Source organism: Anopheles cruzii, chromosome 3, assembly GCF_943734635.1.
Source record: "Anopheles cruzii chromosome 3, idAnoCruzAS_RS32_06, whole genome shotgun sequence".
Lineage (NCBI taxonomy): Eukaryota > Metazoa > Arthropoda > Insecta > Diptera > Culicidae > Anopheles > Anopheles cruzii.
The window spans coordinates 67,878,250-67,948,273 of record NC_069145.1 but is presented as its reverse complement, the minus strand read 5'-3'; the positions used below and the strand labels follow the sequence as shown (position 1 = coordinate 67,948,273).

At 50.1% G+C, this 70,024-nt stretch overlaps 4 protein-coding genes across 5 annotated transcripts; 2 read left to right on the top strand and 2 right to left on the bottom strand.

Moving 5' to 3' along the window:
- Positions 1-22,364: 22,364 nt before the first annotated feature.
- Positions 22,365-23,911, bottom strand: LOC128275077 (interferon-inducible double-stranded RNA-dependent protein kinase activator A homolog). 2 transcript variants are annotated; one of them, XM_053013459.1, is made up of 5 exons: positions 23,561-23,911; positions 23,370-23,490; positions 22,992-23,304; positions 22,723-22,866; positions 22,365-22,613 (listed from the first exon to the last, which is right to left on the bottom strand). In XM_053013459.1, exons 1-5 carry the CDS (start codon positions 23,877-23,879, stop codon positions 22,365-22,367), a joined length of 1,146 nt encoding a protein of 381 aa, XP_052869419.1. In that variant the 5' UTR covers positions 23,880-23,911. The 2 variants fall into 2 exon arrangements, with proteins under 2 accessions (XP_052869419.1, XP_052869420.1); XM_053013460.1 differs by lacking the exon at positions 22,723-22,866.
- Positions 23,912-25,052: 1,141 nt separating this feature from the next.
- On the top strand, positions 25,053-42,102 carry LOC128275381 (intermembrane lipid transfer protein Vps13D). The gene is made up of 11 exons (XM_053013861.1): positions 25,053-25,149; positions 26,373-27,112; positions 27,193-29,684; positions 29,764-29,906; positions 30,447-30,593; positions 30,662-33,753; positions 33,836-34,277; positions 34,364-35,241; positions 35,305-35,472; positions 35,540-41,284; positions 41,357-42,102. Exons 1-11 carry the CDS (start codon positions 25,053-25,055, stop codon positions 41,423-41,425), a joined length of 14,013 nt encoding a protein of 4,670 aa, XP_052869821.1. The 3' UTR covers positions 41,426-42,102.
- Positions 42,103-43,213: 1,111 nt separating this feature from the next.
- LOC128270845 (mothers against decapentaplegic homolog 3) lies at positions 43,214-55,014 on the top strand. Its single transcript, XM_053008270.1, has 9 exons — positions 43,214-43,413; positions 48,402-48,421; positions 48,575-48,638; positions 51,056-51,149; positions 51,222-51,502; positions 51,581-51,885; positions 52,189-52,366; positions 52,454-52,804; positions 52,873-55,014. Exons 1-9 carry the CDS (start codon positions 43,214-43,216, stop codon positions 52,994-52,996), a joined length of 1,617 nt encoding a protein of 538 aa, XP_052864230.1. The 3' UTR covers positions 52,997-55,014.
- A 185-nt stretch (positions 55,015-55,199) lies between these two features.
- LOC128272025 (anoctamin-10-like) lies at positions 55,200-59,109 on the bottom strand. The gene is made up of 6 exons (XM_053009736.1): positions 58,934-59,109; positions 58,001-58,409; positions 56,732-57,929; positions 56,284-56,663; positions 56,048-56,222; positions 55,200-55,373 (listed from the first exon to the last, which is right to left on the bottom strand). Exons 1-6 carry the CDS (start codon positions 58,947-58,949, stop codon positions 55,299-55,301), a joined length of 2,253 nt encoding a protein of 750 aa, XP_052865696.1. The 5' UTR covers positions 58,950-59,109; the 3' UTR covers positions 55,200-55,298.
- Positions 59,110-70,024: the final 10,915 nt, after the last annotated feature.

The window sequence follows — 70,024 nt, the reverse complement described above, 5'->3', positions numbered from 1 at the left end:
GATACATAGAACTACTCATCAACGAAACTAAAACCGATGTCTATACGCACTGGTGAGTTACTCACAGTATGGCCAACTTTAAAATCAGACTCATTGGAAACAAAAACGGCACAAAGTAGCAGTACAGCAGCGGCACAGAAAACATTGTTGATTAACTGCGCGCTATAGTTCTATCTGTTCCCGTCTTTTTGATTATAGTTGCCACGATACTTTCCGAGCACAGCCAAGCGATACGCCATGGAAATTGTGGACTCCACGCACGGGGCAGCGCAAATAAGTTGCACCGTTTCGTCCGCAGTCCACTCATCACCATTCTGTCCCCCAGCGCCGGTAGGATCCTTACACCGTGATAAGAGAGCTGAAACGGAAATCCCAGCATCCCAACGAGCGAGCGACCGACCTCCCGCCGGGTGCTCGTCGCACAAAAGTCTCCTGCCGGGACTTTACACCTTTTTTATGCTGTCCAGCATCGTGTCATCGTCGGGAACGTCCGGGTTGGCTCTACGGTAACACCGGCCCACCCGCTCGGCCGCCCTGGCGTGTTTGGCGCGCCACTCGTCATCCCAGGGCTCGGCGTTGGCAGGCACTTCCCGGCAGCACTCGCTGTTACTGACATCAATAACTTTTGCCGTTGGTTCCACTCCCGACTTTATTCATGGCACACGATGGAGAAGCCGATCGGCAAGGGGCACACTGCCGGCGGGTGACGGCCATCACTAACAGCAGCTTCGGCTGAAGTCCTTTCGCAGTAGGGTCTACCATTTCCCAGCCACAGGCTCCCTCCGGGGTCGACACTCTTCAGCGAAGGCAACGAGCTTCTTTCGCTCTACCCATCCCGTGCCTTGGGGGGCTTCTCCGTTTCTTGCTTCCATCCGGGATGGGCCAGAAAAACCGAACCCAAGTTAAAAAAAAGGCTTACGGCCTACGTAAAACAGAAAGCTGGTGGACAATACAACGGTATGAAGAAAAACTTCCGAAACCCAACGTCTGTAGTGAACGACCAGGAGCCGGTCGGATTGGTTGGTCGGTCGCTCATTTACTTGAGCGACATCCCCACGGGACATTTGGTGCTTCAAACTACGGCCGGCACTGAAACGACAGCTCCTCAACGGGAGGCACGCTCGAGAGAAAAGACAAACACTGCCGTCAAAGAACCCTCAACCCGGCTGGAATTAGAGTGAAAAGAGCAACGGATTTTGCATACGGAAAAAGGGCACGGAAAACGGTCACCGGAACGGGAACCGAGCTGAGTGCGCGGCCACCGGTTATCGATCCGTCCGTGCGCCTACCGAAGGGGATAGTACCGAGACCGAGGAAGAGAAATTTGATTTTTATCACACACACCGAAGGTCACCTTAGCATCGATCCCCTGCAGTGCCCTTTTATGTCTCCGGCGTGCTCGAAACCGTCTGTGCAGCGTGGCGTTTACTTTCGTGGACCATTTTCGTGGCATGTCTCGGCAAGCTTTAAAACGAGCGTTGAAAAGTGGAGCCATGAATTGGTCGGCAATTATGTTAAGAATAACGACAATTTTTATAAGAAAGAGATATTAAAATTGGTAAATTCTTAACTTAGAGCAACATAAAACAAATGCTGTAACATTAGTTTAAGTAATGAGTTCGGTAATCCGGTGTAGTAACTCATTTCCAACGATCCCTTAAATAAGATAACGACGAGTGCACTCTAAATATTGGTTTAATCAAACCTGATAGCGGAAAAGTAAAGTGGAGCTCGTAAACCAACAACTTCCATTTAGATAGCTTCCGTCGATGAAGATGGTGTCCTTATCAGCCCACAGAACACTTCAACCCGATCTTTCGCTCCGGTTTTGCGGTCATCGTACCAAACCAAAGCATTCCGGACCCTCGCAGAACTTCAAGCGCCACCACCCGCGCCAGTAATCGCCGATCGACCATCATCGACCCGCGCCAACGGCTGTGTAGGTGAGCCGCCTACGATTGTGGGGGTTTCAGGAGTTTACAGCTGTGTGCGCCACAGCATCCTTTCCGAAGCCGCGGCGTTGGCGTTTCTTTTGCATGTTTGCTGATTGTGCGGTGAAGGATTCCACCGTTGCGGACGAGAAAAAATCGATACGGGACATCCTATTTCTGCCTTCTTCCCGCGCGATTTTCCGTTGGATCCTTCGTGCTTCGACAGAGGTTCGTTAGCATCTGCCTCGCCATTTGGCCGGGAAGCACCAGCACTTTGGTCGAAGTTATTTTGGTTGATTTTGGCGGCACCGGCCGCAGGCTAGAACCCTTTTCCGACTGAAGGAACACCGGAACACAGAACTAGCGCGGTGGAGATTTGATTCGTTGGTCGAAAGGTGAACAAATTGACCACAGGCTTCAAACCCGAACGAACTTCCCCCCCAAAAACGTCAATGAGATGCAGGACCACGGAAAGGTTTGGGCCGCCACCGGGCATGCCGGGCGGCCGGTAATGGTTTGAAAGCCGAACCGGTTTGAAGTGGCGAACGAAATGAAATTAAAATAAAATGTATAAATAAGAAGCGAAATGGCCGCGGACCGTCGTCGCAAAAGCCGGTGCCCGGAAAGCCGGAACCGGAACCGTGCATGCATAAAAAGGGTTGAAATATAGGCTGTTTTCGGGCAGGGCTGGGCCATTTTATTGCTGGGCCCAAAACTCGGATTCACTACTTCGGGGAGCCGGCTTTTTTGGTGCTTGGCCGTTCGGGCTCCGTCATTGGCCAGACTAATCGAAAATATGCAAATTCTTTAATTAAAACTAAAAGTACCGCACCGTCCGGACTTGGAGAACGCTTTTCTGGCCGAGAAAGATGCATCCTCCGGTTTTCTTTTTTCACTTTCTTCTCAACCTAACACCGGCTTGAGGCCCGCTCCACCGTTAAGCTCATTGCGGGTGGCAGTTGTATAAGCTGTACTTAAAATATAACGATTATTAGCTTGTTTCGTGCTAAGTCAGCGCCAGTCGGCGCTCACGAAACGGATACTTTAGATCCGCCGTCGGTAGGTCAAAGCGCAACACTCAAACTCAGATGCTTTAAAGTCGCAAGTATTCCAGTTGCTAGCAGAACCCAAATGGTCAAAGTGAATGAGCCGGACTTTGGGATCGGTCTTTTTCCTGAAACAATTAGTTTAAAAATATTACGTGTCAGAGCTATTGTAACGCTGTGTCTCACAAACAATCTACCATCTACCATTAGACTTGTAATATTCAATGTTACGCCACGCCACCATGTTTACGTTACATGCAACAAAAACTTTGGCGTTATTTCGGACTGAACCGGAAAATTCAGCCGTTTTGCCGCTGGCGCTTGGGGAGAACAAATAATCGTAAATAAAAGCAGCAAACATCCTTTAATTTTCTTCCGGAATTCCACGTCGCGTATAAATAATTCCCTTTTCCATTAACAGGGCCACCACGATGAAGGATGAAGTAACGTTTTCCATGCTCTCGGTGGTCCATTCCTGCGCTTGGCTAAAAATAGTGTGTGTGTGTTTGTGCAACGGACCATAGCGCTCCGCACACACACACACGCACGCACGACGCCGGTAAGAAAACCGGTGCTCGAGAAACGTTTGAACGGCGAATCCTTTATTTATAGTGCTCCGTAGTGGCAGGATTTGCAATATTTCATTCCGAGCGCACCGTACAGCTCCGGAGCTCCGGGCCGGATGTTGCGTCTTAAAATGTGCAATCATTATTTATTGTACAACAATGGCTACCGGCATGTGTGTGTGTGTGATGAAAAACGAATGCTGAATTATACAACTGACACACCACACATGTCGGACATGGCCATGCCCCCCCCTGTTGTCCTAGCTGACCCCGCCCGCATCATAATCAACACACATTATGCTGCCCGAATGACTCCAGTGTGCCACTTTAACGTTTAGCAGGGAATTTGGCGAGCGAAGAACTTGTCGAGCAAACCAGCAACGGAAACTATCATGTGTGTGGCGATAGGTTATGATGTAGCCCGACCCAGGTCCAGGTCCAGGAGCCGTCCGTACGCAAAAACTCCGCCCGAACCGTAGCCGTCCGGGCGAAACCGGTCGATCCATTAACAGAAACCCCACCGGAATTACCGGTTTCCGGCCATATTTCCTTTCCATCGCCCATCGGGTTTTCGGTTGGACTCCGGAGGACAGCAAGGATCTACAAGTTTCTTACACTCGTGTCCTTGCCGTGCACGAGTGCCTCGGTAGCCGGCAGCCGACGCTGCCCTAGACCGGAATCTAAATACGGAACAGTTCCCCGGGGAAAGGTTGCTCAGTGTCGGTTTTGGTTTGATTTTAATATTTGATGAGCCAAGGCACCGGCACCTGCTGGAGCCTGGCGTTCGGGGGCCATTGCCGGCGGGCGCCACAGCAGAAATCCGAAATCAGATTCTCGGTAGAGCGGTGTTTGCGTCTCACGCAACTCGGGAGGGGCCCTGAGAGGATCGTGTAATGTGTTGTCAAGATGAACAATTCCTTCATCACACGTAACGTGAAGGATTTCACAAAAGAAACGGTGTGATGCTATCGTTTGGTAATCGATTCCATTTCGTACCACGACAACTTTAGGCCTGCTAAGATTTATCGACGCCGCAGAAGACAAGCTGTCAAAATCGGAACATCCGCTAATAGGAGGACGTTGTACCATAGTTGTACCATCAAAATAGTGGATAGTTCCTTTAATCACAAAACAAAACTCGAAAGAAAACAGTGCTCCGGGCCAAGCAAGAGCCCGAAGATCGGAATCTGCTACCGACAACAGCGACAACAAACATCGCGCCACCGAGCAAGTCCAGTGCATGTCTGGGTTTTATTTGGGCGAATAAATTCTACGCTACCTTTTCCGTGTCAGAATCAGGTTTCTCGCCGCCTCGCCCGGAGAGGACGGGGCTGCATTGTATCCAGGCATTCGGGCGGAAACGGTAATTTAGCTCGGAATGGAATTTTTCTTCGTTTTAGTTTGGCGCTTGTCGGTGCACACTACTGGACTACGGTGTGAGCCATCATAACCACACTTCCACGCAGCAGCGATCATAAAAATAACGTTTGCCTAAACGAAACGGGCTGGCTCCGTGCCGTGTACGGGCGGGATGCTGCAAGCTCTTTGTTACTTGGCCGCACCGCTAGCGCCGCACACGCCACGGCGAACGGTCAGTTGGGAAAAGGGGTTCCGGGGGCTGACCGAGAAATATATTTCCAACGATGCCAACGACGATCGGCCCATCGGTGGGTGGCATACGCCCGCCCGGCATAAGCTCACTTCAAGGTTCCGGCGTCGCCCGGCGGTACCATTTTGATGGTACCTATTGCGTCGCAGAGCAGAGTGCTGACTACCGTTTCCGCCTTCCGACCCACAACCAACCCTTTTGTCTCCTCTAATCCTCTTTGTGTGCAATCATCTCTTTCGGTTCCGAGGGCCCCCCCCTTTTGGAGCAGATGGCCTCCCACGCTAGAGTGGCGCGTGTATGTATGCGCCCGCTGGGAGTAGTACCGCGTGTCCCTACAATAGGACTCCGTCCGCACGAATACATTCCCGACGAAAAGCGACAAAAGCACTCGACACTCACACACCCACACACCCACACACAGCCCCACCGCGCAGGCCAGTGATGGATGGCGGGTGATAGAGTTGCTTTGGGCCGCCCTTATCCAATGTTTCCCCGCGGATGTTCCGAAACTTTACAGTTTACACGGCGCACGGTGATAAGGTTCTGGATTGGCTGAAAATTAGCAAAAATGAAATACTTTAACACCACCGGTACTTTTAGTGAGCCGACGTAAATCTGATGTTACGAGTACTACTTACCAACTTAGAGTTAAAAATGGAAACCACAGAATCTTATCATAATTCGTCATCGTTTCGCATCAGAATGTGAAGTAGCTGATAACAAGTTCAACTCTTCTTCGCCTACCTCAAGTGCCGAGCTATCGATTCGCTGTTTCGCGCTTCACGGTGTTTGTGCAGGATCCCGGTGCACAGGATGCCGGTGCCCTCTCCTGGGGCCGAAGCTACAGGAGCAAAAAATTCAAAAACTCAACGTTCGCAACTCTACAGAACCATGAGAATGGCACATAAATACATCAGCCGTCAGATTATTTTTTCCACAACACGTTCACTTGGCAACGGCTTCGCAGCCGCAGCCACCGACGTGGCCACCGCCAGAGTAGTCGTTCCCCAAGAGGAGTCGTTGCCATGGCAACAGTAAGAGAGGGAGAGAGAGAGAGTACTCTACACACGACTAGTACCGCACGACTGTTGCTGTCTTTCACCTCGCATCTCGCGCGCTCTTTCTGGCTGCCAGGAGCCGCGTTCGGGCCGCGTTCCGGATCCCAGAAATGCGTTCTGTGTAGAAAGATTGTTAAAATTAGCCTCCCTCCTGTACGGGATGGGGTTCGGGAATAGCACAGGAAGCGCATCGACGGCACGAGCGGCAAACGGACGGATGGCCACCACCCCGGGTCTTGGGGAAAAGTCGCCCCAACTCGTACGTAGGACGTGGGGTTCGGTACGTGTTTTCTGCGTGTAGCGCCCTTCGCCTCCTCCCAGTTCCGGGGGCGACCGGCTTATCATTACCTGTCTGCCTTTAATGAGGTTGGTTCTCTCTCTCTTGATCCTTTTCTTGTTTCTATTTTTTGTTGACCCTTTTCTCGGTTCCTGTGGCACGGTGTTGTTTGCTAAGAAAACGTTCGTTAATTGTTGTTACCTTACTCCTGTTCGAGGCAGCCTGGGAAAAACGGAAATGTGGGCGGCCAGAGCGGTGGCAACAAACTTTCGGGAAGCTTTCGGGCCAGTGGGCGTGCAAAAGTTTCGGATCCTGCCGTCGAGAGGGCTGCTGCTGATCACATTTAACGCACAATTAAATTCGCCGCCTGCACGAAAGTTAGTCTATTTATTGCTACCGGAGCTGCGTCCTGGGCAGCCGCCGGTGAATATTGGCAAGTTGCAACGATTTATGCTACTGCTCGGTTAATTGCAGCTACTTTCGGTGCGAAGGATACGGTTGATCGGGTACGCATCGAGGCAGTGTTAGCAAGAAAAGTTTCAAATGCCGCTCCGCTGGTCTGTGAAGAAGTTAGCGTAAGACGCCGCCGGCTTTGGGAGAATGTTTGCTGCGAATGGTAATGATCCCAGCTTGGTTCCGACAGACTGGTTACCGATTTAAATTTGCACTCACCTTACTGCCACCGTCTCCTATCTAGGACTTCCCTTTGGAAGGTGTTATTTTCGAGCAGTTTTAACCATTCCCAATTTTTCCAACGCTTCTTCCAAAGAGAGTGTTAGTTTCACGTTTCTTTTATTAAAAACCGGACTGCCGCGGATAAAACATTAATATTGATTAATCGAATTCAGGTCAAACAGGGCACGGCCGACTTGGAGGCACGTTTGCACCAAAACGAAGCATGCAGAAAGCAGCCGCACCGGACGCACCGAACGAATTTTCCCGATACATATTTTATCACCTTAGATGATTGATTTCCTGCCAAACTACCGGTCACGACGGCGCTTTAATCAATCCTGCGGTTACGTAAGAACTTCGTCGCCCAGCGGTGCCAAACTTTCCAGCTGGTGCCCTGCTGGTGGTGAACAGGCTCCAAAACTATCAATATTTTAACACCATCAAGCATTCATCCATTCGTTCCTTCGCTTCAGCTTTTTTGATTTACATTTTTGCGGCTGTGCTTTTGGGAAATTGGTTGCTGTTTTCTCGTTCCGTCTGTCTCTCTCTCCCTTTCTCTCTCCACCGGAACACTATTTTTGATGCAAGCCTAGATTTGGAGTCCCTTCGTTCCGTGCGGATCGGAAAACGCTTGCGAAACACGACGACGACGACGAACGGCCCCGAGCCGGTACCAGTTGCAGCTAATAACTCATTCAGAAACCCAATCAACCGTTACGGGCGAGCTGCGCCACCCTCCATTCCCCCTCGTCCTCGACACCAGTCTGCCAAACGCGCCAGGACTCGATCACACGTACCCGGGAAACCGACTTGATCAGCAATTCCATTCGTTTCCTTTAACTAGTGTGCGAGATTCGTTTTTTCATCGCACGCTCTCTCTCCCTCTGGCCGAATAGTGGGCTGCCAAAATAATGATGCAATCCACCGGGAAACTAATGCGAAATGGAAGGAAAGCTGTGGCGGAAGTGGCACAATTTTCCCGGCCGCAGACGACCCGCCCTCCGGCGTGCCCGTGGCCGATGTTTCATTTCGACTCGGATCGTTTGATCGTGGCTCTAGTCTGGCCACGGTCGCTTTTTAGGACATTTTTCCCCGGTCGCCTTTGCACACCAATCGGTTGCTCAACGGTGCGAAAACCTTGCTCCATCATTCGTTGACCACTGCCATCGCCATCACCGTCATCATCATCATCAACACGCCACGGCAAGCCAAGTCCCATTCAGATATTGATCTGTGGGGATGGCAAAAAACCGGACTATGAACGGCACAGCATCCCTCGTGGCATCCCAATGCAGGCACGCACACACACACACACACACTGTCATACCGAGGCCCACACAAATGTATACGTTCTCGGACAGCGAATGCGATTTGCATTCAAATGAGAACCCAGCACACTCCCACACGACTACGGTCCGGCGATGCTTCACCGAAAACCCACTGACTCGGGCGTAGCGTATGATGGCGATAGTCCTTGGGGTGACTTCCTTCCATTCATGCCCCGTTCACTCGGGAAAGAGCGAGAAACTCTGTCCGAGGCCGCTAGTACCCATACACCTCCAGTTTGCGTGCCAGGCGAGTCGAGGCAGTGGCTGGCGGACGGGTGCAGTGCCGAGCGCATTCGAACACGGCTCCTAAACGCACTCACACCAAACGCGAACGGTACACGTGGCAATCGTTCCGAGTGCCAGGCAGGGCCTCCGAAGCTTCGGTTGAATATTCGCTGGCAAATTGTTGCGAAGAATGTCGGAATTTCGCGTTCTTTCTTTCGTTCTGTTTGCTTTCTACTAAATATTTTTTCCCACTTTTCGGCATCCGTCAGAGCATTTTTGTGCTTCAATTCTTCCCATCTCGATTATTCTTTTTTTCGAGACGAATCGCTTTTTTCTTTTTGAAAACTTTGAGCAAAGAAAAATTATGGATCGCTTTCTGATTCGCTGGCAAGCAGTTGCCTGTTTTCTTATTAATATCACCTTGCAACAATGATGGCTGATCATGATTCTTTAAATCGCTGCCACCACTGCCATGAAAAACCTGGTCACATTTTCAATCATTTTACCATAAATCAATCCTCTGAGCTAAACATTTCCACCCTGTTGGAAGGGTTGGTTGGTTGGGGTTGGTTCAACTGCAAAGCGAACTGCATACTTTCATCTCCGATTGCACTCGACTCGGAAGTGAAGTGGTGGAAAATGAATAAAATAACTTCGAGCTCTTCAGTTAAACAGCTCGTTGGCAGTCCGAGGACCCGACTCTGGGAGTGCAATTTTGCACGGTTGGCTTGAGCCGATGTGGTGGTTATTCGTTGATCGATCGGAACGGCTACCCGACACCACCACCCGGTGGACAACTGACAAAGGCACGGCGTGCCAATTGTCCCCACACGCTGCTGCAGGCAGTCCGTAGTAGCTGCAGTGTGCCTGCAAATGTTGGCCCGGGCACGGGCTTCCTGTAGCCCGAGTGCGGCCGAGTGTATAATGCCGGACGATTATACTGCTAACGATCATAAGTGGGGTTCGCGGGCTTAAAACGGGTACGGATGCTTTCGCTGGCTGACTGACTGTGTGCACCGTAGGACACAGATTCAATCTGGGCTTTTTATATCCCGCCCGACCCGCCGCCAAGCACGGCCCATTTCAATTGCTCGCTATTTAGAGGATGATAAACTACTCCGGTCCGGTCGGCAGGTTGGTATCCCGTGATGGAATGTGATCCGGTTACCGGTGCACAGGCCCCGGTGTTGATGGCTCTTCGACCGACCTATCGACATCGTCCTTTTTGCCTTCAGCCCCGTAACGATGAGTCTGCGTCACCGTCGGCCGATGGGCGTGCGATGATTATTTCCATCACCCGCCGATGTGCTCCCCGATGGCCAAGTGTATATTTTATTGATTTATAATCATGAGCCCCGGAACCCGGCCCGGCCCCACGAGGAGAGCACGATATGCATATAAATGAGTAATGCGATCCTGTGTGCTCGGCTAGGGGAACCCAAACTTCCGGTGTCCGTTCTCCAGACGCTTCCGGCAACGCACCCGCTCGATTCGAACGAGCCAAACTACCGAGATGTGCGAAATCGAGAAAACCGGCCCGAAAACCACATCTGAAATGTTTGCTCCCCTCAGGATTCTATCCTCTCTTCAGGTCGCGCTATCGATGTGTGCCTGGGCCCGGGCCAACCAGCTGACCCCAGCCTGGCAAGGCAGAGACCTAGCGGACTTTCCACTAGCCTTCATCCGGCGCTCGGTTTGCCGAGGCACAGGAAGGTCGTCAACATCCACTCGTCTAGCAGCCAACTGCTACCCCCCTTTCCAATCGGCGCCATGCTGCGGTGTACCGCACACAGTCCGCACAGATAGGCCATCCGGGTGGCTGGTGAATTCTTATCATTCGGAGAAACCCATCACTTTCGCTCGCGAACCGGCAAAGGACGGGACTAACGGGTCAGAAAAGGGTTCGAAAAGCAATTTGGTCTGACTCCGGCGCCTGAAGACGTTCCGTGGATTCCATCAACCGGATCAAAGGACATGCAAACACAGGAAGACAGCAAATCGAATCAAAAGAAACTTCTTTGCGGATTGAATCCTTATCAAATGATTGCAATGGCCGCATGGTGGATCAACGTGAATGTTGTGGCCAATGATTGGATTGCCTTTTGCCCAACTCGGTCACCATTTTTCATACCTTGGTTTCGTTTTCCTATTCAAATCGAAAGCTTTCTAGTGATAGCCATCTGAAATTAACAACAGAATTCAACGGAGAACATATGGAGAACATGAAAACCCAAGTGGCCTCCACTTGAAAACGGGTCACACGAATTACACCGCTGATGAGCAGTTGAGGTTTTGTGATAAATTATTTAATGAGCAACCACAACATCACGGTCCAATAAATGTTAACAGCGGAAAGCATACAGCCATTACGACCCACCATCCCGCGGTCTCTCGAATCAACGGGTCAACGGAAAGTGGCCCCCCCCCCCCCCCTCCCCACACGGGGCACTGTTGGCCTGGTTAACCCATCAAACGTGGTGACCGTGTCCAAAAAGCGCTCCTCTATAAATTCATCATCAATCAGGTAGCGGGCAGAAATGTGCGAAAGCCGCGATTCTAGCGGGGGCCGTTCGCCTAACCACTCTGGCCCTGGTGCACTTTAACTTTTCATTTTCTGTCTCCCCCCCCGGGGGGGCAACCATCGCTCGGCCCACGCTCGGGCCTGCTGCATTCCGTCGTAAATATTTTCCATCAGGCAACCTCCACAACTTTGCCCATCAAGCGGGTCCCAGGGCAGTGAGCGGTTTTTCTAGATAAAATTGATGACACAAACTCGTTCCATCACACGCCGCGTGTTGGGAGCTTGAAAGTGACCAAAACAACAGCATCACCAGCACCACAACACACAGACCGAGGGCGCAAAATAAAACAAAATAGAAGCAAAGGAGCAAAAAACTGCACACCGCACGCTTTCTGCCCAACGGCCACGGTTGGAAAGCAGTGGGCAATTTTCCATCCTCCCTCCGAAACGCCCGGGAATGGAGGCGCCTGGTCACTCGGCACCGAATGGAGACGCCTGGCCGTTCGTTCCACTTCACTTGCGGAACCGTGCGCACCGTGCTGGGGTCGGTTATGAGCTAGAAAATTCGGCACACCGACCTGCCTCCGGGTGTGTGCCGGGTTCCACGCCGATGGAAAGTTATTCTTGCTGCATCAGCTTGATGAAGCGAAATTTATGAATGTTTTTCTTGTCCCACCCGCCGCTACGTTCCCGTGGCGCCGGCTGCCCAATTTTGTTTCCATTTATGCCCGGCCCGGTGCGCTTCGATTGGCTTCGGGTTGGCGCATTGTCTAAAATTCAGTGGCAAACTTTCCCGAGAATGCTGACCGGGTATGTTTTATGCGTTCGACAAATAACAGTGACGATGGAAATACCTGCGATGCCGGCACGCCGGCAGGCTCCATTAACGCATGTGACCCGCCACCGTTAGAGCGTCATTTGTCGTGAGGGGGAAATGAATTTATGGCTTCTCCGGTGCCGGCATTATCCAATACCTGGCCTAGCCGTCGATGCGTGAGAGTATTTGCGATTGTGTCGCGGATCGGAATTTGGGTCAGCACACATTTTTGTTCACTCCGGTTCACTCCTCTCGTGAAGCACTCTGTCATTGTTGGGTAAAAGAAAAAGAATTTCCGTGAACGGAATGGCCCGAAACTGGGCGAATGACCGAAATGACTCAAACATTTCTAAACCACCCCGCTTCTGTAGTAAAATGCTACGGGATTTGTTTTGAATTTTCCCGAGCTTTTGTAAGTTTCTCCGGCAAAAAAAAACAGGAAAGCACCTAAAGCTCACCCAGTTTGATGCATTCATAAATCAACCCGCTTGTCGTCCTAGATTTTCGGGCGAAACCACTCTTTCCACGGTGGGCAATTTGCTGAAAAATCATCACGGCGAATGATCGAGCACGCTTCGTCAAGCTTGGCTCATGACCATGCTTTAATGGTGCTTTTTGCACTGCACTTGCGAACCATTTTCCGGGCTCCCTTTTTTTCTCGCCAATGTCAACGATCTCCTCCCCGAGCTCCTTTAGGCAACGCCGTATAAGCCCGCGCCCCTGGAACGTTGCGAGAAGTATGTATTGGAACGACCACCCTGGCCATCATTGCCATCATCAGCTTGAGCATCGACGGCAGCAGCTTCCGAATGTCCCGGGTCTACGCCACGGACCGTGGCGCACCCCGAAAAGCTTCGTTCTATGTTGTTTATACTTCGCGGCGTGGGCTGCCGTGGCCCGAGGTGAGAAACTGAACGGCCGAGGGGTTGGAAAATTCGGCAGCCGGAAGAACTGCCAGTTGAGTGAGCGTTCGGCAGCGCGGAACAGAGGTACCGAAAAGGATAAAATACATCCGGGATGGATTTGCATTTCATTTATGCAAAGTTCAGCGGAAAAGCTTGCACTTGGATTATTCATGAACCGTCCGCACGCCGGCCGGCTGGCTGGGACGAACAGCGAGCGAAAAGGATACTTTCCGACGAAGAACACACACCCACAGTGGAGGATGTGGAGGAGAAAAAATGATTTGTATTGCATACCGAAACGAACCACTGGAACCGGAGTGTGCTGGATGCCTGCGGATGGTGATATTGGCCAGTGCAATCCATACTACGCGAGGCCCTCCGGCCGGGTTCGGGTCCAGCTATAACTTCACCGCCAAAAACTCGAGACAAAGTTTCGCACTTTTATTGGTACCCCGGGCAAAGAACGTGACTGGAGTGCCAATGTTTTCCCACCCTTGCTCCCTCTCTCGCTCTCTCTCTTTCTGTGTGTTCCAGAAAAATGGGAAAACCGTAAATAAATCGTCTTCATCATCGCCAACCAGACCTGGCGTGCACGCTGGATGATATGGCTTCGTAGATTGTTTATTTATTTACCATTGTTTGGAAGTTGATAATGGAACAATGTTTGCATACGAAAACGGAACAAGCTCTCGGGATCTTTAAATTAACGTCTCTTTCGGAGGCACGGGATGAAGCTTGTAGATCCCATGTGTCCCGCTTAAGAAGCGGAGCGGTGGCTTTAAAAATCCGTGGAAATGACAGTTCAACGGCATCGTTTCAAACGGAACGGACTTAAGATTGCATTTTCGTTTCGTGCCGTTTTTTCTTCTTACTTTGTTTGCACACCCATTCACATCACGGATTTTGATTATCGTGTCCTTCGTAGGAAGATGATTGTTTTTAAATTCAATTTTTCATCCCAGCCCGAAACAATATTCGTAGCCTCGCGCAGTGTTGGCAACGAAATTAATACATTTCTTGGCCCACCCACCGAAACCGGTTGTTGGCCGCTGCCCGTACGACAGCAGGCGAGCAGTTCGAGAATAAATTCTTCCATTCAACGCCGAAATATAAAACACACTGCCTAACATCTGTTTCCCCCGGAGGTCCTCCGAGGGCCTCTCAGGCGGGCGGTGCAGTGTGAACGGAAAATATAATTGCGAAAAGAAACGAGAAAAAAGCCTTCATCGTTGCTGCCCCGGCCGAGGAAACGGAAACTCAGCTTCCCGAGCAGCGACTCGACAACTGCTTGTTGCCGGCACACGCAGATTAAGCCCTGGACTGGCCCAGGGATGGTCGCAGGGAATCAAAAGTGAAATACGAAGGGAAACTCGTACCGTGCCGACTGGACCGTGCCAACATCTTGTGAGCCTCGCGCCGCACTCGAAATTCCCACCGGGAGTGACTTCTGTTCGCCGGAAACGGAAAGGGATGACCGAAAGGAACCGCGCTCACACACACACATAATGGGAAAAATGAAAGCTTTTCTTTGAGCGCCACAACACCCGGGGAGTTGCAGAATGGATTGGTTTTATTTTCTGCCATCTTTCAACCCACCGCTGCCGGCCGAAAGCGGGCCAGAGAATAAAGTTAAATTGCTTTTCTTCTGCCGTCGCCGTTTTTTATGTCTCGTCCCTTTGGAAGCTCCACTTTCTTGCTGGCCCTGGAATCGGTTTCCCCTTCGAAGCGTCGGCGAAACGGAGACGAACGCGGCCACTCACCATTCGCTGCAATCGAACCAACTCGCCTTCGCTTTGCGCTGAATCACGGTCCGTTTCGTTAGTTTCCGTCCGATTTGAGGTCTTTCTCGATAGCAAAGTTTCAATAGGACTCTGGATTCCCGGTCGCTTTTTATTTTTTGTTTTGAAAGCCTGCCTATCGAGCACCGGCACGCCGCGGGGCCTTTAAGAACATCTTTTCCAAACGTTGCTCGCCGACGGACAGGATGTGTGAATTTTGCACTGCCGCTAAAAATGGTGCCAAGAAAGTGCAGCGAATTAACGTAACCTTTTCCGCCCGGGGACGGGGACTCTTCTAACGACGCCGGGATTGAATTTATTTCTCGATTGTCACCATTTTCCCGTTTCGTTCCCCGGTTTGATTTGCTTTACCATTTTTTGCGGGGACACTTCGCTTCTGTTCTGTTTCACTTGAAGGATTGTATTGAAAGTTCCCTGTGAGCACGGAAGTCTTCTAGCAACGAAACGAAGCAAATTCCGTTCAGTGACTCCGTCGCCCGGGCAATCGAGACGTAGCGCTCTTCCGCGTCGCTCCACAGCCAGGTGAATTGAGGTGGATTATGGAAAATCGGTGCAGGAAAAACCTTTTTCCCGCATCCCGAATAAAGCTCTGGTTTGCGCGAAAACTTATCGCCTATGGGGCTGCGCTGCAATCCAATTTTTGGTGCCGAAACCGGAAGCCGGAATTGAATGCATTTGTCTTCGTTCGTTCGCAAACAAAACCGGAACATTTATCGCAGCTAAGCTGCGTGGTAGAACGTTTCGAATTCGTTTCAACAACACCGCCCGAAACAATGCCAGCTGCACGGAAATGCAATCCATTAAAGGGAGGCTGCGGAGCATAAATCTTGTTCCGCTGGTGTCCGTGACGGGTTTTCCGGGCGCACCACGTGTGGGGGCGACTGTTTGAAGGATTAAGCATGTGACACGAAGCGTCGCTAGAGCCAGGATCCGTGCCAACCAACCAACCAGCCACGGAGCCAGGTTTTCGTGACTGGCTAGAGTTTACCGAAATTAAGAGCCATCGTTCGGGCGGACGAACCTCTCCGCGGGCGCTAGCTAGTTGACTGACGAGAAAAGTGGGATAAATCATTCACTTAACCGATACTTATCCACCGACGTGATGGGTTTGGGGAACGAACTGGAACGATTTGTCGTGGCCACGAAGCTCGTTGTCGGCTGCCTGCTGCACGCCAGCTAATAAACTGACGGTTGGGTGACTTCCACCAGTTTCCAATGTATTGAGCAGTTTAAACCGCAAAGAAAGTTTACCGCCCACAACGGACACGCTACAGCGCAGCAATATAATGTCGGACGACAAGCATTTTGAAAGATCCGAGCACGGTCTGAGGGGTACCTTTTTGCTGTGCCCAAGCGCATTATGCTGGGTGGCCTTTTTTCGCGTAACAAAATGTCACCAATTTGATTGTGTAAAGGTTTTACTGTGCGCTCCGAACGATGAATGCCGGTTTAATTTCAATTCGATTATTTACGAGTCTGGTATGTGGGATTGAAAAAGTCTCCCGTCGCCCACACCAAGGGGCGGCCAGCCGTAACTAGGACCACGCTGGACACATGTAATGCTTCGTAATATTTTAAAGCCATAAAAATGCTGGATCATTACAAAAAATAATCACGTTTTTCACCCGTTCGTCGTTTCGCGGGGCTCGGCCCGCGAAATTAAATTAAACAAAACGTCCACATACACACACAATCACACAACGGTGGGCCGCGTAAAGCAAAAAGAAATTGAACACAACCCACCACAGATGCAGCTGCAGCAGCATAAAACCGAAAAAATGCAACTCACAGCGACGAGCATTCGCTTCACGCTTCGCTTCCACGCACGCGATACGCAAATGAATAATGGGTTCATCATTTATCATTAAAAAGTGGAACCGTTTGTGGGGTCCCCCAGGCCGGTGTGTGTTCTGCGTGAGTGGTTTACAAATGCTGTCCCCTCGGCTCGGCTGGCAGGATAAGGCCAGCGGCAGCAACACCGACCAGCGAGCGTGTGGAATAAATTCCTGATGACATGCGAAGCAGCATTATCCGGGATGCTACTATCCGGACCACCCGATCCCTAGCCGGTTGGTCATCCGGTGCAATAAAATATGCTCAACAAACATCGCTCAAATCCTCGGATTATTGCTCCGCTGTATGATTTAAGCCCGACGGCCACGTTACGAAACCGACGGCAATCAACATGAAGCCTGCCTCCCAAACCCAAAACCAGCCGAGATCGGTCGGAGAAACGCTAAATCCCAAATTCAATTCCTCGTTCCCGCGCCGGAAAAAGGGCCATCGGACACCACAGGCACGTGTGCAGGTACCGCCGTGAATGCACCACCCAAGCGCACCGGCCACGCAGCCCTTTTTTGTGTGCGGACTGTGTTTCGGGTTTTCCCTTTTTCGCCAATGTCTGTGGAAATGTCCCTTTTTTTTGTGGCCCATTCTGGCCCGCGTCGCTTCGATTTTCTTTTTACCTACCCGACATAAGCGAAAAACGGCAAAACCCGCGCAAACGCCACCTCATTGCGGTGATTTGTCGTGCTGTGTTCGTTGCGGGATAAAGCCAAGCCAAAGTCCAAAAGAACTGACCAAAATGTAAAATTTTAACCCACAGGAAAATGGAGAGCAAACCCCTGTTTTTCAGTTGAATTTTGCCGTTTTGCTTTGTTCCCTTGGGAGAAGCCTGCTTTGCGGGATCCAAATCCCTGACGTAACCCCTGTTGCCGATGGCAACGGGGCGGGTTAAAAGGTTTCTCCGCACACATGCACACGGGGTGCATACCCCGTCGGTATGCTTCCTTTATGCTCCGGGACCTGCCAGGGCAGGAGTTTGCGCCAGCCGTCGGGAGCTAAAAATGGAAATAAAATCAATTTGGAAAGGTCCGTGATGGTGAAGCGTTTGCAAACTCATCACTTTTTACCGGAACCAGCGGTCAATCCGTGTATTGTCTGTGGGCCCAAGGGTGACGGCGTCAGCAAATTTTCCGGCCACCCCGGAAGCATCGGTTCGGCTGTATGGAAAGTACTTTTGCGCCCGTTTTTCGCCGGCCTTTTGTGGCAAGAAAGGATTAGGATTTGATTTCCAGGAAGAGGCGGAATGGGCCAACATGCTTAAGTGATGCATCACGACCAAAGCATGACTCTAATGTGCCTTGAACACAATTGAAGAAAATGCTGAAAAACAGTGAAGACGTTTGTACAGGACAAATGGACCTATCGTGAAACATAGCGAGAAAGTCAAACGTTGACTGTTTCCAATATTTAAAGAATCAGCAAAAGAGAGCAGAGCAAAAACTATGATTTTTATTAAACGGCAAACAGTCCGGGAACGTAATTGCGCCTCCATTCAAGAACAGTCTCGTCTATTTTGCAACTGAAACAAACCAACTCTTCTTACTGCGAGACCCTCGGGCTCCACCAGTGTCCGTTTGTGTCTCGTTTCAAACTGTCACGAGCGAGTTAGAGAGGTGGGGCGACATTTCTCGCCTCCATTTTCGTGTCACTCCGTGTCTCTGCCAGACTCGAAGGCAGACCACTCTGGAGACAAAACGACACGACCACCGGACACACAGTGGCGTCCTTTGGTCAGCCCGGTTGTAGTTCAACCAACCGAACAGTTGTTGCCCGCCGCCGTCCGAAGCGCTGCGCTCCTCCGACAACATCCGGCCCAGAGGCTCCACTTGCTGGTTGAGGCAATCCTACGGAGATTATTCGATTTCTCGTTCTTCTCGGCGGAGTGCACCGCGACATTGGTTTCCTGATCCGACAGATACGACAGTTCTTGCTCCGCTCGACCCACCTCGGCACAACGATGTTCAGTATCCGGCACGGTTGAAGGATGTTGTCGCTGTCGGTGAACGAGTTCGAGATTTATGATGTGTACAGCGTGTACAGCCAGGCACGGACGATCGCTGGGACCAGTTTTATACACTGCCCGCACGGTTGGTTGGCTTGCTGCTTGCTGTTCCGCCGAGCTCTGCCTTCCAGAACAGCCCAGTCAGAGATTGTGATGGATTTTTTCCTTCATTTTTCCCACGTTTTTCGTCGTTTCAGCCGACGGACGAACGGACGGGAGATTCATCATCCGTTGCGCCGACAGCAGGGCAGAAACTTTTTCCCAATCTGATTGTATGTAAATTTTCCTTCGCAGAAACCAGCCAAACTTCGGTCGTCACAGATTGCACCACACAGCATCTCCACGAAGTGCAACGCTTTTGAACCACCCGGCCAACCTGTCCCCAGGCATCCGGCCAGCCTGTCGCTGCCCAAGATCGTTCGCAGTAGCTCCAGTGCAGACGCCGTAGCTTCGTCAGGTTTCTGCACCGCCGGATGGTACCAGACCCTCGCCTCGGTATCCCATGTCTGATTGCTGTAGCTTCGGTGGAATATTTCCAAGCGGATGAGTCCGTGACTGATTGTGCAAGCTGTTGTCGCACGCTAGAGTTAGATGACGGAGTTGGCAGGAGTCGACGAATCGACAACGAATGATAAGAAAGTTCATCACTCGCATATGCTTCGCAGAGTCGTTCGAATGTGTTTTATGTGTTTTTTTGCTGGTGGTGGATTTTATGGAACCGGCTCATCGTTCGTTCGACCAACGAATCGTTCGTGCACTACGAATGTTGAAGCTAACGAAGCTGCCGTAGAGCGCATTCACTTTTTAATAAGCAAACAATAAACTTTTATCAGAATATTGGATTGTTATCGAGTTTGGCGAGAAATGGCGACCAGCAACGAGCTGAAAACTTTGATTCAGGATCGAATAAGTTAGAAAAATAAACAAGGTGGGTGAAATCATTAAGCTAGGTAGACGATATTTCGGAAACGAGCTTCTCGATCTCCAAATTGCGCTCTTCCACAGGTTTCCAGCTAGCTCCTAGTGCTCATCACATGGTCTAATAATTCCAATTTGTCATACCCCTACGCTGCCACGCTAGACTTTCTTGCTTACTGCGATGCTTCGGTGGTGGTTGTCTAATTAATTGTGGCAATCCCGAGATTACGATGTCTTGGTCGTTTCGTTCCCAGCATTTGAACCGCATTCCATCGCTCAAGCGTACCGTTGCCGGGTAACTTAATTCGAAAATCAAACTTCCATTCATTTACGACCAATGACTTGTGCGTCCCGAGCCCATTTCCAGAGCATCCTGCCAGGAGCACTGCTTCCGAGCTCAGGCGAACGACGCAACAACGCCGCGTATACAGTCCCCATAAGTAAACCCGTTTCCCACGCGTCGGAATGGCTTCGATATTTGATAAGCTTTTCAACAAGAAATCGAAGCGACCTCTGAACCTTGCCTAACTTCCAGGTTGCGTACCAGGCGGCGGACGAGTGCAGTGCCGAGCGCATTCGATCAGACTCCTAAACGCACTCACACCAAACGCCATCGGTACACGTGGCAATCGTTCCGAGTGCTAGGCAGGGCCTCCGAAGCTTCGGTTGAATATTCGCTGGCAAATTGTTGCGAAGAATGTCGGAATTTCGCGTTCTTTCTTTCGTTCTGTTTGCTTTCTGCTAAATATTTTTTCCCACTTTTCGGCATCAGTCAGAGCATTTTTGTGCTTCAATTCTTCCCATTTCCCATCTCGATTATTCTTTTTTTCGACACGAATAGGGTTTTGTTTTTGAAAACTTTCTTTCTGAGCTGAACTGAGTAAAGAAAAATCATAAAACGCATTCTGAATCGATGGCAAGCAGCTGCCTGTTTTTTATTAATATCATTTTGCAACAATGATGGCTGATCATGATTCTTTAAATAACTGCAAACCCTGGCATGAAAAACCTGGCCACATTTTCAATTATTTTAGCATAAATCATTTGCTTTTGAGCTAAACATTTCCACCTTTGTGGTTGCAACTGTATAGCGAACTGCATAGTTCCACCTCCGGTTACAATGGTGATTCCAATCATAATTATACAACCTCTATACTTTGCATTAAATTAATGCCCATTTTCCTACACACAATGGACTTGCTGCAGAGTTTTGTTTCGTGTACTCTTTATGTTTGTGACTTTACAACTCGACCATTATCAATTTAGTTCAAACTTTAGTTTTGTGTAGATAAAATTCCATTAGTAGTAGATATTATTAGTATTTTAGCCACACAAAGCTCTCCGATACAGAGTTGTTTTACGAATACGTATGAATTTTTTACCTTCATGTTTCACCTCTTCAACGGAGCGGTTAATGGTTGGTAAGTGCGATATAATAAGAATGTATATAAAAATGAAAGTGAGATCTACGTTAAAACCCAATATTTTGTTTTACTATACAATACTAAAAGGCATCATAAATCATGCAAGCGAAAAGGGGTTTTAAGAAGATACGTTAACCTGAAAACAGTAAGAGCTAATAAGGATGGAAAATGAATAGAGAATAAGACGGTAGTACCGATGGTACGTAAGATATATGCATCGTGTACTAAACTCTACGGCTCACCATGTCAGAAAAACGAATCTGTTTAGTTATATGAAGTCATGTAAATGTATTTGTGCGGTTTGTGATCGGCTAGCGATAGGAAAAGAGAAAAGATGTTCGTTGAAAAGTTCTACTAGAATAAAAGTTTATATTAGGTTCTAGTTCGGTAAGAAAGGTTTTCATTTATGGTGCTGAATAGAAACTCTATAAACAGTTCTTAAAGTACAAAAAATCACATAAAATAAGACGAAAAAAGCGCCAAGACTTTTGACGTGACCCAGTATTATCGCTATGCTGACCCGTTGAACAGTTGTAACACAAAAATATCGCCGTTTTGGGGATTACACCCAAAACATTCGCTCGACACCGGATGCACTGTGATTAGGAGCATGCCATCAATTGTTTTTATCGTTATTTTTATGACAAGTTGTATGGAAAATAAAATCCACTAGTTCCATGCAAAGTATAGCTTGTACGAGGATACCATCTGATCCCTTGACTACTGCATGCAAATGGTAGCACACATTTTTACTCGACTACATTACGCTTCATATTACGGTTCCATGTGACTGTTGTTGGGGCTGTTAACTGTTAACACTGTTCAATTAAATAAATAAATTAAATAAAGTTTGTACCTACGAAACTATTTTTCATTGCAGTAGGGGCAGAAATTTTTGATTCCTCGATAAAATATCTTGACTAAAAACGACCTGAAACCTAAAACAGTCAAATAATAGGACGAGTAAAAATTGTGTGCCACCGTAGGAGGCATAAATCCTTCATTTTATCCTTGATTTCGTCTTTCCTGAACTTCTCCTCGCCTTCTTGCTCTATTCTAGAAGTTTCAGGACCTATTTGCATCCTGCGGAGGGTACTTCCACGCAGTCACAGCTTAATGTTGCCGCATTACTCTGGTCAAATTCAGCATAGTCTTCAGTTGCTGCTCCTTTATCGTTCATATCGCTCCTGCTGCTTGTGTATGTTTGCGTTAATCAGTGATAAGAGGACACACTTGAGCAGTGCCTAACCTACATAGTACGACCTTTCGAAACGTTCCACTGCAACACAATATCACGAAAGTGTCTGTATCTACTGCCAGCAGAATCACTGTCAATGTCACTGTTGTCAACGAATCTAGAGGAAGATTTCCTTCATGCCTTTCTACGTACCTTAAACGATAAGAGATGCGTAGGGAATTCATGATTTGGTCATAATTTTCAAGTACTCGAGCGAATTGCGGGCTGCCAGCAGCTGAGCATCGCGCACTGTATGTCCGGTGCCATGGCAAACGGCCACCGGCATCGTTGAGAGCTGCACCAAACACTGGAACTGGCCACTGTGTGTTTTCTCGTCAATATCGACGTAGGTCACTTCGAATCGTTGTTCGCTGGCGATGTCTTCGAGCATTAGAATGAAATCGATCGTACTGTCGCTTAGACTTGTGTTCTAAAAATCAAACAGAAAGAAGGAAGGAAAAGGAAATGGTCACACCCAGTGTTTGCGTGAGTGGTGCCCGAACGAGTGGCCAAATTTAGAACTGAATTTGGGCGCACACCTGCAGGTTGGTGAGAGCTTCACCAGCGCGCGATTTCAGCGTCTTGTGAAACTGTGATACCTTCTGCCCGTGGGCTGTCGTGAGGTTCGGTATGGTGGCGTTCTTTAAGCCGGCAAATCGACCAATAATGCCACTCGGTCGTAGCTAGAATACAGGAAGACAAAAGGCCGTCAAAGGGTAATTAGAGAGTCATACTCGGCGTGGCGTGTGCATTCCGAGTGTTCTAGATCGCGCAGCAAGTTCGGACACATTTATACGCTTATTGTTACCTCTTCGTTGCCGTCTTCATCAAGAAGCTGCATGATCTGATTTGACTCCATGGGTTGATCCTGCAACCGTATCCACATCTTCTGGGCGGCCTGGCGTTTAGCTACCTTCTTGCTCTTGCCCTCACCCACCTCACGAAACTTGAGCACAACGCACGCAATCGTAAACTGTCGTTCGTGAGGAAGCCCGACCTCCATTTCCGTTTCATACATCGGCGGCGGCCAGCGCCGTGCCATGCACATTTCTTGTAACCAACCGATCGGATTACCGGTTGGTTCCTCTTCAGCGCTCATCGCAGTGTGATTGTTGAGGTTCCTGCGTACAAATACAGAGTTGTTATCGTATCTGTTATCGTATAGAGCACTCTGGAGCTCACTTACTCTGGTTTCATAATCAGCTGGCCTGTCTGTTGCTCGTTGTACGACATACCGGTGAGTTTGTCGATCAGTGCTTTGGCTGCTGCATGCTTGGCCTCTTTCTTGGACTTGCCCGTTCCCATTGCTACCGGGTGTCCAAAGACGAAGAGCGAATTAAGGAAAGGGCACAATCTCCAGAGGCGACATCAACCTACCATCTTTATCCTGATACGATACACGATACCGGAAGGTCGGTTCGTGGACAGCTCCTTCGACCTGGATGAGATCGTATTGCGGAGTGATTCCACGCCTGCTCAGCAGCTCCTGCAGCACCGATATCGGCGTTTTCATGTTATTGGTGTTTATCTCCGTCCGTAACGCTTCCTCCAGTGGTACGGCCACGATTGCCGGCTTCGCTTGTTTTTTGTTGCGCGCCGTTTTCTTCACAAACACCTGCTGCTGAAGACAAGGTCGGCCGATAGGCGGATCAATCGCCGATATGAACGTATCGTTGGGCTCCATATGCACTTCCATTATTTCGCACGAGTTTCAATCTTCCTCAAGCCGGTGAATTGTATCCTTAAATGGATTATGAAAAAACTTTTCATTTAAAATGCTACGTACGTCTCGGCATAAAGAGATGACTACCCAGTGTTTGCAGGCTGTACAATCCTTTGTCCTTTATCCTTAATATTAACTAAAACCTGCTTTGCATTCAAAGCGGTGAAAAATCGAACGCGTTGTGAAGGACACTTTTTCCGGGAGTTTGTCGGTGACGTTTGTCCCTAATTGTTCCCGTCAAACCTGGTTGCGTGCCTAGTGGACAAACATCTCAATTATTAAAGTCTAGCTGTTCGTTTGATTTTCTTTCCGTGGATGTTTTTTGTCCTTTTGTGAATACAACACATTGTGAATACAACGCATTTTGTGAACACATCATTCTTTTGAAAATACCGTCAAGTGTATATTTTATCAGATAGAAACACAGGGTGGCACACCATCGATAACGGAGGCTTTTTTAGTCCGCTGGTTGCATCGCTCACTAGGCACGCGCGTCGCATTGTAAACAAACACGTGACAGCTGCTGTCAACAACAATAATGAGAAAATGAGAAAAACAATACGAAAATCCATTAAGTTGGCCACACGAAATCGTGCGTGCACACAGTCACAAAAGAGGCTTCGCGCTAACAGCTCTCGCGAAATTAAGATTGTTTGCATCATTCGTCATCGGTTCGTGAAACGAAATAAACAAGAGCTTCGCAGTGCGAATTTTTTTGCGTCTTCACAACGGTTGCCGAGTGTGTGCATAACTTCCTGGGCTAACTTCGAGCGAGTTTTTGCGTCGAAACCCGAGTGCCAGAATAGTGAACACTTTAAATTTCATTTCCTGCGTTATATAAGGATCGGTTAGCGAGCGACGGAAACGGAGTGCGGTGATCGTTTCATACTTCCGCGAAAGGGAAAGGGTTGTGAGTTTTCATCGTCAGTCACTGCAGCAGGCGGATAACGATGTGCATCGCAATAGAAGTGAAATTGTGGGCCTAAGGTGTTTCTATAATTGCCTCTATCTGTGTGTGTATGTGTTTCTCAGGCGCTAGTGGCGCAGCAAACGTTGGACCGTCTTTAGACAGTGATTGGCCAGTAATTGCGGTGTAGGTAGCAGACCAACCCTTACCCGCCCAATGCCCTCGCGGCCAGCGGCAGTATGCTTCGGGAACTTATTGCCTGGGTGTTGAATAACTATCTCGGGAAGTATGTGGAAAATCTTAACACCGCCCAGCTGACAATTGCGCTGCTTTCGGGTGAGTAACGCTCCCAGGTCATCTATCCATCAGTGGCGCACCTCCTTTTGGCACACACCCAGAGCATGATGATGCCATCGGCAACGAATGTTGCTGTTGAATGATTTGATGTCCACTTTCATTACGACACTTAATTTCGCTTTCGCTATCGCCATGACGACGAAATTCTGGCGGAGGGATCAAAGGTTACCCTGTGTTTCGCCCTACCATGGCCAGCTTGCTTACACACCCCTTCAAATAAATTGGCTACAGAACACCACATTATCTGAAAACCATTGTTGGCAGCGAATGGAAACGAAACCGCTGGACAGGCACAAGGAAAAGCAGACACAGTAACGCACGCCTCAAGGTTACATAACAACGGTTCAATCGCCGTTGCCTTTACTACGTACGCTACAACGTAGTTTTGTCTAAAAAATGAAAACAAGAAGCTCCACAGGCCACCAGTGTGCGTAACAATTTACGGCCTGCTGAGTCCGTTGGGCGCCTTGGGCGAAGCGAAGGTTTTCATGAATGAAAAACCGGCCTTGGCTACTCGATCGTGGTTGTAATGCGTGCGGAAACCTGTTGCATGCGCTGGAAAAGAAGATTTTTTAAATTAATCGTCCCTCGCCCTTCGAAATCATGCTCTTGACCGTTTTAGGCACATTCTTCACAGCGGATGGCTCGCACATTTAAACATTTCAATAATTTGCCGTTTAACGATACATTTTTAGTGTTTACTTCGGGTAACGTGTTCAGTCTGGGGTAATCTTTTCCATGTTTCAAAGATGATCCACATGATTCCAACGCCGGCATGATAAGCGGTTCGTTGCGATAAGACACACGCTTTGCGTAATAATTTTCCATCGAAACGGGTATTTTTTTACCCTAACTTTCTGTTCCCCCTCGAGTGTCCCGTGGTTCGAGCACTCTCTTCAGCCGGAGATAGTAAGATAGTTGAAGCATTTTATTTATTATCTGTTACGCCCTCAGACTGAGTTTGTTCAAGTGTCGGCTTCGGCTGTTTGCTTCGGGGAACGCCTATGGGGCACGTTCATCTAATCGCTGGTGGAGCAATATGTTTCAGTCATCGAAGCGTTTGACGGGTTATGACTCAACCGCGCCGCCTTCGGGCGTGAGCCAAAAGGGGCCAACTGATGTCACCGGTGAACTTTCGCTACAAAAAGAGTCTCTTTTAGTGATTTATATTCAACCGTTTGCCTTTCTGATTTCTTTAACAGGTCAGGTGGAGCTAGAAAATTTGCCCCTACGAAAGGATGCGTTGCGCCACTTCGGTCTACCGCTGCAAATTGTCAGTGGCTCGATCGGGAAGGTGAAGCTGACCGTTCCCGTGCGTGCCTTCCGGACCGCGTCCTGGTGTTTGTACATCGACAACGTACACGTGACCTGCGGCCCGATCGATCTCGAGCAAAACTGGAATGCCGAAGCGGAACAGCAAACCGAGCATGACCTGAAGGTGGCCTCACTCGATCGAATCGAAGCAAAATGGCGCGCTCAACGCGAAACCCCCGTCACCGAGGGCAGCTACTACGCATCGTCGTACTCCGGATGGCTAAATTATGGCACTTCTCTGGTGACGAACATCGTCGAAAACCTGCAGCTCACCGTCAACGGTATACACATACGGTACGAGGACGCGTTGACGATTCCGCAGCAGCGGTTCGCCTGTGGAATCAAGATCGATGCCCTGTCGGCACAAAGCTGCGACGATGGTTGGGTTCCCGGCCGAGCCGCTCCCAACTGGGCATCCCAGCAGCTCACCTTCAAGCTGGTCGAACTGACCAACTTTACCGTGTACTGGGACCCGCGAGCGGTCGACGAAACGGTCCACATCATTAGCCCGATCAGTGTGCGGGCTCAGCTGCAGCGCGATCGTAGTGAAACGCCGCTACGAACGCGCAGCCGGCCGCGATTGGTGTGCGATCTGATTTGGGAGGAAATTAAAATAGTACTCAGTGATGTAAGTGGTCAACGAGTCCATTGTCCATCGCCCGAGTGACATACTATTGATTATTCATCCTTTTTTCTACCGCCTTTCAGATACAATATAATCAAATGATGCAGTGCGTGCGAGGTCTGGACGATATCGCACGTTATCGGAGGTTTAAGCTGCTCCGGCCAGTGGGCACTGTTCGGGAGGAACCACGGGCCTGGTGGCGTTACGCTGTCCGGTGTCACGGGCTCTGTCGTCATCTCGGTGTTACCGATCCGTACGAGGTGGCGCGCGTCAATCTGCAATATATTCGCATCTACACGCGTGTCGTCGCCAATCCGAACGAGGTCCTGTCCAGTACGCACAAGCAGTTTAAGGATCGTATCGAGCGCGAGCGAACGTTCGACGAGTTGCGTTTGCTGCGTGATGTTTGCATGGCCCAGCTGCCGTCGCTGGAGAAATCGATGGTCACAACGCCGACGTCTGCCGGTGGAGGACCGAACCAGGGCAAAACAATGTTGGTTCATTTTTTCCCCCAATGGTGGGGATGGTATAGCAGCAACAATAATAATGCCTCACCTACCAACGGAGCAAAGGATGGGCCGGGCGGAACACCACCCGGAGCCGGGGACGATGATAGTTTTCCGCCGATGCTACTGCAAGCCACGGACGACCAGTCGCAGCTCTTGGTACCATCCGATGGAACTCCCAGCAATGGCGAAGACTTTAGCCCTGGTGGAAGCAGTTTTGAGGACGAAATACTGAATGCGTTGGCCGGTTCGGTCGAATCAAACTCGCTACTGAAGCGGGACGCTGTGTTTGGAAAGTTCCAGTTCATTCTGAAGCGCGGAACGCTCGACTTTTGCGCTGCCCTCGAGATGACACCAAAGCTCCAGTTTCTGTTTCACGATCTCAAGATGGACGTGGAGTCGCGTCCCCGGAGTGGGTCACACTACGTCGGACTGTCACTCGGTTCGATCCGCATCAAGGATCGACTGACACCAAACTCACAGTTTCCGGATCTGGTAAAACCCCAGCAAAAGGAAGAAGGAGGCTTCCCGTTACTGGTGCAACAGCAGATGGCTGGTGGCAAAGGTGTCTCTTTCAGCACCGCTACCCCACCATCAGCCAGTGGGAATCGGCGTTCGTTACCAACGGATGGCGCGATAGAGCCGATCTTTCAGATACAGTACGAACGGAAACCTCTGTCACACGATACCGATTGTCGGTTAATGGTGAAGTCGAAATCGCTCGACATCGTGTACAACATGGACGCCGTTCGGTGGCTGGTCGATTTCCTTGTCAAGCCACACCAACAGTACGATGCACGACGCCGGTTGGAGGACATGAAAAACAAAACGAAACAGGAGTTGATGCGCAACTGGAATTACATCATCGAGGGCCACCTGAGCGAACGAACGACGTGGACACTCGAGTTCGATATCTGTGCCCCGCAGATCATCTTCGTTGATAACTTTGCCGATCGCACCAACAGTACGATCATTGTTGTGGACTTTGGTCGCCTGCAGTTAACAAACGGTGGCGATCGAGGATTATCACCGGCAACTGCTGACGCCGTCGGCGTCGGAAATGCCGCAACGCTTGCCACGGGTGGCCCTGCTAGTGCAAAAGGTGGTGCTGGTGCAGCTGCTGGCCGCCCCGAAAGTTCGTGGCAACGCCGTGATGCAACCTCAACGGAGGTAACGGAAAATGATGAAGATGACGCATTTATGACGCCCTGCTCGACACCACCCGGTTCCGAGGCGAGCACCACTAACTCACCCACGTTAGTGAGTGCCTTTTCTGACCCGGGCGGAAGTGATCGGCCCATGGGAGGCGCTGCTACGGCGCAACCGCTGGCAGATACTCTGAACGAACATCAGCTCTACCAACGTCTGTACGATCGTTACCACCTGCAACTGACGGACCTACAGGTGTTGGTGTGTCACGCCAAAGAGCGTTGGACGGCGGCAAGTCAAAAGGGTACCTCTAACCTGCACGTCCTGGATCGGTTCAGCATCGTGCTGCAGGTTGAACGGCGTGTTGTCTACACGAACGATCCACAGTACCCTAGCCTGACACTTTCCGGCACGCTACCGAAGCTAAACGCACACATTAACGAGTACAAAGTGTCCTCCATCTTGATGCTTGTGAACAAACTAACGCGTAGTGCCACGATGCCACCGCAATCTGGTTGGCCTGCACCGACAACAGCAGTCGAGCAGGATGACTCAAGTGCTGCGGCTGCAAGATCTCGCGAAACGAATGCCGCTAGACAAGCGAACGAAAACACCGTAACGGCAAATAGCAACGGCGGAACTGACGAGAAGGATGATAGCGCCACGGATGGTGTGCAGAACAAGGATGCGATGACGAATATTATTGTGTTTCAGTTCACCATCGATCAGATGTCACTCGAGGTTCAGTCACGGGGTCGAAGTGTGGCGGAACTGCAAGTGTCCGGCGTGAAGGCTGGCTACAGCCAGAGGCCGGAGGACATTAGCCTCACTCTGTCCGTCCACGGATTGCTGCTGGTTGATGCAATGCAATCGTTTGGCCAGGACTTTGAGCTACTGATCGCCAGCCATCGGCATGTCGGGTAATGTTAACTCTTCATCACACTGTGGGATATTCACTCATTGACTTTGTTTCGTTCATTCGCCATTGTTTGATTGTAGGATGGACAGTCTTTCGGGAAGCTTACGACAAAGTGAACCATGCTCACCGTGCTCACCGGCATCACCGCCGGATCCGAACGGTGACTACATTCGACCAACCAGTCCTCTTACGATTTCCAAAGCGCTCAGCAATCTACAGCGAGGTAAAGCGAACGGATGTGGCGGATCTATTGTTGCATTTTACTTCTTTTCGACATTTTGCAAATTGTGATTCGATTTTTGTGGTAGCCGATTGTACAAAAAAGTTGTTTTAATTCTTCAGTTTAAAATTCAGTAATCTTCATTGATTTTGTACAGTAATGTTTAATGTGTCAGTTTCAATATCGCTTTGCTTACGTTCGCTAGTAATCAATAGAAAATATCTCTTTGTGAATAACGTTTTTGAATTGAAAATCAAATCGAACTGCACCAACTATAGTTAGCTCGAACCTTTTAACTTTCTACCTATTTTGCTTACAAAAATTGCATGCGCATTAAAGTATGTTTTCGTTTGTTTTTCTCTTTCTTTTTCTCCTCTTTCTGGCATACAATTTTATTCGATATTCACGCGGACCGATCATGCGTTGCTGACATGCGCGCGGGTTTTCCATTTCGTTCGTTTATTCCGTTTATGGGGTTTGTTTGGTTTTGTTTGCCTTTTGCTTGGGTGCCTCTTTTTGTGAAACGTTGTTAAAACAAACCAGCAACCTCTCCCATATGGAATGCGGCCTGGACACCTCTCGGCGATCTAGATGCGCTGATCACGGTAGAAATCGTGTTTGTGACGGCCGAGCGGGCTGAGGATCGGCTGCAGGTGGCCAACATACAGTTCAACAATTTGGATATTATTGGTAAGTGTGACCAGAAGTGCGACCTTTTGTAGTGCGTCACTGATTCACACGTTCCTTTTCCACTCTAGCCAATCAAGAGACAATCGTCGAGCTGCTGGGTTTCATTAAGCGAGTCATACCGACACCGATGCCGACACCACCGGAACAAAGCGGACACAATTTCCATGGAGCCGGGTTCGCCACTACCGACAGTTCCGAAGCATCACATGTTGTGCCGCCAGCAGCTACCTCTAGCCGGCGCCACTCGGATTCCAGCTCCTCCGACGGAGCGTCCCCCGTACGACTCGAGATTACGTTTGACTTCCATCGATTGAACGTGCTGGTGCTGCGAGCCCTGATACGCGACAACTATCTCGTTGGCCGGAAGGTCGGTACTTTTACGATGTCGGAGGCAAAGATACACGCGACGCTCGGGACGGACATTACGGTCGAAGGTTCACTGGGGGGTCTACAGGTACTGGACCTCACCCCGGAAGGTGTAAATCATCAGCGGATTTTGTCCGTCGGCAAAGATCCCCTCACGGAGACCGCTACGACGGGAGCGTCCCGTCTCGATACGGATACCGGGGGACAGCCGGATCTTATGACTTCTCTGGCACAGGAAGTTTACGGTATGGCAGGAGGACCCAAGCGCGATTCCTCGCCGACCGCTTGCGGTGCTGGCAGCATCGATCAGCAGCATTTGCACGAAGAACGGCAGGCGCTTTCGTTTCGTGTCTCGAAGGATCTAAATGCCTGCATCGACATTCGTGTGCAGATGGCCTCGGTGTGGTTCATTCACTGCGCTCGCTTTATGCAGGAGCTGAGCTGGTGTGCGACGGAGTTTAAGCATTACCTGAAAAATCTGGCACGCTCGATCCGGGACAAGGCAACGGATATGGCGCTCGGTTTGGTGCAATCCCGGACGGACCTTTCGAGCAGTCGACCGGAAAGCAGTTACGCGTCGCCGCGCCGTGTTCGGCGACAGCGTACGGTGTCCCTGTCGCGAACGCAAGACGTGCTGCTGAACGCGGACTACACGCTGAAGGTGGACATAACGCTCGAAACGCCGGTGCTGATTTTGCCACGCAGCAGCAGCAGTCCCCAGGTGCTGGTGGCCCATCTTGGCCGTATCACCGTTAGCAACAAGCCAGAAGAGGACGTGCTAACGACGGCAGGCACGAGTCACGAGCGTATTGTGATCAACCTTACGAACACACCACCCGGTGCTGCTAGTGGGTATCGGTTGCGGGAGGACGATGGTGCGGATCGTACGTCGATCGATTGTAATCTGAGCGATTTGGATGGACTCTACGATCTGCCACCGCTTGATGGAAACCTTGATGGTGGCAATAGCGGTCGGATTCGGTTTGCCAAGGATGACTCAACGGAGTTCATCGATAGCCTAGCGGCTGATGGTGGTGGTGGTCGTGGTGGTGCTACGGAAGGCACGGAGCTAGATCGGTATCGGATCGACTTTCGAAACATCAACTTGTACTCGCTCGATACCACCAACCGCAAGGGAGGGTTCCGTTTTGCGGGACTACCACGGGCGGAGGAGTTTTACTCGTGCAAAGAGAATGCGATTCCGATCATCCACGATACGATCTTTAGTCTGGAGATATGGCGTGAGCAGCAGGTTGGTGGCGGCACAGGCCTTGCTAGTGACTGGGACGAAGCTAGCGACGGATTCCGGATAGTGGGGTGTGTAGTGAAACCCTTGCGGCTCTCGCTGAAACGTCAGCAGTACGAACAACTGCTGGAAACGATCGACAATCTGTTTGCGATACCGAAGGATCTGGTGCGCCCTCCGAGTGAAGTTCCGACGACGCTCGAAAAGGTAACGGAGCTGGCAGAAGAATCGTCTTTCCACACCTTTCCGCTCCCGACGAAGGTGCGTCCGGGATTGTTCTATCAGGCGAGCCTTGGTGAAGATCAGCGAGGACTGCCGGGAGGATCAGCCAAGATCAGCATACGGGTGAACTTTGAGCTTCCGGCATTCATTATTCAACTGAACGGCAACCGGAACGAGGCATTGGTGCAGATATCGTTCCGTGACTTTTGTGTCGACTTCGACAAGCGAACGCAGTACGAAACGCACGTCAAGATCTCGCTACGGTCACTCCTGATGGAGGATCTACTGCAATCGGATACGGCCAAGAATCGGTACATGGTGGTATCGTCGGCCGAGCGTGATTCGGTGACCGCCCGTCCCAGTGGCTCCTCGTTTGCGTCCCATTCGTGCCCGAACTTGGTCGGACTGTTGCTAGCTAATTGGGAAGGCCTGCCGAACTCGTTGCCAACCAATCTGGAAGATAAAACGGGATTTGCTTTCCTGGCCGCCAATAAGTCACTCTGCCCGGATACACCGCCGCCTTCGCCGTCGGTACAAAGACCCCCGGGGCCCGGGTCAGTTCGGTTGGATCCGGAGGAAAATCTGGTCATCTACAGCTCGGTGATTATCGATCCGGCCTGCCCGACGTTCGCCACGCAGTTCGGTTCGATGCAGCAGTCTAGTTTGATCGATTTCAATGCCCTCGATCTGATCGTGTCGGTCGAAAGTTGGTTCGTGTTGCTGGACTTTTTCGGTCTCCTCTCGGACGATACGGATTCATCCAATGGCGAAGGCGCCGGAGCTTCGCAGAAGCCTGAACCGAGGTCAGCGTCGTCGCAACCTGGCGATCCGATGTCAGACAATCGGCAGAGAGACAACGACGCAAATTCGTCATTCCATGACAACAGTGAACCGTTTGGCGGCGCGGCTGCATCGTCCGCTACCGTCGGAGAATCGAAACTAGAAATATCAGTCCGGTCGCTGAGCTTGGTGTTGGCCAAACCGACGTACGAAATTGCGAAAGCAAACGTCTCAAACGCACAGCTTACCATCTCGAAACGAGGACAGGCCAAACAAGTCGAGGGAAGCCTGGGATCGATTACGCTGAGCGATCTGACACCTTTCGGTATGCTCTACCGGGACAAGTTTGCGACCACCGGAACAGAGGCGCTCAACTTTGTGTATGTACGCGACGCGGTCAAAGGCAGTACAGCTGAAGGCAGTGCCCGCGGTTTGCAGAAAGATGCCCAACTTACGATCGCAATGTCGTCGGTGCGATACATCCATACGAAGCGCTTCATCGCTGAAATTCAACTGTTCTTTAAGGAATTTTCTCACCTCCAAACGGTAAACGCAGGGTTTGGGATGAAGCATTAGAAGTGATTTGTATTTTTCTATATTTGTATCTGCCATATCTCTTCCTTTGCAGCCTATGATGAGGAAAATAAAACCTGCCGATGCGCGAGCTTACCACAATCAACGACCGACGCAGCTCGGTTTGGCAATCAATGCCGGAGCACCGATTATTCTGCTACCCCTGAGCTACAACAGTCACCAGGTGATCGTAGCGGATCTGGGCGAGTTTCGTCTAACGAACGAGTTTCGATTGAGTGCGGGTGACCGTGAGGTGCTCGACGTGATGCATGTTAATCTGTTTCACACCGACATTTTTGCGGCCCGCATGGAGGAGAAGCCGGACGATCGATTCATTGCCGTGCCAACGATGGCTTCTTCGGCGAGTTTGGATCGGGACGCCGTTATCGATATGCGCGGTTATCGGCTGGTGAAAAAGGGGCCAAGTCTGCTGAAAGAAAAATGTCACCTTAAGCTCGAGGTGGAACGGAACTTGGACTCACTGAACAGTCATTCCGGTGAGTATCAGCACCGTTCGGACGCAACTTCTCAACGTGGGTAGTTGTGTTACTAACTGATGTTAACTAAAAATGTTCCTGTGCAGTTCCAGATATCACCGTTTACGGAACGCTCTCGAAGCTGGATGCTTTGCTCGACCTGCAGCAGTACAGGCTGATTCGGGGTTTTCTTTCGTATAACCTTGGCGAAGAGATCGACGAGCTGTACCTTCGCGCCTTCTCGATTCCGAACAGTACACTGAGTCTCAATGCAGCCGACACGACATCGGATCACCCGCCGGAGGACGTTTGGAAGAACCTTTCGATACACTTGGAGCTACTGGACGTTTCGGTGCGCTTGGTGCAAACGCTGGAGGACACACCGCACCGCACCGCCCAAACGCAGCCACTGGCCTGTGTTAATTTCATCAAATCCAAGCTGCTGGTCGATTGCTTTAGTGATGGTGCACAAGACATTGATCTGGTTTCGCAAGAGATTCAGCTTATCGACACACGCTTCCTGGCGGGCGAAGGCAGTAATGGCAGCGCCATGCCCACCGGGAGCGAGGTGCAGAATGTTTTCCCGAACGTTCTGCAGCCAATTCGCGGTGAACCGGGCACGGAGCTGGTGCAAGCGGAAATTCACAGTCGTCGCCGGCGCGACTTGACAAAGTTTACCATTCTGCTGAACAACATGCGTCTGATGGCCATTCTGGATTGGTTGGAGAATGCTCGCGATTTTATTCTACAGCAAGAGGACCCGCCACCGGCCTTACCGGCCGCAGTGATGAGCGATTTACTGGGCGACGGTGGCCCCACGTTGATGGGGGCCGCCACGCTTCGCAGTAGCCCCATCGATGCTGCGCGGCGCATTCCGACACCCGCCGAAGAAAGTCGCATGGAGCTGAAGCTGAACATTACCGATTCGGAGTTGGTGTTTGTGGAGAAAACGGATCAACTCGATACGAATGCCGTTATTTTGAAGGTATAGCACGAGGCACGCCATTGCGATTTGAGTTTATAATCCTTTTTCCTCAAAAAAACGCAGAGCACTACCGTCGTTTCGTACCGGCCATTTGAGGTGAACAAAACACTGTCGATCAATCTGAATAATTTGGAAGTGTTCTCCTGCATACTGGGCGCGGAAGAGCGGACTGCTCTGTCGATCATCGATCCGGTCACCATCAATATGGACGTGAAAAAGGGCGTGTTGGAGGTAAGTCGTTTGGGATTTTAATTGAAAACTCTTCTCTCACACTACGCGCACTGTTCCGTCACCGTAGATCCAAATGCAAAAACAACTCTGCATCCGGTTGTCGTACCATGATGTACGCATGTTCCGCCAGATGCTGGAATCGCTTCCGGAGCAGACGAAAAACGCTCGCCACAACCGCCAGCAGCTGCACGTTCGGCGTAAGGATACGCTAGCGAATGAAGTCGGTTCACCTTCGGTTGGTTCCGGCGGTGAAATTAGCCGGAAGTCCGTCGAAAAGCTCGTCCATCTGGGCTTCCGGCGTGAAGACTGTTTGCTGGCGCTGGAACACTGCAGCCACCAGCTCGATGAGGCGGCCCTGTGGTTAACACAAAATAAAGAACCGGCACGGCGGAACGATGATGCGGCTCGTTCGTTGAGTCACAGCAACAGCGTGGGAAGTGGAACTGGTGGCGCAGGTGAAGCAATAAGCATTAAGGCGCTTGAGCTCAAATCACCGTGCATTTCAATTTGCGTCATCGACGACTGTCGAGATGCGGACGTACCACTGGTGGAGCTATCGCTCAGCAAACTAGACTTACGGCAGGATCTAGCCGGAGTCTCGGTGTACGGACCTACGGCCGAACAGCTACCGGTGAACGGGGTCGGAAACGTACTCCCCGTTGACGTCGGTGAAGATCCCCTGGGGGCAACGTTTTCCGGCTTCAACGCGGGCCGTATAGCGGGCGTGTTTGCTATCGACTACTACAACCGAGTGCTGAGTGGCTGGGAACCGATGATTGAACCGTGGAAGGTGGAAGCGAAATGGGGCCAAAGCTTGGCTATTGGCGATGGTGCTGGCGGGAGCGGATTGAGGCGGTTGAATATGCGTGTAGAAAGTAACGACACACTCCGGCTCAACGTTACCAGTACGCTGATCGAGCTGATTACGCTGGTCAAGGACAACTGGATGCAGGATCTGTACGTTGACGCTCCGCCACCGCGGAAACCCTCGGTAGACTCAGCGGCATCCGCGCCAGTCTCTTGCTTCCGACAGCGCGCACCATTCGTTCCTTTCGCGCTGAAAAACGACACCGGCGTACGGCTTTGGTATACGACGCTCATCTCGTCGGAGTTAAACTCATCGCACGGCCGGAACACCATCAGCTCGCTACCGAACGTCCCACCGGACGCACGGTGGACGCTTGTTGAACCGGGCGGTGGTCTGTCTACGTTTTCGTACGGAACGCGCCATAAAGCGCGGCATCGCGATAGCCACAAAGTGAACCTGCACCAGATTGCGGTGCGCGTCGAGGGCTGGCAGGAAGTGGGACCGATGTCGGTCGATCGCGTAGGCACGTACTTCCGCCATGCCCGGCCCGATCTCTGCAGTGGTGCGGCGGCCGATTACGCACAAATGCCCCGAGCACGCATCGTGTTCGGTGTGACAATGGAAGGATCGGCCCAGAAGCTGATCACCGTGCGTTCGGCGCTAAAGTTGGTCAACAAACTCGATCAGCCGGTGCTGGTGAAGTTGGAGCACTTGTACGGCCACCTGAACATACGGCACTGGCCCGACACCAAAACGCTGATTCTGCACTCGAACGAGCTGCTCAATGTGCCGCTCACGCATGTCCACGCCGTGCTCTACTTTCGACCGCTTGTTTCCCATGCGGCGGCGATCGGTGCCGGTGATCATGAGGCGATCGTCGGCAGCAACACCCGCTCTGTGTCTCCAGTGACGGTCACCGGTGGTGCCGCCGCGGCACCGGTTCAATCGCAACACAGCAGTTCCAGCGACGCTGGCTGGACACTGCTGCAACGGTTCGACGTCCCGAAGGTGGTCGCCCACAACGGGTTTCAGTTCACGGACCGGGGCGTTCAGTGGTCGGACGCGATCGAGCCGGGAGAGCTGTACCAGGAGCTCCGCAGTTGCCGTGGGCCACGGGACAAGATGTGCAAACTGTTGCTGGCCATCCGCAAGGAACCGTACCCGGCCAAGGAGCTCGCTCATCTACCCGGGCACGTGATCACCATCTGGCCACCGGTGCGCATTCACAATCTGCTTCCGTGCGATCTGCTGTATCGGCTACCGTCCGGCAGCCAGGGCCGTATCTCATCGTCCGAAACCGCACGCATCACCGAGGTGGACATTGAGCAGCCGATCGTGCTGACGGTGACGCTCGATAGCTACCCGAACCCGGGTCAGATAACGATTCCCGCCGGAACGTACGGATCGACCACGCTCGATGTGCGGCTGTTTGACGTTTGCTCCCGCATGTTGCGTCTGTCGGCCACGATCGTCGTCGTGCGCGGCCGCGGAGTACAGATATCGATCGGTGCTCCGTACTGGTTGGTCAACCGGACTGGGCTACCGCTCGTTTTCCGGCAGGACGATCTGGACGCGGAGTGTGCCGGGCAGTTTTCGGAGAACGAACAGGCGCGCATGATTACGCCGTTCATGTTTGCGTTCAGTGACCCGGGATGTTCGGGTGCGGTGACGATGCGGTTGGGCCGTCGCTTCGGCAGCCAACTGCAGTGGTGCCAACCGTTCAAGCTCGAGCAGGGAACGCAACACCGCCAGCTGATCGGAGCATCGGAAACGTTCATTATCGGTGTGGCAGTGCGGCGAGCCCGGGGAAAGTATGGCCAAACATCGATCGTCACTTTTTCCCCTCGCTACCAGCTGTACAATCGCAGCAGCTACACGCTGCAGGTCCTGCAGAAGTGTTTGGTCAGTGGTACGACCGTTTACGATCCGGCAGCACGCGGTGCGTACATCGAGGCCGTACCGGGTTGTCACATTCCGTTCCACTGGCCCCGTTTGGATCGCGAGCACGAGCTGTGCGTCCGGTTACCGGAGGTGCCCGAGTGTCTGTGGTCGGGTGGCATTCCGATCGCCGGGACGGGGCTCAGCCTGTACATTAATATCCGGAACATGAACGGTGTGATGCACTTTTTGCGCCTCGAAACCATCCTGCAAGGGGCGACGTATTTTATGGTATTTAGCAACGCACAGGCTCTTCCGCCACCGATTCGTTTGGACAACTACTCGCACGTACCGATCACCTTCCATCAGGCCGATGGTGGCAGGGCGACCAGCACCTTCAAAACGATCGTCCGACCACACTCGTCCATCGCGTACGTGCTCGACGAACCGACCGGGGCGCCGTACCTGCAACTGGAAGCCCCCGGTGGCGATTACTCCAACTGTCGGCTCGATGGGTTTGAGCCATTCCGGTTGATGTACGAAAACTTTATCTACATTGCGTTCTCCCAAACATTCACCGAAACACCGGGGGCAGAATCCGGCACTTCGTTCACGGGACGACTCGACGGCCAAGGAACGGCCGGTGGATTTGATGTGCGAGCCCAACAGCTGGTGCTGGGGGTGGTCGACGGAGGCCGAGTGGTGCTGGTGCGCAAGCACGCCGGTGACCGATCGCAGCTGTGGCGCATGAACAACGAAATGCAGCTCGAACACGAAGGAACCTCACCGCCCAGTGAACCGGGCAAGAAGCAACGACGGTACGTGCTGGATCTGGAGAAGCCACCGCAACCGATGCAGTTCATTGGGCTCGTCGTTCGGCCGGCCAATCGGCAGCGTCAGTCGACGCAAACGTGGCGCTTCACCGAGGACGGCCGGTTGATGTGTGATCATGCGAACATGTGTGTGCAGGCTCGCGGTGGATTCTTTGGTCTCCACGCGGGCTCCGAGGCCGTGCTGGGAATGTGCGTCGCGGACACGAAAGTGCTCACCGCGTGTGGTGTGCCGTTTGAGCAAGCGATCGAACGGCAGAAACTGCGACCTGGCTCGGGCTGCCTGTCCGTGGCCTATCGCATGGACGGTCCGATCAAATCGATCCAAATCCGTGACGTAAAGGCCGGCGATATCGGTGGCCTAACGTTGGACGCGAGCTGGAAGCATGTTTCGCACATTTTCACCACGGCCCAATCAAGCTCAACGGCGGGTCACTCTTTCCGGGACGACCAACGACCTGCAACGTTGCGCACAAGAACACGGTTGAGGCAGCACCCGGACGCTGACGGTGAGGAGCTTGGATCTGCAGCAATCCAAGCGTACCACGTGCAGCTAAACCTGCGCAAGGGTATCGGCCTGTCGCTCATCTCGAACCAACCGTGCGAGGAGATTGCTTACATGGCGCTAGAGAACATTCACATGGAGTGTATCCGATCGCCGGCGGTCAACACGCTCGACTTCAGTGTCGGCGATATGCAGATCGACAATCAGCTGTTCGAAACGTCCTGCCCGATTATGCTTTATACGATCGGTGCCGGCGGTGCTGCGGATGGCTCTTCCGTGCGCCGATCATCGGCCGGAAGCAGTTCGCCGTCTTCGCTGCAGCTGAACGTACGGCAACTGCCGAGCCCGAACACGAATGCCGTGATCTTTGAACACTTCATTCTCAGCATCCGCCCGATCGCGGTGTACCTGGAGGAGCGCCTGTTCCTGCGGTTGGTAAAGTTTTTCGGGTTCGCCAAAGCGACGGTCGATCCCACGACGCTGCCGGACGAAACGGACTACGAGGCGCAGAAGATCATCTACAAGGTGCTCGATAGCAACGTCAAGCGGTACTATTTTGGCGACCTGCGCATCATTCCGTCCCAGATACGGCTGAGCTTCGTGACGGCAAGCAAGCTGACGCCGGAGTTCGCGGAGATTAAGCGCAACCTGGGCTTCACGTTCATCAAGTTCGAGGATGCGGTCATTAACTTTGACCAATTTGCGCACAAGTATCACTTCGAGACGCTGGACGCGTACCTGAACGCGATCCGCGCACACTACAAGCAGGAACTGAAGTGGCACGCGGCCTCCATCCTCGGGAGTGTCGATTTTTTAGGCAACCCGCTCGGCTTTGCCAACGACTTGTCGGAGGGTTTCTCGGGGCTGCTCCTCGAAGGTTCCATTTCGTCACTGGTAAAGAACGTGACCCACGGGATCTCCAACTCGACCGCCAAGCTGACGGAGACGATCTCGGACGGGCTCGGGAAGGTGGTGTTTGACGATGAGCACGTCGAAACCCGCCAACGTATTCTGGATGTGTCGGGCGGAGGGGGCAGTGGCGGCGGGACGACCGGCGACCACTTGGTGGCCGGTTTCCGGGGCTTCACGTTCGGGCTGCTGGGTGGTGTGACGAGTATCGTTAAGCACACGTACCAGGGCACGGCCAACGATGGTCTGTCCGGTTTCATCACCGGCCTGGGGAAAGGGCTTGTCGGAACCGTCACGAAGCCGGTGATCGGTGTGCTGGATCTCGCGTCGGAAACGGCCAATGCAGTGCGCGAACAAAGCAAAGGATCGAACCGTATTCTGCCGGAACGGAAGCGGCTGCCCCGCACGGTAACGGGTGCACCGGGTGGTCTGCTGCCACCGTATTCGTACCTCCAGAGCACCGGTCAGCACTATCTGTTCCTCATCAACAAGCGCAACTTTAGCGAACAGTTTCTGGCCTACGAACCGTGTCTGCTGGACACGAAAGACTCCAAGATGCGCCTGCTCGTGACGGCCGAGAATGTGTGGGGCTTTTCGAAAAATGGCGAAACGACGATGATCGTGTTTCACTATCCGATGAGCGAGATCATTTCCTGCCACCCAGAAACGACCACCACGGGAACTAGTGTACCGGGTACGAGCGAGCGAACGGGAACTGAGACCAAGACGGTCAGCAAGCGCCCACCGATCACGACCACGTACATTGAGTTTTGCCTTTCGCTACCCTCGAAATCGTCACTGACCCCGAGTGCACCGGAAATGGTGAAGCGCCCAAGAGTACGCTGCCAGAATGAGGAGATTGCGAAGAAGATTTGTTATCACGTAAGTGGCCACCGTAATGGAAAAAGGTACTGGTTCATGCTTTGAATAAAATCCTTTCCTTTCCTTCGGCAGGTGAACTTTGCGAAGTGTATCTACGACGAGCGAGAGCAGACGCTAAATATCAATCCTGTGATCGAATAGTGGTCGTTTCGATGGCGAACATCGTCGTCGTCGGTGCCGTCGTCGTCGCCGCCGTCGTTATTATCGATGTGGTGGTGCTGTGTACCACCGGTGGCCACTGTTTTTTGTAAAACCGAACCCAAAGTGATAGGAAGATAGAGAGTAAACCGAAAAGACCATTGAAGCACATCCTCCCCACCAAAGCGCCGCAGAAAAGACGTGTAAGGACACCATTGTGAAACAAAGAGCGGATCAAAAACGGCCGACGGAAACCGGGCGAAATTGGCTCGTCATCAACCCATCATAAACCATGTTATCTCGAATTCTCCGTTCACCGTAAACTCAGACGAATCTTGTTAGGTTTTGTTTCACGGAGCAATCATTTTTGTACTTCGGTGTCGCGTATCGTAAGTTTGTTATTTCGCTACCGATAAGGAGGGTCTTGATGTACCTTTGTTTTCGGTTCGGTTTGTGCCCTCGGCCGGCATCGCGAAGTATGACCACGTTCCTTTTTCATGCCTTTCATTTACAAACGAAATCGATAAGAGCAATTATAGGAGTTAATAAATTTTTTTATCAATTTAATTGACAGACATTGCTTAAAGACTTGGAACAAAAAAAGTTATATTCTGTGTTGTGTTTGCTGTGATAACAAAAACTCTTGGTTTAGTTCGAAAGATAAGACGTGCTTTGAACAAGACTGGAAATAAATAAAGAGCATCAATTACATAAAACGAAAATATTTTCGAGTACAGTTTGTTCATTTCCCGACACTATTTGTAAACTCAAACTATATTTTCCACCATTCGAAAGGATGCTGTCAGTTGATCAATTCACCATGCAACCCTGCCGGCTGTCAGTGGTGCGCTGACAGCCAGGCTCGGCACACCCGTCTGCGGGATACACTTCGCACCGGGGTCTCTTTGACGTCGCAAATCTGCTGCCCATTTTTTCGTCGCGTGTGATTGTTTCGAATGTGCGTAACGCGTTCGGGTTCCCGGAAGGCGGAAGTTGTGAACCGTACGAACGGATCGAAAATCAAAACGCTGGTCAACAAGGAGCCCCAGGATCGGTGAACGAAACCAACCCCCGAGCAACGGGCGCCGTCGGGTGGTGAGAAGGGTGGCAGACGACGACGACGACGACGGTCTTCTTCGTCGTGCCCCTCCGTGGCTCCGTATTATTCTTGCGTCTGACGTCGCGAATGACGACGAGAAAAAAGCAACAAAAAAAGTGGTCCGGAAACCAATCCGCCGACGTCGGCTGTAAAATGTCGCAGAATACTGAACGGCCCCCCGTGAAGGAGCGCCGCTCCGTGTTGCCTACTTGTGCACGGTTCTAGTTTATTCATCCGCCATATCGAACGTAGCGCAGAGTAGTCCGATTCCAGTCGGAACGGAAAGCTTGCATACATAAGGACGACAGCCTGATGCCAAAAACACCCAGCCTGCTGCATTTCGAAGCAGTTTCGAAATTGTGTTTATGACCGGGTGATTCATTGTGATTTCCATGTCCGCGCTGTGAAGAAGAAATTCAATCCGTGCGAAAGGTGACATTCATTGCGCGGTGTCCTTGGGAGAAACCAAATCGTGCGTCGCTTTTCCTCGGAGGTTCGGAATTGGTGGAAACCGGAAAAAGAGAAAGTGAAAGCCAATCCACCCTGTTGTGTATTGCGGGCCGCAGGAGAAGAACCACCCGAAAGAGCAGAGTGGAGTGGAGAAGGTAGTGTGAATCGATCGGGAGTTTTCGGGATCCTCCGCAGCAGCAGCTATCGTTTTAGGGCGAATAAGTTACGACGGGCGCAGAAATATGTTGCCCTTCAATCCGCCCATCGTGAAGCGGCTGCTCGGCTGGCGCAAGGTGCCGTCGGATGATTCGGCCGAGGGAAAGTGGTGCGAGAAGGCGGTGAAAAGTTTGGCGAAAAAGATGAAAAAATCCAGCGCCCTGGAGGAGCTGGAACGGGCGCTGAGGACGCAAAACTCGCACACCAAGTGCATCCCGATCCCAAGGTAAGGCTTATGGATTCCCCATTTTCCCCTGCATAGATGCGAAACATATCCATTACGGGCGATTTGTGTGTGGGACCCACGCACACACACACTAAACCGTGTAGTGGAAAACAATTTCGGCGATCATAAACACCAACACACGCCCACCCCGGCCGCAAATTGGCCGCCGGAGCGAACGTGTGCGTGAGAATAGTATTAGGCGCGCGAGTGGACACGGCGCGGGACGCGAGAACCTGTGGCTAAAGATCAAGGACACGCGGTGGCGTAGAGCTTTTGGCCGCTGGAGAGCGAGAAAGAAAGGCGAGCAATGTGCGAGCGAAAAGAGCAACCTCGCAATGACTGACGGCGGTTGCTTTGATGATGGAGCGGTCAGCCGATGGCGGGTACCGTGAAAAACAAATCACCATTCAGTCACTCTCTTAAGCTTTCTATTTCATGGCAAATGCGATGGGAAATGCTCTCGGTGCGGCGCTAACTTGATCGCGACGCATACTAGGTTTGAATGTGCAGGTTCCCAAATATCCTGCATAGTAGGCAATGTGGGATATTTGTTCTGTTCACGGATTGTGTGTAAACGTTACTTGTCTCTGATAGCCGTTGTTGGCGTTTGTATCTTGCATTGAATAATGACGCAGTTATGTCTACTTCCAGCACCATCTTCCAGGAGTGTTTCGTTTCGGCACTGAACCACCCTTGAGAGTGTTTGTGTGAAGATTTTTTTTTTAATTCAATTCGACCCCTCTGTTGCCGCGAGACGAAGTGGCTCGGGTACTCTTCAACATTGGAGCTGTGTTGAGCAGGAACAAATGTTTATTCAAACCAACAAACGCTCTGTCGGTTGCCAGAGTTGTGTGGTGCTGAATATAAGAGTCAACACAGAGTCATGCACGTCCACGAATTACGTTACACACACACACACTCTGGAAGAGAACCACTTATCAAGTGACGGTATCTTGGCAAATCGTCAACCAAGTTACGCCTTCCAGATTTTTGTAGATAAGCCGATTGAGAAACGGAATGCACTGCTCATACGCATGGCGCAACTCCATCTGTCCGACTTGCGTTGGGCAGTTGTTAGGCGGTGATAATGCGGCTCAATCGCTTATTATGTGTTGTAATTCAACGAGATTTGGGGAGGTTTATTATAAATCCCTTTTAAGCTCCCAAAAAGACCAGGCGTCTCCATTGGTTACTGTGTCCTGCGCGAGGTTGAACAGGCCAAGGCCTGCTTTGTCCTGTAACAACGTTGACATTGACTATAGCGCACACTACGAAGCCTAGCATAGCGCGTAAAAGAATTTCGAGAATCAGAATACACACGAGTACTTCGCCTGGGCGGAGGGAACACGTTTTTATGCTTCGGTTACGGGGCGATTACGACGCCTGTCTGGACTTGGGATGTGTGGGAAGTGGGGAAAAAATCGATCGTCACTCGTCTGGGTTTTTGTTTTGTGTTTTTTCCTGTGTCGCCCCCTAAGAGGAAGTTCCTTTACTCCCTGTGCGCGTTCCCTTCGCGTTTCCTGGTGGCGGCGGCGGCATTAGATGCAATTTGGCCCAAGCTGAAGCTTCTCGGAACAACAAAAACACACGCACACCAGGACCACCAATTCATGCACCCCATCGTCAGACATCATTGGGAGAGGTTGGGTTCACCGCGGCCAGCCGACGGCGGCGACGGCCGACGCAGCAGCGACAAGGTCAACAACATTTCCATTCGCGCCCAGCGCGACCGTCGCCGGAACTGCTGTGCTGTCTGGCGAAATATAGTTAGAAGAAGGACTGGAACTGCGCGCCCGTGTGTGTGTGTGTTTTGGTACAGGATAGAAAGAGAGCGGCTTTCGTGCGCATACGCGCCCGGCACCGTTTTGGCTTGACGTGTGAAAGTCTCTTGCTTGTGGTGGTCGTCGTGACAGAGAGCCTGGCACACCAAAGCCTAGCCAGACGACTGGCAAGGAAGTAAGGAATGATCTAATCGGTGTCACAAGAAGGTAAACCGGCGGCGGGCAAGTTCAGAGGCAGACAGAAGTAAACACACACGGACAGCAGCGCGCAGGTAAACGGGTTCCCCCCTTTCCGGTTCTGTTCCTTCGCTTGCTTATATGAATCCTTCAAACAAAACAAAGTAAATTTATGACAAGCATTGCAAAAGGCAAAAAAAAGGTATTACCTTACTTCAGTGTTGGTGCTTCGTGGTGAAAGTATATGTCAGTGCAAAATGCAAAATGTCTAAAGTATATAATTAAAATCTAAAATTAGAAAAGAGATGTGGTTAGGAAGGAAGGAATCAAGCCCCACGGAAAGGGTCTCTGGTGGTGTGTGGTCCCGCTCTCTAGAGTGTCATTCACCTACGCAGGAAAGTGAGCGTTAAGGCGGCGACATAGCGGACATCGGTGGCTTGTGTTGTGTGGGTAGGCATTAGGCGTAGTATTGCCCGTGTGCCAATGTGTTGGTTGGTCCGCATAACCAATAACAACAACACAAACCCAAAGGAGCTGGCCGAAGTGCTAAATACTCTCGTCGCCCGAAACGCACACACATCATCAAAAGCGCAGGCAGGCAACGGGACAGACAGTTCCTGCCACGCCGGGTGCAGCGTTTTACGATGCAGACGACGTCAGGTGCGTACGAGTAGACCGCGCGTGCGTGTGTGTGTGTGTATGTGCGTGCTTGTCGCCAGGAGTGGAGTGCACACAGTGGAAGAGACTACAGTGACGCATCGCATGGCGGCGTGCATTATGCAAGTATGCTTTATGCGAATCGAACAGAGTGTGCGATGAGATGGAAAGGCAGGCCATGAAATTAGCATAGAAATGGATTTTGTATCCTGTCCTGTTTCTGTTCGCATTAAACCCAGCCGGGCCTTAATTTCATTTGACTGGTTTGTTGTTTATAAACTTTCATATTTACCATGAATTTCTAACACTATTTTGGTCGTTGAAATGCGACACTGTGTTTTGCACACATGTATGCTGCGCGCGCCCGTGTGTGTGTGTGAAGGGAAGTTGCTAATTTGGCAAACATTTTTTTCGATGTTGTGTTCTGGTTTTTGCTGTGAAGATGCTTACAACCTATTCTCTCCCTCTCTCTTTGCATCTCTGCCTCTCTGTTTCGCTCAATCTCACACTCGCTATGCGCGTGGAGGTTGTTATTTAAGTTGATTGTTCATTTTCGTTTCACTTCGCAACGCCGGTGAATGATTTGGGGTTTCCGTGGTTTACCTTTTTATTCATCAGTTCCATCTTCATCGTCTTTCTGGCTGGATTTGCCATTACTGGCAAAATGGAGCTTACGTTTTACGAAAAGTGTAACAATTTACATAGCATTTAGCATTGTGACCACATAAAAGTATCAGTTTCCTCGATACGTTTCGCGTAAAATAAACATAATGATTATGTAAAGCAACGAAGCGGAGCATTACATTATTTTATAATTGATCTGAACCAACGGAATTGTTTAGAACTTTATCGTGTCTTTTTTCTACATGCACAGCACTCCTAGTTGACTATTGCGTGCGTACGCGCTTTAGTTATGATCATGCGAAAAAGAAACCGAACCAATTAATTTACCTTTTCCCGTTTTTATACGCTTCAGGTAAGGCGCGAGATGTAAGGCATGGTGTAAAAAAGAACGAACGGAACATAACAAGGAACATTGCCGAAGGAATAAAAACATGTGTTGCTTATGCTCGCGGTGCTGTATGATGTTTGAGAAATGAGAGTACGAGCTTGCTTCGGCGTCGCTTGCTTTTCTTCTTGGACTTTATTTTAGGCCTACTTTTCTCGAACAGAGAGGACATGGAAGAAATTGTGGATTCGCCGCGGCGCTCAACTCGCTAAGAAGAAGGGATACTAGAACCCAGGGCAGAAGGCATAAAAACGGGTTGCTGGAATGATGCGAATGATGAAACATTATGGTAATCGTTGTTGCGTGCCCGTTAAGACATGCTTGTTCAAAGAAATGCACTGTGACCGGTGGTTGCGTGCTAGTTAAAGAGAATGGAAATAAGGGAGAAACTGTTGTTTTGTATTAAAAATCGAGAGCACGCACCAAACGTGCAGAAAACGGAAACTCTTCATGCGTGAAAAGGTTTAAATATTGAACGTTTAACCGTTCGCCTCGGTTTTAATTTTTTTTCTCAACCATTAAGCAGTTTGCCGTCAACTGAAGGGGTGACCGGTGAAATCGAAAAACATTAATCGGAAAAACTTCCTCCAAAAGCACAAGTGCAAAGCGGCACACCGAACTTTCCCTTTTAAAGAACACGCATTTTTGCTCCACTTCTCTCTCTCGTACACAAACACACACACACACCGATACAACAAACCCTGGTTCCCCCTGGACTGGACGCGGTAGGTCATCCATCCGCCCGACCCGAGGGGTTGTTTTGCATTCTCTTTCTAACGCTCCAGTTTGCTTTCGCACACTCTTTCGGCTCCGTTTGGCATCATCCTTTTTGTCCGCTTTTTGGTTGCCGTCCTTTTCTCGCTCTCCGTGCTGGTCGGAGCCACACTGGGTCGGAAATGCTTGTGCTGCCCCCCGACTCGGGGGGAGCGGCAAGGGATCCCCCTTGCCGCCACCGCGGGGCAGAAACGCAGCAACCCGTGGCGACGATGATGATGGAATAGTTGGCCGGGAGTCGGAACGCTCGTAGGAAGCAGTTTCGCTTCGGATGTTCATCCGCACGGACGACGCCAACGCCGCTGCTCCTCCGGTGTGTTGTTGTGGGTCGTGTGTGTCATTTTGGCGGAGGCGCGACTGATTGGGCGAAAGAAAACAAAACACACACACATTCACACTCGTCCGTGGGGTTAGTAAAATTCTCGCGGAGTGCAGCACCTGAGAGTGACCGAAAACGGCAATCCGCGGCCGGCGCGCGCTTCGTCCATTTCTTTCGTTCGCATGCTCTACGGTGGCGCCGCGCTCTCGGGCATTGCGTTGCGGAAATTCGCGCGGCAGTCGTTCTCCGTTTCTGTCACGCGCCCGTCCAGACATAGCGCGACGATTGAGTGTGAGACGGAGGACGGAAAGTGGCCAGCGCGGTGGTGGCGGCACGCTCTGCTCGTGTATGGTGTGGACGAATTTGTTTTATCCATTTTTGCGGTGACCGGCACCGGGATCGGGGAGAACCGATTGTGTTGATTATTGTGCAATTGCGACACAGGGGAGTGGGCAAACAAGGAAAAGCCGGAGGAGGAAGATACAGCCAGCGGCGCGCGTGGTAAAAGGTACGAAGAAGTCGTGATGACGAACCGAACCGGCGGATAGTGAATAAGAAAATTCTGGCGTCGTCTGAAGGCGGTGCACTCACACACACCCATGACGACGAAGCCGTCGCCTACTTTCGTCGCCCTAGTGCTCCTTGCTGTGCTAATAGAGCTTTAATTTATTTCCCGTGACAATCAAAATTGAGCCTAAGCCAGCCAGGCGCGAATTATTACACTTACAAAGGTAGTAAAACACGTTCGTTTGGGCATTGGGACTGCATGGAGTTTGTGTCTGAGAAAAGGACATCATTCGCCCGATTGTTGTGAGTGCTTGATTATTTGCGTCGCCTTTTATGCTAATCGTCCTCAGCTAGCTGCGTCTGTGCAAGTGTGTTTGTTGAGAGTGAAAGAAAGAGAAAGATAGGTAGAATGGGGCATGCAAAGAGGAAGGAACAGATAAACATCAACAATTTAGTACATGACATCACTCGCGAATTTCTGTGGATGTGCAGCAACGGGCCCGGTAAAGTGCAACAAAATACAACCCTTCGCTACAGGAAACGCGTCAAAGAGCTGTGTCGAGCCCACGATAAGGGAACGGAAGTCGCCTTGCCGTGTGCCGCCGTATGTTTTCATATTTAGGCATTTAACATGTTTGGAAGGACTTTTTCACTCATGTGCTCTCGAATGGTTGGTTGTAGAATTGTAACAAGGCAGGCCAATATGGTTAATCATTCGTTCCGCACCAAACAGTTGACTCTCTTCGATACTCGCCCTGAGTTTGCTGGTGTAAAACAAAACAAAAATTCATCTTGTGCAAGTGCAGTGAATGATATTTGTATCGTTTTGATTTATGCTTTGCTGGATTGATGCCATCGGTCGGATGCCGCTCACTCTATGCGTGTCTAATGGTCTTGTTAACCCGTTTCAGAGGGCTTCCATTTGGGGCTATTTACATCGATTTCACTGCCAACAAAGTGTTACTACCCACGTGCAGAAAAGGGGTGGCTCATCATGCGTCGTCGGTCTGGCTGATCATTGCCAGCGCCGCCAGTGCATGCTTCGATTGTGTTAATGAAAAGCACACACTCACTTGGCGGCTGCTGCTCCTTGGCTCTCTCGGTTGCACGCCGCCCGACTGGCATTCTCATAAACCGATGAACCGGTGTGCGATTCGCGTGGGCATTAGTGCCATTCGTTGTAAAGCCGGACCGATAAAGGAAAAAAGTGCGAAAATCGTTACAAAACATGTGAATGTGGTTTCTGTTCGAGAGTATTTAAGAGAAAGAACGAGAAAGCGATGGCACGATTCATGGAATACGTCAAAATGCGTAGGCCACCCGTGTTCCCTGGGTCTTGCGTGAGGTTGCGAGGTCCACGAAGTCTTCCACCATTGCATCAGCGTCTAATGACCTCAACCCTCATGAGTATGCTAAATTGGCGATGTCGCGTGTGTTTGTCTTGGCTGTTTTTGCAACTGTCCGCTACAAGAGGCCACTGTGAGGAACGAGTACACACAACTTGTGTAGCAATCGTGTATCGTAATTTGTCAAAGTCAAGCAATACTTCTTCGGGGATTAGGAACATTTATCAATGTTGTCATCTTAGTAGGCTTTGCTTCAAATTACAATAGGTTCTAGTGCAATCAACATAATTATGTAAACCGTGAGTGTCCTTGTTGCGAACTTGTGGCAACTCACAATATTTTTTTTACGCCCGCAATGTTTGTTAAGAGGCCACACACACACACACACACACACCGTGCTGTGCCGAATGCTACCGTCTCATGGTGCTTGATGAAAGAAAAGAAATTAACAAAATAAACACGTTAAGAAACAATATACACGGAGAGAGGGGTTCCCAAAGTGTCCGGGGACAGATCACGGGGCCGAAAGCCCGGTGGCTGGTAATTAATTTTGTACAAACAAACCATGCGGCGGCATTCCTTCTCCGAACTATCCTGCCTCTCGGCTGGCCATATAGAGGTAAATTCGAATGCCAGAAATGAATAAAAAAGCACATACCAGGATCTTGTGATGTGTGTGATGCATTTTCTGTTGCTTCGCGGTACGCGGCAACATTTCATTCATCATCTTTGCGCGTTTCACGCAATGCAACCGGTACATGCCCTTTGCCGGGCCAGCGCCCGTTGTGTGCCTGTTGTTGTTGATGGGTGGTGATTGATGACTTAATCGTGGTGTTTATGGAACCTGATTTGTTCGCGCAGCCTTCAAATCGGCCCATGGTTCGGCCCGTTCATGGCCAGTATTCCACGGGAGGAAAAAAGGCACTAAAAACATGAATAATTTATTCATAATTACGAATTAATGGAGCAGTATGGGCGACATATTGTTTTTTGCAATACTTTTAAAGCTTTTGTCCTGGGTGTATGATTGGAAAAAGGTTACCATTTTCGCACATTCAATCTTTTTCCACAGAAACCGCCCTGCGAATGGTGAAAATGGAGTTGCGCTAAGGAAAGGTCTACCACACGTTATATATTGTCGCCTGTGGCGCTGGCCTGACCTACAGGTACGCCATGCATGCAAAGTAAAGTCAGTCGAGATACATCAACGAGTTGACCACAATATTTCGCCTTTACAGAGCCAGGCAGAACTGAAAGCACTCGACATATGCGAGTACGCATTTCATTTGAAAAAGGACGAAGTGTGCATCAATCCATATCACTATACCCGCATCGATACGCAGCATCAGCAGCACCTGCAACAGCAGGCCCAGCAACAGCAGCAGGCCCAGAATCAGCAACCCCTCACGATCCTGGTGCCGAAGAACCTCACCAATCTGACGGGCGAGAATTCCGTTACCTACACGCTGGACGACCTTAGCAATACCGTTCCAGTGAACATACAGTACAACGCATTAAAGTATGACTGCTCAGTGGATGACCCCAGTACGAAGTTCGTCCTTATTCACTAACGCCACCATTGTTCGGTTCACTTTAGCGATAACTATGTAACCAGCCCGCAATCGCAGCAAGTATCAACTCAGCAGCTACATCAGCAACTACAGCAACAGCAGCAGAACCAACAGCTACAGCAACAGCAGCAGCAGCAACAGCAACAGCAGCAGCAACAACTTTCCTCCGCACCTTGCTACATGGAGGCGACACTCGGTCAGCAGATACCGACCAACACGACGATTATGGATTCGGTCAGCGTCGGAGTCGGGAACATACCGAACACCGAGACGCCACCGCCCGGCTACATGTCTGAAGACGGCGATCCGTTGGATCAGAATGATAATATGAGTGAGTCATTGTTGGTATCCAGCCCTTTGGTTTTTCTTGTTATCACGATATGATGCCGCATTGAGACGCCTTGCTACGTTGGTGGGGATTTCTACGGTGTGAGGAATGTGCCACTTGAAACCGATAGTGGTCGATCAAGATCATAACAATTTATCAAGTTGTAAAGTTAAAAACGATTTTTTTAGATGCTTATGAAACTCGTAATACCCAAGAAAATGATGTTGCGTTCTAGAAGAGAGCGTCTAACGTACAGCAGCATGCGTTTCCAACACTTAATCGTACCTGTATTGTCCCTATCATCAGCCGACATGTCCCCCATGTCACCGACCGAGATGGATGCCCAGCCTGTAATGTACCACGAACCGGCGTTCTGGTGCTCGATCAGTTACTACGAGCTGAACCTGCGCGTCGGGGAAACGTTCCACGCGTCACAACCCTCGATTACCGTGGACGGTTTCACCGATCCTTCCAACTCGGAACGGTAGGCTGACAGCACGGTGTGCTTCGCAAATTAGCGGCAAACAGTATACGATGAACTTTCTCTTCTTACATTTCGTCGTTGATACAGATTCTGTCTCGGATTGCTGTCGAATGTGAATCGAAACGAGGTAGTGGAGCAGACGCGACGCCACATTGGCAAGGGCGTGCGGCTCTACTACATCGGTGGCGAGGTGTTTGCCGAGTGTTTGAGCGATTCCAGCATCTTCGTGCAGAGTCCGAATTGCAACCAACGCTATGGCTGGCATCCGGCAACGGTCTGCAAAATCCCGCCCGGTTGCAATTTGAAGATCTTCAACAACCAAGAGTTTGCCACCCTCCTGTCCCAGTCGGTTTCGCAGGGCTTCGAAGCCGTTTATCAGCTGACACGGATGTGTACCATCCGTATGTCGTTCGTGAAGGGCTGGGGAGCAGAATATCGGTAAGAAAGAGGGGGGTGATCCGAACCGAGAAAGACTGGCAGATAATTTGGATTTCTTTTCGTTGCAGCCGTCAAACCGTTACCTCAACGCCGTGCTGGATAGAATTGCATTTAAATGGTCCCCTGCAGTGGTTGGATCGCGTCCTCACCCAGATGGGCTCGCCACGGTTGCCATGTAGCTCTATGTCCTAAAACCAATTGAGTGTGTGTTTGTTCATGTGTATGTGTGACCCCTGCAACTCATCAACGAGTGACCACAAGGGGTAGTTCTAAATACCTCTACCTCCCGATTGTTGGTTCCCTGAAGTTTTTGTGTTTAAATCTTTTTCTCGTGGTAGTTGATGCCTCCATAAGTTTTCCAAACTGTGGTTTGGAATGCTATTTTAGTAGAGAAAATATCTTATATGTCATAACCCTCCTTCGTTAGCATTTCATCAGTTTTGGTTTGCTTTTAACGCGCCCAAACGATCAGTTTAGGAAACCCTGTCGTCTTACAACGGTGGCATATTTTCTGGCGACAATTCGCGTGTTTTGTTTTGTACTGTTGACACTATACTACGCTAAATTACGTCCATCGCTGCATACGCTCTGATGAGCGATGAAAAAGGTCCTTTTACGAAGGACTGAAATCATTGCCATCCCACTTTGTGTGCAGGTTAAGGTAATGATTGGAAGTAGGATGCCTTACTGTTTTGTACACATACTTGAACCTGTTCCTTAGTAGCATTCATCAAATGATTGTTTGTGACATTTTCGGAATCGATCCGAAAACCCCTTTTGGAAAGCGTACACTCGCTGAAGTGCATCTTGTTAGTCGGTTACAAACAAACAATCATCGTACATGTGTTATTAACTGTGTATAAAGCAATGGTTGATGATCAAGTCAAGTCCAAGAGACGACCACAATTAAGTCTGCCCCGTGATAGGAATGTAGTTGATCGAATGTAAGCCTCCCTTTTTCGAACAACCTCAGCATTAGTATGTTGTTCGCTTCGAAAGTGTTTCTATTTTCATTGCAAGTTTTCCTCTTTTAAGTTGTTAAGGTTAGTTTCCCTTTTTTAAGTTTTTTACTAACATAAAACACTTGTCGTAGAACGGATATAAAGCCACGGCAAGTCCTGATAAGTAGTACTAATGCCACAACGGTTGCAAGTATAAAGGACAGGACATACAAAACACTGAATGGGACATCTAAATCGTATGAGGGCAAACAGTATACAGCATTGAACATCGGTTGTATACGGGTAAAGTGAGCAGCCAACAAATCGTAGTAAATGTGATTACGTTTATCCAACTTCTTGTTGGAACCACAATCAGCTGACGAAGAAATATGAGAATAGCGGCGCGGATGTGTGAGATAAAAGCAAAACAAAATGACAAAGAGTTGTATTTTTGACACGTTGTATAAAAGAGCATCAAAAAGGCAAAATTTAAAAATGTAACAATAAATTTCAGCGACAATTGATGATCGGAATAAATAAGAATGTACGGTATTCTCTCAAAGAGAGAAGTGGCACAATAAAAGGCACTCTCGTGGTGAGGCACGTTTCGCGATTAGTTCGGCAATGTTAGTTCGAAAGAGATTTATATCGATTGTACTGTTCAGCATCTTAGTGATACTTAGAGGATTCAGGGCAGTGCGCAGCAGCTCGTACCGAAGGCCACACGTAATCCTTTTGCGTTTGTTCGGTTGGTTGATTTCTTTTGTTGGCTTTTGTTTTCATGACGTAAGTTATCAGCGCGGATTGGTTTTGCTATGTACCCCACACCGGAACGTAATTGACAGGAATTTACGCCAAACACATACACAACCAGAACAGCCTAATGGCGACGGGAGCCCCGTGGGGTCCTCGCGCTCCTTCGCCATCTTTCTCCTACTTATTCCCGCTAGGTTTAAATTTATTGTGCGTGAGAAAACAGTAGACTTTAAATGATTAGTGGCGAGACGCGCGGTGCGACAGATAACGATAATCGATAACGGTTTGCAATCTGCAGGACGGAGTTCCGTCGTTTGTTAGCATGTATTTTTAATTTTGTTTTACTTTTCCCAATCGTTGGGTTGAGTGAATTGTGAATGAAAAGTAGTGGAGACAGATTGAGAAAGAGAGTGGAAAGGAGCGGTAGAAAGTGAAATGGAGAGAAGGAACACGATGATCGCAAACAAAGAAGACGGAGAACGATCATAAGGTTGCACTTGCTGAAGAAATAAACTTGAAGTAATAATAAAAGTAGACAAAAAATGTCGAACCACATGAAGCAACGAATACTGATATCCGAATCCATGAATACAACTACATACAATTTGGGTAAGCGATAAAACACACAACACATGTTTTCTATTCATTGGTAACAATTTATTTTCATTTTCCATGCTACATTTCAAAAGGCATTCCTTGGTATTTTATCTTCAACAGATTCATTTCAAGATTCTTTTAAAAAAAGATCACGACAAAAGCACGTAAAGAGAAGATCACTTTTTGCCTTTCATTTGGGATCAGTTGAGCATCGAATGCGTATCGTAAACGCTGCGAAACCGACGGAACAGTACATTACGAGATCGCTGCGCATTCTGTAAGTAACCAACGGACGGGTTAACAATAACGGGTCACGCGTGGCCGCAACGTTTTCAGATCACTTGTCAGTCTCAAAACAACGAACACATTCAGTTCATTTGCTAAGCATTAGTGTAGCACGTTAAGCTGTTTGCCTTAAGTTTTTCCATTTACACTTCAAAGGTGTTTAATATAGCTTTTTGTATATCAATAGCAAAACAATTTAGATTAAGTGGTTAAGTAAAAGTCACACAAAATTCGGTTAGGAAGTAATAAAGGCTTTTGTACGTTGTCGATTGTGAACATGCGTTTCGCATTTCAAATTATTGAATGGCTAAATATGGCATAATCGGTTATTTTTGGGTAACTATCATCTGCTTGGGTCATTTTGGCCGTTGGCCACCGTTTGACTGTCGCCGTACTAGTGGATATTTTGGTGCCGTTTGGTCCCTGAGGCATTTTCGGTTGTGCGATCGCGAAACTAACTGACAGAGTGAAGGTGAATGTGTAATTGTGTCGCTTTGTGTTTTCGCTATTCCTACAAATTAACAAGAAAAAACACAAACAAAATAACTTGTAGGTTAGTTTGCTAAAGAGAATGTTATCAGGATTATTCAGGAGCTTTTGAGATGTCCGAAGAATCATGTTATCCTGCAAACGGGAAAATACAACAAACCGCCCGATATCATACCTCACGTTTTAGTGCCTGCCTGGAGTCATGTTCCGCTTTTGCCAGCGCCACCCGTACCCAGTGCGGTGTGTCCGGAATCGCTTTATAAATGAACCACGTCATCCCAAGCAAAACGTGCTCGATAATGAGGAAGGTAAGTGTGTACGCTTCGCGGCTCATTCCGGCGCCAAGCTCTCTGAAACGTGATAATAATTTGTTTTAAGAAAAGAATCACAAAGATAAGGGCCCCAACCTACCTCATCTGTGGCGAAAGATAAAGAATGCCGCAGTTGGTCAAAATGGAGACGATGGCCAACGTTTCGAATGCTAGCTGCCACGCGCCAATGTTTTTCGTTCGCCGTGCGAAGGGCCGCTTAAAGAAGCTGCACAGCTTGTATGCATCGAGCCGTATCTCGATCACGTTGTTGAGCAGGGCCCAGAAAGCGGTTAGCGGAGCGACGGAGGAAAATAGGACCACGTAACCGAACTGAATGTACAGCTCCAGGTAGTCATCGTAGGTATTGTACTCCTCCAGAATCGTTTCCTTGCGCGTCTGAAGCACCCGTGGATCGTCTTCCGGCAACGATAGAATGCCCAGTTCCTCGTGTGCGTCGTGTGCTTCCTTCAGCTTGTCGTACTGCAATCAAAAAGAAGTAAGTGAATTGCCTTGGCTGAATCATTGATCGTGTTTGACCTTCTACCTACCTTCGAGGTGACAAACATCCGAACGATCTTCAGTCCAACTTTTTTCTTCAGATAGGGGTACAGGTTTTCGAACACATTCTGCAAGAACTGCAGCACGATCAACTGCATCATGAGTTGTGTCTTGAGCATTCGCATGTCCTGCAGCACGAAAGCGATGTAGAACAGGCAGAGAAAGTTGTTGACGAACTCGAGCACTATCAATTTGTTTACACGATGCCGCTCGTACTGGCTCTGGGTGCGGTGGTTTTCCCGATCGGTCAGCAGTGTGGCCAAACGATCGTACGCGAGCGTTGACAGAGCAATGTAAATCGCGTTCACCACCGACGGCAAGTAGAGTATGTACGCATCCGGTCCAAACTGCTCGGCCAGATGCGCCTCGACGTAAAACTGAAAGATGGTCACGAACCCAGCGATCGCCATGCACAGACCGATAATCGGAGCAGTTACGCAGTACATTTGGGCGTAGGTTTTCCACTTCGGGTAGTGCGGTGTCCACTTGCCGGTGATGGGATCGCGCGCCAGCTTTCCATAGTACCCTACGCGTGGCTCATCCAGATTGGTCATCGTGACTGTGCCCCAGCGGTACGCGTGAGACGAACTTTTGCGCTTCCACAACTCCAGAAACACCTTCATCCAGACGACGTAGAACACGCAGAAGAACGGCACGGTTTCCGTTTCCTCCGAGAGGCCAAGCTGCAGAAAGCCGAGTACGGTCGGTACGGCCAGGGCGTAAGTGTAGAAGCCAAGAAAGGAGAAGTACATTCCGACGCTTTCGCCGAAGTAGTCCCTAATTTCGTCGATCGGTTGCGGTGCGGTCGGTTTCGTCCAGCGGTGACGTAGCTCCTTCAGCCGCCGCTTATCGTGCAGCGAGTAGAGGGACGTAATTAGTTCGCCACTTTGTGCCGCCTGCACGATCGATTGGCCATGGTAGAGAATGATCTTGGTACCGGGGATCCTGTGTTCATCATCCGCCGCACGGATCGATTCGAGTGCATACTTGACGATAATCTGCCGATCGGCGTGAGTGAGGATGTCCTCCAGCGACATGCTTTCATCGCAAAAGAACTCATCCAGACAGGCCACGTTAAAGTTGCGTATGATGCCGGTTTTGGTGCGCTTCATGAACCCCATGTCGTCGGCAATCTCCAGTAGCTTGGTGGCCGACGCGGAGATATGAAAAATGATCGATTGACTATCCCTAGGAGTACAAGGCGGGCAGGGTGCATAATTAGTAACCATGAAAATTTTCTCCAACGGACCTTCGCTTACTTGCTGAGCGGTTCCTTGCGTACGATCAGCTCCATTCCTCCATCAACCCGCCGTTCACGCATCTTCTCCACAATCCACTGGATCGCTTCCGTTGGGGCACTTTCGCCAAACTCCATCACCATCAGACTCTCGCCGAAGGGAGCGTCCTTCTCGGAGGTTGCGGTTTTTGACTGAATGAACAAAGGTTGCGTTTTCTTTGAAGCCGCGAATCGAACGCTTCCACCTTTCCGACGTTGGCGCAGTTCGCTTAGTTTTTCCTGCTCGTCCGTCTGCTCCATCTGTTCCAGCATGTCGAGTTGCGATTTGCGCTGGCGAAGTGATTGAATTGTGGGACGTTTCGTGAGGCCAATCTCTTCCACCAGCTCTTCCTCGTCGTTCTCGGCGAAGCGAAGGTTGGGAATAAAATTTTCTTCGCAGGGGAGAAATTAATGAAAAATATAAGAGCGTACCTAAGGTTATCTTTTTTATTACGGCATATGGCAAAGAAGAATTCGTGTCTATCGATCGTGCAAAGGTGTGCTAAGGGTTCACCATGCGGCGGTGCACAGGCATGTTGTTGTGAAATGTGGACTATTCCACAGGAAACGGAAGCACACAGGTGCGGTTATCAATCACTACAATGTTCGGTTGGTTGCACACGATGCCGTACATACTGAAACGGTCGGTACTCTTCCGCAGTAGGGAAAAATCAGAAATACTGGCCCCAGCAAACACTGGTCGCGAATGGGCCTGGTTTGTGGCCGCTGGTGAGGATGCAGCTTCCTCACGGCGCGGCTCATTAAATAGTGCTTCTGCTGTCGAGCAAGCCAGAAGACGCTGGCAGAGACCTAGCATGTGTTCTGAAATTTGAAAACTTCGATGACTTGCGAGCAACGGACCGAAGGTAGCACAACTCAAACTGAACCGGGTAATCGATCACCTTGTTTTTCTTACCCTTGATATCATCCATTCGTCGGCTGGTCACGGAGATTGATTGTCGGAGAGTTGCGCGAACCACTACAGCCACGAGCGGAGCTACGTGTCTCGCGGGCGATCACAAGGCTAACGAGACGACGACAACGACGGGCGACTATTGCTAATGAAACAACTAAACAACTCGAAGCTAGAATGAAAAAAACACCATCTGCAGTGGGGAGTTCAGAAATTAATCGAAGAAACTTGAAACGGCCCGAACGAAATCGAAGCTTGTGAAGGGAATCTACTTCTGAGGCTGAGTCAGCTTTGAGTTTTTGGTCGAGTTATAAATAATATTTCTTCTATCGGCTGGTCCGCCCGGAGCGAACGGTTTGCGCACGTCTTTGAAGTGCAGTTTACGGTGTGCATTCGAGACCCTATTCAATTCGTTATTTCATTAATTCACATCAAACACTCAAAATCGGAGCACTGATCCTTGTTTCGTGGCGAACGGTGACACTGAGATTTAACTATTCACACGGTTTTTACTCCGCTGCAGAGCCAACCAAATGTTTGCCACCAACTACTGATTAGGCGCTCGAGTAGGATTGCGGTTTTACGATAAGCGGGGATAGAAATTCGCTATTATGTTATCGCGGAACACACCACCGATCGTTCGCCGTGATCTCGACGGCAATCCGATTTTGGCACTTCGCAGCTGACTGACTGAACCGTTCTATTTTCCGTTCCGTGTGAAGTTTTACTCTGTGTGCGGATGCGGATGTCTGCTGGTGCGCGTGCTAGCGCCACGGGGAAAAGAAGATACCGTAAATCGCGGATTCACGCACGAACACGAAATCGCGAAGCCGGTTCGTGCGTGGAAGGAAACGTCAACTTGCCGCTGTTTGTTTACAAACTAGAACCACGGAAAACAGCTGACTGATTGGCTGGTTCGTGTCTCGGCTATGAGAGATATACCATTTACACCGGGCATGCAGCAATGGCAATCTTGTTTTAGTTTTCATTATTTCCAGCTTGAAACAGTTGGCACGCATCCTTATTTGGCATTGAGAACATGATTCATCTGTTCAGCGAGGTACAACCTTATCTTGTAGCCCCAACGTTTCTTTTTCATGGCCACGCACCAACCCGCCGGCTTCACCGTCCGTAGCATGCTGAAAACAAATTCCCGGCTTATACTGTCCTGGTGTTCCTGTGTCCCGAGCTTGTTCCTTTCGCCTTCGGGCCCTTCAAGCCATTTTTCTCGTACCGGCATACGGTTAGGCATCCGTCCTGTTGAGCACATCCCGTCTTCAGCCCCGCCTTGACGGGTACGGCCAATAAGCAGGCAGCCACGTAGACATTCTTCGCAGCCGTACCTTTTCAGGGAAGGATAGTGTGTCCTGGGTAGGGTATTTGTAGAATAATTTCCTCAGAAAGCATGCCCCATAACACGCGGCCAGGCGGCAGGTTGGTGCGGTGTGTATGTGCAGCGGTCTAATGCCTTGCGCTGTCGTTGGTGAAGATGCTCTCCGTGTTCTGTTGCAATGACAGCGATTAAGAAGTTCTAAGATGCAGCCGATGCCGGGCCCGCCTTGGCGTGTGCTCCTGTTTGTGTCCTGGTCTTGTGCGGCGGCAAGGGGGGCAATCCTTCGCCAAAGGGCACCTACAAAATGTGTCTTTTGTGAGCCGAAGCTGGGCTCCGGGATGGGCATTAATCCCGGACCGGATGGCTCTGGTGCGGTTCTGGAAAGGCAAAAGGGCACCGAAAGGCGATACTTCTTGAGGAATCGCTTGGCCTTTGGCAGGATTTTAATGATTAATAGCCGTTTATAGGTGCGTTGGCTGAGTTGGTCTCGCGTGGGGAGGGCTTAACGGCAATTGTCGCTGGTTTTTGTGTTGTTATCCTTTGTATTACAACAGATTAGACGATTATGGCAGTGTCCATTTAAGACAAGGTGCTCATTGTGTATGAAACTATGACGAACTAGAACGTTTATCTAATGCAGATCGTTTCACGGATTCAAGCATTCGCATGCAACCGGTTTGCAATCTTCGATCGGCTTTATGTAGTTTTACGAACAAGTTTATTGGAGTTCGGAACATGGTAAATCCACATGGAGCCCACACGAAGTGTTTGCCCTCAAACTGCGCCGGAGTTCCTGTTTGTGCTGCGGTAATCGAATTCGGTTTGGCCCGCTAGGGCTTCCGCGTGGTGGCAGGTGCAACTGAAACTGCATCTTAACCCGGTTGGCTCGGCCACCGATGGGAATCGGATTCCTGCTGATTGCACAGAGCTTCTACTCTCGACTGCGAGACCGGGTGAGGATGGTTCTTCACCGATTTTACCCGAAATATTTCGCATTCCTCAGCTACATCGCCCGGGCTGCATCCCCGATAGTTGTTAATTCAATTATGCAGTGCCCGGCGGGAGCTTCAATCCTGCCGGCGGGCGACGTAGTCGAGTTTCGCTTGTAACGAACGGGGTGTTCCCGGTGGAGTTTGCCGGATTTGCCGCTATCGGTGCCACGTCGTAATTTTGCCCTTTTCGGTGAACTTTTATTTTGCGGTCCGTCCAGCGGGCGGAACGATCGAAACTCGGCGGACTAACTCGCCGTGCGGTTATTTCTTGCCGCGGATCGGAACTGAAACTTCACCCAAACGGACCCAACGGAGCAGCCACGGCCGCATAGCATGGGGCGGCAATTCATTTATCGATTACGACTGAGGCGAGTCGGTTGGGAGGAGTTTGCCAACTCGGAACGCCCGGAACCGCTAAAGGTATTTGCCTTCGAGTGATTTGGTGGAGCTTTTTGCTTCCGTTCTGCGCCGTAGTCCCTGGATGGTGTTTACACGGTAGTAATTGATGGAATTAATTGGGAGCACTAAATCAGAGGCGACTTCCCTCGTCAGCAGGCTCCCGGGGCGATCATCGTGGGTCTGGTGAAGAGATATTCACTTGCGCTTCCACCAGATGGGACCGGGTATCGATCATGGCTATCGATATTGATATTCAGGCCGGCGAGCTTTCCGTTTTGTCATAAACCTTTTCATGACTATCAATTTCCCTGGACATTCCAAGTAAGGCCACCGGATGAAAGGTGAGAAATTTTGCCTACCAACGCCGTGTTGGGTGTCTCTTAAGGAATGCTGGAAAGGGTCATCTCCGATACGTAGAATAGCGTCATACCCTTTGATGACAATGGCCGATGTTATGGTGTTTCAATTTTATGCAGCGCTCTTCGCCGGGTTCATGCTACGAATAATCCTCGTTTGATTAAATTCCTGCACAGCTGGTCCTTCATCACGCTCATTATCGACGGCGGAACCGGGTGCGTTTCCAAAGCCACTCGAGGCCGCATCAAGACCCCTGGCGCCAAGTCGAAGGGGGTCCAAAACGGTCTTTGGCACCGTCAAAGGCCGGAAGATGTGTCGGCGGCGAATGATTTCAACGGCCGTCCCTGACTGAATGAGAGGTATTGCTTGGCGGGAAATCGGGAAATTGAATCCTGCGGATCACGGTGATGATGCGTTATCATCGCATTGGCACCAAACGACCGGTGCTCCTTCTTCGTGCGCTCATTGCAGGTAGGATTTGCTTTGCAGTGACCGTGCTTGAAGGCTAAAAGGATGTTAAAAGGGCATAATGTCAGCTATTAATTTGCACCGGACAAGGCAAAATGAACCGAAGGCCTGCTCTTGGTGCATCTCGAGGGCCGTGCGTGGACAGTGTATCCTTTCTGAGGTAGCGATGGGCCAAAAACTCTTGAAATTTACGGAGCAAATCAAATAAAGCTTACGGCAGCCGGCCGATGAAATCGTGTGGAAGGATCAAAACGTTCGATTACAAATCACAGTTCCAGTTCGTTGTTCAATATCACTTCACGCTGTTCGGAAAACACTTGCGGAGCCCGATTCCGAATTGGATCGAATCACGAACGGACCAAGACCGCGTGTGCACCCCAACGAGCAAGGTTTTAGGCCAGTTTCGTCAGCCGGGCGTGGTTGCAACGGTCCGCAGCTGAGGCTTCAGATCCCGGATGATGTCGATTGGTACAGTTTTGCATGCGCCTCCGTTTCCCCAACGGAAAGCCGGAAGTTGAAGTATTTAATTTTCTCGTTCGCCTTCGGGCTCCACGCGGGAAGCCCACCGGCAGCAGAAGGCGCATCGATGGCTATCGATTGCAAGTGTCCAACGCGCCCGGAACAGTGCCGTTCCGGTAGCATCGACGGTACACTTTCGGCCGGTTTCGAGGGAATGGTTTGGAAAAAGATTCAATTTGCCGTCGTTTCCGGCGGGCTGGTTCGGGTGTGCCACGTGAAACGTTTGATGGGGCCTATTAATCCGATAGCGTCGATGTAACGTAGTCGAAGTAGCTGCCTGAGTGAGATTACTTCCCAGCACCGGCGAGAGGTCTCGAGGGACGGAAGATGTTTGCGATGAATGAACGAAAACTAATTTTGGAGCCTTCATTCTTCAATCTTTGTTTTGAGCTGTTTGAAATCTGTTTTTGAACATTTTATGTCTCATTCAGTTTAAATTGTCCGTTTTTTTGTTCAAATGTTGTGTGGTGCAAATCAATACATTTTAAAATACATTAAAAATGAATACATTTAACGAAATTTATTCCCTCCGTCACATAAATGCGGTATACCCCCGAGGCAAAGGGCGGACCGAAAACAAATTAATTCAATTGGCAAATAAAGTGACCCGCACATTAAATTTATAAGCGAATATGCCAAACAGGACCGTAGCCGTGATTGGGAAAAAACAGCCCGATACAATATGGAAACAAAGTTCATCTCACGGCTAATTTCACACCAGACTAGGATGCGGTCGATCAGAACTTCTCTTCGTCCTTCACGCATACCATGCATAATTCACGCGCGCCGCTGACACTAATTTAATAAAACAATCATTTACGCTTCCCGCTCCGATATTAATGTCATAAAGTATAATTGGTCCACTGGCGGAGTGTGGAAGTGAGCGGAACAGGACGAAGAATTCGTTTTGTCGCCACTCGTCACGGGCACGGCGAGCCGGGTCCGGTGCATCCCTCGCATCCTGCTGCAACAAGCTGGTTTGTTGCATATCGTTCCAATAACCTGTTCCATTGCATTCTTTTGGTACTTTGGCTTCTTTGTTTGCACATTAATGGTCAACAGCTGTGATGTGATCGCGTATGGAATATTCGTTCACTAGACAAGGTTCAGGCAGGATGGCGATCAATGAAGTACGAAGTGTTGCCCTAAAAATGGTCAATAATTAATCATATTGTAGCTACAAAGAGGCCCTTTCGGTTTGGTATCGGTCTTCAAGCGGCCTTCCGCAACGAGATCCAAGCTGACAAGCGGTGCGTTTATCATTTTCACAGCTATCTAGATGATGTAACAAAATAAGCACGTTTCGGTTACTGCCAGGTAAGCCTCTAGCTGGTAGCCCGTTAAAGAAGTCCCGAGGCACGCACGTTTCAATTTAAAATGCTTATTCTATTTGCGCAACATTAAGCCCTTAATGTTGCCCATTTGCAGAACATTCACCAACAAGAAGCGCGAAAAGTGCATGCGTACCGAGAGAAGGGTTTTGTTTTCTCTCTTTCGGTTGCCACATAGGGACAATGTTCCCGTGAAGTGTTTGCTATTGTTTGCTTGCACTTCGTGCCGTCGGACGCTACGGGATGTTTTGTAGTTCGATACTTTCAACCTCACTTTTACCCTTCAATTATCCACAATAAAGCGTAGAGTGAGCGCACGGCAAAGAGTAGTAATTAAATTCGACGCCTACTAGCTCGAGGCACAACTCGCTCGATGGCGGAGTCAAGTGAAGAAAGTGTGAGGCACAGGAAATTTATGGTGAAACGCTGCAACGCTTCCACAGCTGCTGCGGATGTTCCGTTTTGGCGCACGCCGGACCTTTGGTTCCGTTGACCAAAGTTCCCGTAGCAATTGGCGCGGGCCACACAGCAGCGTTCGGTGTCGATGGGGGATTAAAATAAATATGAATTATTAAGGACATCAACCTATTTGTCGGCCGTTCGGGGTAAGTCCGTAATTTATAGCCGATCACCGACGGCCAACATTACGCACACACGCACAGGTGAGGCGTGGGCTGCGGGCTTTACTTTCATTATGTTTTTATTTTCTGTTAGGAGCGAACAGCAATGCACCGCGCTGACCTCCTGCAGGGTGGCCCGCGCTCTGTGAGTATGCCCGTTATTAATTTGTTCTTGCCATGGAACAAGTGGCCGCCGAGCTGGGGCCCGTAACTGAATCGAAACGCGTTGTTCGAAACGACCAAGAATCGGCGAGCATATTTTAATCGGAACAACGTGAAACAGACACGCGAAAAAACCCTCCAGTGGTTCCGCACAATTTTCAGTCAATTATTTTCCTCCGCGCGGCTCCCCGCGGATGGGTTTCAATCGGAAAATGGCAAGGAAATGGTTTGCGTAATGCTTCGTACGGCTCGTTAAAATGTGATCGTCGTGGGATAGTGTTGTGTTACATTTCAGAGCGAAGCCCGCTCGCCCGCTGATTAATTTTGGGGCATGTACGAGCCCGGAGCGTCCGTAAGCCGTCGAGGAAGTTGGGTTTCTCTTTGGGGAAAATTGGTCGATGGGGAAATGCCGAAGAAAAACATTGCTTCAAAATGAAAACCATTCAAACATGACGCTCATCCGTTCGTCAGACTACCTTGGACTTGTGGCCTTCGAGCGAAATATCATTAACGGCCCAAAGAGCGACCCAATATTATGATTTTGCAATATCATATTCAGCACTTCAGCTTTTATGAAACAAACGGAAACGGAAAGGAAAATACCAGCTACTGTCGACGAAAGAAACCTGATTTAGAAAGTATGATAATCATTTAGTATTATGAAACACTGAAATGAAATAAAAATATTGTTAAATATCTCCGAATCCACGTTCTTAGTAGTGGACGTTCAAAGACCTTACTGTTTTCTATGGTACCGGATGCACCGATCAAGGAATCGTGACAGGAAATGAAAAAAGGGGAAAAACCGCAAAAGAAGAGCGACGATCAAGGTCGATTATTTTCTGTTGATTGAAACACCCCTCCACCATTCTGAATGGTCTATCGCGTGTGGCCGCCGGACGTTTATGGGCGAACGATGATTCGATTCCTGTCCGCAGAAACCCATTGCTCCGTTACCTAAACCAAACTTTGTAATTTGTAGGTTTTTTCGCAGATCGTTTGGCACTGCAAAGGTCTGCGCTTTTTACGCTACCACTACACGGCGAACCTTTCGGTGACGGTGAGTGAAAATGAGTGAAACTAATTACTGCGAATGCGGTTCAGCAGGTCCTTCTCGATCCTTTCGGTGGGGTGGCCCCGGGTCGTCTGTTTTTACTCGGTGCCCTCACAAAACGAAAAAAAAAAAAAACAATCACGAACACGTTTCCATCATTCACAAACACGAACGCGCGGTTGGGAAAACGTGCTCCGACCGCACGTTTTCCGTTTCGTTTTCCCCGATGGCCGATCGGCCACGAAATACATGCGCCGCTGTGCAAACACTCTTCCGGCGTACACGCGGGAAAAACGAGGAGGGTTGCATCGTTCACGAAATCGTGCCATAAAATGATCGTTGCCACGTCATCCACACGCTGAAGGGTTGCACGCAAAAACCGCACGAAACGGGCTGCACTTCTGGCTCCACGAGAGGCTCACGAGACGATGGTGGTTGGTGGTTGGAAACCATATCTTGCCACGACGTCCCCACGACACGATGGATGGTATATAATTACGTGCATAAGCATTTATTGCGCCACGTTCGTACACGTTGTGGCGGCTTAGTGAAGGTTCGTGAATGCTGAGGTGCTGCTTCCACGAGCTTCTTACTTTGGGGGTGCCCAAAAGTGCATTCGCGGTCTCGTCACGCGAGAAGCAGATCACCTTCTCGAAAGGGATCAGGTGTTGCCCGCACGAGAAACTACAGATTGCACTTTTAAATCATCCACCCAAAAATGGTAGTGATTTGAGCGGGAACGTGTGAATGATACAAATACGGCGCGTTTCGTGAAGAGGTTACAGAACTGTAGATTTTGCGTTGCGTTTCTATCGCGAGAGTGCTTAAAAGCTTCTGGTAATTAGTTCACGATGTGCCATTGCACCGCATCAAAAGAACGCTCGAAAAACCCGAACGGGTTTGATGTACACTTTGTTGCTCTATCGTGCACTTCGCTCTTTGATGAAACACCCCGATAATGGCGGGCAATTTATGCACGCTTATTAATGCCGTTCCTGTTACTGCCGGGTTCTTATCCTGTTCTGCCCGAAGCTACTCCACTTGCGGAGTAAGAGCTGCTGGGTGGGGCACAAAAAACCAGTCCCACGACCCGGTCCCGGTGGTTTTCGATAAAACTTACGAAGTGAACCTTTTCCTTCTTTCTAACTTTTGCACTTTGCGTGGAGTTTGCCATTTTTTTCCGTTCCCTTTTTGTTCCTTCGCCCCGAGGCCGCCAGGAAACGGGAGTCCGTGACGGCGCTGTCACATTTCACGGCGGATGCATTCTGCGTTCGGGAGGCCGATTTATACACCCACATTCGGTTCACGCTCCCGGCTTCGACTTCCACGGCTTTGCCTACGAATGTTTTCACAGCAAGGATGACACTTTGCCGACGCAACCGCGTTTCATTTGGGCGCGTTTTGTTGTAAAAATGGCGCCAATTGGCGCACCGCAAAAACGGGAACCGGAAGTGTCCCTGAAGGAAGTGCAGGAACCAGTCAGGAAAAGAAAAACCGCAAGGCAGAAGATAACAACTGAAACTTTCGCCGAAAACCTCCGCTCTCCGGCGGTCGCTTTCCGAAAGTTCGAGTAGTTCGTGTCCGCTTTTTTGGCGCACGAGTTTGGAACTTCCGGGTCCTGGTTGCCCATTTTTTGTGTCCCCTTTCGTCCTATTTGGTTTGAGAGGAAGGCTGGAGTGTCGGTCGGTCGACGACGGTCCGTCGAAGGTCCGTTTGGGGTGGCCAATCGAAAGTTTGCACTGTGCGCCGGACCTCCTCGAGCTGAACGGCGCAGTTGTTGCATTAATTTGCACTTCCGGCGCCCGACCAGACTCCGGTCCGCTGGTGCTGGTCGGCCTGGTCCCAGTTGGTGTGGTTCCGGGCGTGCTTTCTCCGCTCCCGATTTGCACCCCGAACTCTCTGCGGTGGATGCGTCGCGAGGCGCGTGGTGTGTCCCTTGGGCGATTTATGTTGCAATTTCCTTTTCTTTACTCGCGCTGTTGCTTATTTTGATAAACCATCCTCAATGGCAGCAGTATCATTGCGGAACTAGAATGAAAGAAAAAGAGGCGAATTGTTTTTTGCCCACCCAGCCCAATCTCGGCGTGTTGTAAGGCGGAAGCGGAACGGACAACAGTTTTCGTCACTGTGTTTCGCGTGTTGTCGGACACGGGGACACGCTGATTGACGCGCTTCCGATTCCGAGCTAGTCGACCGCGACGAATGGCGGATGGCGAACATAAACTTTAATTAAGTTTCTCGCTGCACTATTCTTTCCGATGGACCCCCCGAGGCGCCAAGGGAGTTAGTCCTGTGAAAAAATGCATCTCGTGCAATGGGGTCCGTGCAAGAATCTCATTCCCGTGGGCGGTGGGATGCTGGAAGAAAAGCACAAAACGACACAGTAATGAAGTGGCCACTGGTAGTGAAAGTTTCCTGCGCATTCGCTTCGCCCACGAGTTTGAGTGCTTTCGAAGTATTTGTGGAACAGGATGGGACCGCTTTTCGGTTGATTGATTTCGCGTAGAAAGCGCAACACAAAGCATCTTCACGCTCGGCGAGTACTCATTAAAATTGCAGTAAAGCACAGGAACAAACCACACTAATAATGGTGGCGTATCGTACATTTATGTTCGTGAAGTGTGTTTCGTGATTCTTACTCTACACGAACCATCTTCGGAACGGTCTGAGTTGGAGCCGATGCGCGAAAGCAGAAGAATAACCGTGTAAAAGTGTAATTATATACAAAATCAATTGAAAGATGAAGTTCAATAAGTCGTCCAATTGTTAGCAAGAGTTATAATAATTTTGGCTTCTAAGAGCCTATAAGTATAGTATACCTTAAGTAGAATGCAAAGGTGTAAAGGAATCGATGGAAACGATGTTTTAACATAAATTAATACTGAACCTTGAAAGCATCACTTAATTTTTTATTTTAATATTTTATTTAAAAAACGGGCAGAGATGCATTGTCAGGGATCGAATTGACATCTCGATGCAGCGAGACGGATGATCTACGGACGGACCCCAAGAAAGCGTTACTCGAAATTTCAACAAAAAATGGAAATGCTCCACTATTCCTAATTGTCCTTTTTGCGGGCAGGAATTAACAAAAAAAACCACAGGATAGCCAGCTCTGTCTACGACCGTGCTACGAGAGCCTTGCGTCCTTGCCCGTTGTGTCACGCACCAACGGTTTCATAATCTGCCATTTTTGGAACGGGTCAAAATAAACACACCACAAATTAGGCCACTTTGCTTCGGTGCCCCACCGTTGCTGGGGCCCGGGCATCACGATTCACCTGCCCGGTCCGTCCGGTCACGACCGTTGGCCGCTGCCGACGTGCCTGTGCCTGCCGCTGGGCTCTACGCAATTAAAGCAGCATAGTTTTGCTGCTGCGTACGTTTGCGGTTTCCGGTGTGTTTGGTGGTCCCGTGCCGCTTCTCGAGTCGCCCGAGAGTTTCCTTTTACAAAATTTTGGTTTACGAAAAGTTTACGACGGTCCCGTGTGCCGACAGCACACTGTCGCTAATGCTACTGATGTTGATGATGAGGTTTCTTCTACGGACACGACCCCGACCGCAACCCGTAATGGGGGTACACGGGGCGGTTGCCTGCGGTGGATGTGTGAATAATTCGACCAGAAAAGTGGCTAACATGATCCCGGCACGTCCTGCTCAGGGGCCGTCGGTTGTTCCTGTGGGACCGACCCGTCTGGTCGGTCGGGGTCGTAGCGGTTGGCCGGTCAAAGGACCCGCGATCCTCGCTCCCGACGCGCAGGAATGGATGGATGGATGGAAATAAATCTTTTCCTACTCCTGCCGCTGCCGCTGCCCCGGCTAATGGACCAACCGGGTAAAGGATGCCGGAACCGGACCA

What these genes read in the sequence shown, in the direction of transcription:
- LOC128275077 (XM_053013459.1), bottom strand. Translation starts at nt 23,879, where the DNA reads ATGGAAGTGCATATGGAGCCCAACGATACGTTCATATCGGCGATTGAT. An exon ending in ATCGTATCAGGATAAAGATG is followed by an intron (nt 23,491 to 23,560) that starts GTAGGTTGATGT and finishes GACACCCGGTAG; the next exon opens with CAATGGGAACGGGCAAGTCC. An exon ending in CAGCTGATTATGAAACCAGA is followed by an intron (nt 23,305 to 23,369) that starts GTAAGTGAGCTC and finishes ATTTGTACGCAG; the next exon opens with GAACCTCAACAATCACACTG.
- LOC128275381 (XM_053013861.1), top strand. Translation starts at nt 25,053, where the DNA reads ATGCTTCGGGAACTTATTGCCTGGGTGTTGAATAACTATCTCGGGAAG. An exon ending in TTAAAATAGTACTCAGTGAT is followed by an intron (nt 27,113 to 27,192) that starts GTAAGTGGTCAA and finishes ACCGCCTTTCAG; the next exon opens with ATACAATATAATCAAATGAT. An exon ending in CTCACTGAACAGTCATTCCG is followed by an intron (nt 34,278 to 34,363) that starts GTGAGTATCAGC and finishes GTTCCTGTGCAG; the next exon opens with TTCCAGATATCACCGTTTAC.
- LOC128270845 (XM_053008270.1), top strand. Translation starts at nt 43,214, where the DNA reads ATGTTGCCCTTCAATCCGCCCATCGTGAAGCGGCTGCTCGGCTGGCGC. An exon ending in AAGTGCATCCCGATCCCAAG is followed by an intron (nt 43,414 to 48,401) that starts GTAAGGCTTATG and finishes GCGCCCGTCCAG; the next exon opens with ACATAGCGCGACGATTGAGT. An exon ending in GGCGCTGGCCTGACCTACAG is followed by an intron (nt 51,150 to 51,221) that starts GTACGCCATGCA and finishes TCGCCTTTACAG; the next exon opens with AGCCAGGCAGAACTGAAAGC.
- LOC128272025 (XM_053009736.1), bottom strand. An exon ending in GGATGTTTGTCACCTCGAAG is followed by an intron (nt 56,664 to 56,731) that starts GTAGGTAGAAGG and finishes TTTTGATTGCAG; the next exon opens with TACGACAAGCTGAAGGAAGC. An exon ending in GGCAGGCACTAAAACGTGAG is followed by an intron (nt 55,374 to 56,047) that starts GTATGATATCGG and finishes GGTTACTTACAG; the next exon opens with AATGCGCAGCGATCTCGTAA.